At 40.5% G+C, this 54868-nt stretch overlaps 2 protein-coding genes across 2 annotated transcripts; both read left to right on the top strand.

Moving 5' to 3' along the window:
* The first annotated feature begins 546 nt into the window (after positions 1–546).
* Positions 547–26776, top strand: LOC137298875 (probable methyltransferase-like protein 24). The gene is made up of 6 exons (XM_067831222.1): positions 547–808; positions 11612–11732; positions 13888–14004; positions 16018–16089; positions 20766–20937; positions 23907–26776. The coding sequence occupies exons 1-6, from the start codon at positions 682–684 to the stop codon at positions 24201–24203; spliced, it is 906 nt and encodes a 301-aa protein (XP_067687323.1). The 5' UTR covers positions 547–681; the 3' UTR covers positions 24204–26776.
* Positions 26777–31436: 4660 nt separating this feature from the next.
* LOC137299034 (uncharacterized) lies at positions 31437–33278 on the top strand. The gene is made up of 4 exons (XM_067831508.1): positions 31437–31454; positions 31755–31987; positions 32419–32465; positions 33196–33278. Exons 2-4 carry the CDS (start codon positions 31771–31773, stop codon positions 33238–33240), a joined length of 309 nt encoding a protein of 102 aa, XP_067687609.1. The 5' UTR covers positions 31437–31454; positions 31755–31770; the 3' UTR covers positions 33241–33278.
* Positions 33279–54868: the final 21590 nt, after the last annotated feature.

The following is a 54868-nucleotide window of genomic DNA, read 5'->3' as shown; positions in this document are numbered from 1 at the left end:
CACTTTTAGACACCCACCTGAAACACCCTATCGACAAAAACTATTCCCTTGTTTCAGGGTATCGCTTCCCTGCACGTAACTTCAGTTGTGTCTCATGACACCTCGACCTACACGTGAAGTGTACGAGCAGCTGTCAGTTTTTTGCCCTTATTACCGACACGTATTTTCGTATCCTCAGAATGATCTTCCATAAATACATGTTTCATTCTTTCAGTCATAACACAATAGCATACTATTATACTTAATTTGACCCATGTAATATCCATACTGCAGATCGAACGAACTTATATGCAAATAAACTCTCTCTCTCTCTCTCTCTCTCTCTCTCTCTCGATCTCTCTCTCTCGATCTCGATCTCTCTCTCCATCATCCGTAACATTGATAACAACGCTAAACTTTCTTTCCAACGAACTAAATTTAGAACATAACTGACTAGTCCTTCACAACATCAGCTTATGACAATGCGAACATCATTAAGTAGGATAATCAGCTGTAGACTTCTAGCGAGATACGATGCTAACCTCTGACCTCTGACAGTGCGTGAGTGTAGGCCGGGAAAGTTGAGGTCTATACATCCTGTTCGGCGAGCAGCCACGGTGAGGTTGTGACACAGCAGCCAGAGAGCGTTATAATCTGTGTACGTGTTATACGCTGTGTGCTGGTTCCAGGCTGTCTGTCGACATGCCAGTACGCTGCAAGTATGTGCTGTGCGTTGTGCTAACTGTTGCCATACCGGGAAATTTATACCTAATGTTTTCATATATGGATGTGAACTTGGGTCCCGTTACTTCAACTTTACAGATTTCTGGTGAGTAGAAGCCTTCCTATTTCTCCTGGTTCTCTGATATACAACGGTTAAACTATACAGATTCGCCACGGTATCTTGATGACATGATCCGTATACCAACGAAGAATCCTCAACCATACACTCAAGCTACCAGGCTGTACAACTTAAACACACAACGTCCAACACATGGACAACAGAGTTTGATATTTCCTGCCTAGCTGCTTAGGTGAAATGTGGAGCACTGACTTCATTTCATCCACTATAAAGGAAACGGAAGTATACACCCATGCATGATAAAAGCGAAATATGAAACACAAAAAATGGACTCTATTCTGGCTTCATATTTGAGTGTGGACCTTATGTTTGCAATGTTCCGAGTTTGTTACTGGCACATGTCAGTTCGGTAACCATTGGATAACGTCAGTTATTTTGTCAGCTAAAAAGTATATGCTATCGTGTGGATGGTAGTCCGGTGGTGTAATTGGTGTAAATGGCAAAGTTCGCCGTGAAGTCCATACACTGAATATGATACACTTACACAGAATGTCGAACAATGCGATAAGCGATCAAACTGGGGTCACCTGCCCAACCAAAAGGAGGTCTCTAAATGTCCCCAGAATATACTGTAATCAAAAACCACCACTTGCTAAGCTGACTGCCTGGAACTCGCCTGCCACATTTAGAAACTGTAAACCTGGTTCCCTACACGACAACACGGTAGACTGAAGTTAGAGGCAACAGATTAAGTTTTAATTGTTGTGGTGATAGTTAGTGAGGTGATAATCATTCTTTGAAAAATCATTTGTATAATTTGGACGTGAAAGTTGGTTACACAGTCTCTTTGCATAGCATTTATGTATACATTTTATATGTAGGCTTTATAAAAACATACTGATATTCTCTAGCTTTTTATTGTATGTATGTGGTTTCAGTGCGATACCAGGCTAATATCTCGTCTCTGGAAACAATATACTTTTCACAAAAACGGGTTTAAATATAAGAATATGTTTTACAGTCTACCACCACTGCTGTGAAATGACGAGTCCTTTGCCTAGATTTCCGAAGTTCTCTTAGCGTTAGGATATTCGTAAGTGCCATACATTAACATTAACTTACGACTATCTTAGCGCTAAGAGATCCCTGAATGTTTAGATCGGCACTAGTGTCCCTGGGAGCCTGCAAGATAACATGTTTGTCACAACTTACGAACGAAACCTGGTACAAATCACAACCCACATCCCCAGGGGACACACTCAGAGTCATTCACGCATCACGCACGCAGTTACACACACTTCCCTTCACACATACCCTCAGCCCCCCTCCAACCCCATGCCTACTATGTTGATGTGGGGTGTTCATTGTTTACAATCTACACCACACCACTACGTTTGATGAAGAGGGCAGATGTGATGTTGTATCATGGTCACTCGTTAATCGCCATTTGACCTTTGAGTCTCGTAGACGACCCCTTGAAAACAGATTACAACTGTGGCTGGATACGATACAATTTGCGGACGCATCCACTACAATCGTGTATGTCCTGTTGCTTGTTCCTGAAATGTGCTATTGGATGGGAAGGACTGAGAACCTTGCTATCCCCTTTGTTGTATGCTAGTTGTCAAGAGGGTATGCTCCAGAATCTTCGGATCATATATTTCCAACCTGAACCTCGCCCAACCTAAATTTAAATTCTTGGTTTGTTTAAAATGAAAAATAAGATATTTGCGTTGTAAGAAACCTTCATCGAATTGCACTTTGCGCACACAATGCAGTTCACAATGTCACAGACCGTATGGTCTATGATAATAAATATGTTTTCACACTTTACATACTTGTAAGAATTGCTCTCAGCAAAAATAGAATATACAACCTGGAAAGCGTTCATATTTATATTCCCTGTTTAATATTTTACTTGTGAAAGGAAAACGCACTGATAAAAGTCATCACTGGTACTACTGTTTTTTTCCCGTTTCAATAGAAACAATACCAGTGATGCATTTTGTCCCTTTTCAGTAGAAATGGAGTCAGCGATACCTTCTATACACTTTGTGGGTGTGTATCCCCTTGGATATACTGAGTAATGAGTGTTACTCGGGGTAGCAGTTGGCTTTATCTCGTATTGTTTTGTTTTGTTTGTTTTTCACGCAGTTTATCATTTCTGATTATTCCTAAAAATACGTATGTAGAACATGTAGTTGAAATGATTGTGTGTTAATGCATCAAACCAAAATAAGTGTTTGATGTGCTGCCACAACAAAGTCAGACGGTACGTTAAGGTGTGTTTCCTTCTGCAACATAACAGCTGCATGGGGACACGTGCTGACACATTCTCCGCATACCACGCCAAGGGACAGAGTTTATATTGTGTCAGTCAGATTTCACTGTATGTCATAGGGACGGTTAGAAATGTAAAGAGGGCGGCGATGTCCTGCCGCTTTAACACTAGTTATTTCAATCTACCAGTATGTGTGACGGTGTAGAAGTTAGGCTCATGTTATTTTCATTACAGAGAAAATTATAAAATATGCCACTGGACTGTTTCTTGGTTTGACATGTGGCATGTAAAGCGTACCTGTAACTATCTCATTGTGACTGAGCGTACGTTATGAAGAGATGCCGGTATTGTGTCAACAACATCACCTCTGTCATCACCCGTAGTATGAGCCATGCCGTCATTTAGCTATTTTTACATTTTAAACACCACATGTAACATCCGCATCTCCCTTACACCACAGCGACATAACGACAAGGAATACACTTGAGTCAGTAACCGGACGTCCGTGCCGCGTATAAATGACGTAGATGACAAGACGGGAACACTGTTTAGATGGCGATACTTAGCAGGATGTTTCGGGTGTGATGCGTCTACTGCATTACATTTGTGGTATTCCGTGTAAATTATAGGTAGAAGATACTCAGTAAAATAGTGTCAGAACCATATACGTTGAATATCTTATCTAGAATGGTGCACAGTGTAGCAGGGGTTGATTTTCATTAGTCGTTGAACATCAGACCATAAAAATATGTAAGGTGATTGGTCACAGCGTCCAGCTGTCGATTACGTCATTTAGCATGAAAGGTCCAACTATATTGTCCCCTCATCTCTTCTCAAGACGATCGTGGACTCCACGTGGATGGACTAATCCGATGCCAGCCTGGTTCATTCCATAACATTCGTATTAAAGTAAAGCCGCGCTGTCTTTGTGATGAAACAATCTTGGGTTGATAAAGTCGACGTCTGTTATCTACGTCCCTTGCCTGTGAATATCATGAATATCTTTTGATAGTTACTTCACGTCAAGAGCTCAAGTCACAATGCCCTGTCCTGTTCCAACTTCCAACATGACGAATGCGCGTAGCTGTTACTGACGCTTTGAATTTCCACTTTGTTTTTCTTCATATCTCCAGAAACCACTTGACACGTTTCACTGTAAATTTCGAATTTTACTCTGGCGATTTTAACGTGCAAATGACGAAAATAGCCTGTTTGCTTATCGAAACTGATAACATGTGGTGACTGGAATAATCAATCATGCAGCTTGGGTCATCAAAACTGGTATATCCTCTACTATTGTTTTATAGTATATGTCATCTTTGTCAGAAGTAAATATGAAGATATGTCGACTGTATCTCCAAGGAGACTGTAACATAGATTTACGGCAGTCGTACGCTACAAATGTATCTCCTATGACCCTGTAATGTAGACTTACCGAAGTCGCACGCTACGACTGTATCTCCTAGGAGACTGTAACATAGATTTACGTACGACTTACTACGGTAGCTATGTGAAACAGGGACAAGGTTTTTATACTATTCACTAAAACAGATTCCATCTGACATAACAGAAAGCATCATACACAAAGTATGAAGTCTGACGCATGAACGTGTAAGTGAATGAATCCTTCAACAACAGGTAAAACAGTTAAGCCGGTCCACCAATTACACACTGTGCATAAAGCTGTGACTAGAATACAGATACTGAATAATGTTACCGGTTGCATGGACCGTGCAAAGCCGGAAAGGAACTTGGACTGCAGGAGACGAGAGTCGGGTCAGGTGTTGACGTATTTGCGTAACCACCCTACAGTCCGATCACGTCTTGTGTACAGGCTTGGCGGCAAGGCTCACGTGACTTCCCTGTCACGAGTGATTTTGCTGTCGTTCACCTACGTCACTGCGACGTTGAACGTGGTGTACGGGAGGGAAGGGAGGGGTGGGGGAAAGAGTGTTAATTTGGGGGTTTGCCCTGTACAGTCCAGCAGGAATGGCAATACAATATTTATCCAGATTTATTCAAACAATGCACTGTTTAATTAGATATCAGGCTACCACGGTCGGTCAGCAACATGCCTCTCACGATTCTGTGGGCTAAAAGTAGTATTTTGTCGTGTATTTTTGCAGAACTGTTGTTAAATTCCATCCATTTAATCACCACTAACTCCTACAAAAAGGCTGTTAATAGTAATGTATACCCGTGCTGTGTACAAACATTGGTTCAAAGGTGACTGTGATAAAGTTGAGTCTGCAAGACATGACCCCTGTACGGTGTAACCCGTGAAGATCCGGTTTACAGTTGATATTCAGTAACCCACGCTTGTAGTTCAGGGTGACCAACGGGATCGGGTCATCAGGCTCGCTGACTTTGTTGACACAATTGTGTACATCTATGGTTATTTTGATCACTGGTCCAAACTCGATTATTTACAAACCGTCAATATTGTTGAATATTGCTGAGTGCAACACTCACTCACTCACTCACTCACTCACTCACTCACTTCGTTACATCAGCAGTAGGTGTTTCTGTAAACCCTGAGCCGGGACAGTTCATGGAAATCAACTATATGATATTAACATCAGCAGAGTGAGTGCGTGCGTTGTGTTTTACGCCGCCTGTAGCAATAATGAAGCAGTGTCCAGGCGGGGAACACCAGAAATGAGTTCCTCACAATGTACCCATGTGGGGAATCGAACCCGGGCCTTTGGCATGAGTGACTGAGTGAAGGGTCATTTTAGTTTTACGCCGCACTCAGCAATATTCCAGCTAAAGTTGGCGGTTTGTAAATAATCGAGTCAGGACCAGACAATCCAGTGATCAACAGCATGAACATCAATCTGCACAACTGGGAACCGATGACATGTGTCACCCAAATCAGTGAGCCTGACCATTCGTTCCCGTTAGTCGCCTCTTAGGACAAGCATAGTCTCCTTTTACGGAAAGCATGGGTTGCTGAAGGCCTATTCTACCCCGGACCTTCAAGGGTCCCTTTGATATGACGACAGAAGGCTTTAACCACTAGGTTACACCGCCTCGCATTAGCTGAAAGGTATAGTTTTCTTTACATGTCAGTGTAGTTATACTGCCAAAGAAATAGAGTGAGTTTGCATTCAACAAAATTAGCTAGATCTTGGGAACAGGGAGTTATTCAGATTTGACAGTGATACCCATTAAATTAATACATATTCATACAACCATAGTCGTTTTTCGGCGTGGTATAATAATTATCGGTTGTTTACGAAACGCTGACTTCTTACAATAAATAACACAAGTATGTAAACTATATGGTACATTCTGATGTTCCTACTGTATTGAATAGGGTCGGATATTTAACAAATCCGCTCTTTCTTGGAACACAAGGCGATCTTCTATCATGAATCGTTCGGAACTGAGAAACATTAACGTCATGTGGCCTCAGGTGCTACGGTGCACACCGAGGAATGTCGAGAATGTGGGAAACAGCCAAAAGCCTCCAGGACAAAAGGTCATAAATATGACAATGGGAACAAACATTTATTCATTTATCATGTCAGGTTTAGCTCCACAATTCTTATGCTATGTCATTTATAATTTCTTTATAATTTAATTTGTTTTCATTTGTTTGATGATATGTTTCTTATTCTCTAAAATATTTGCTAATTACGTGCTAATTAATATTGATATTCCATAATTTATATGGTCATTATATACCCAAGCAATAAAATGTATGCTGTCATTTTCCCATTAGTAGGTAACATGAAGGGCTTTGATCCTGAGGGACTTTTGACCTCGACCCCGACAGCGTATTACTACCAGTACTGACAGTACTCAATGTAACAACATGATATACATACAGTACTGACAGTATCCCATGTAACACATGATATACATACAGGACTGACAGTATTCAATGTAACAACATGATATACATACAGTACTGACAGTATCCCATGTAACACATGATATACATACAGGACTGACAGTATTCAATGTAACAACATGATATACATACGGAACTGACAGTATTCCATGTAACAACATGATATACATAAAGTACTGACAGTATTCCATGTAACAACATGATATACATACGGGACTGACAGTATTCCATGTAACAACATGATATACATACAGTACTGACAGTATTCCATGTAACAACATGATATACATACGGGACTGACAGTATTCCATGTAACAACATGATATACATACAGTACTGACAGTATTCCATGTAACAACATGATATACATACGGGACTGACAGTATTCCATGTAACAACATGATATACATACAGTACTGACAGTATTCAGTGTAACAACATGTTATATATAACGCGATGATCTTGCCGTGAGACTCGGGTGTGCCACTCCTCTCGATGTGACCGCGTTGTCAGATGTTGACACACGGAACGCTTCTTACCTGTAGTTTTGACGTGTTGTAAATTGTTCACTGAAGGCAACAAAGACTGACGGTTACCGCAACTACTTGTAGGATACATGTCTTGATGCTTCTGTTCCTTTAACATAACAAAAATATGCTGATATACGTGTGGTTGGTTTTGGATTTGTTTTAGCAAAATTATTTGATGTGGCTATATAAAGGAATCCAACTGTCCTCACATCTACGAAATGATATATATTCAGATCCATCTAACGAGAACATTGACGTTTGTTTAATACCGGGAAATGATCACCAGATATCCGGTGACCTGCGGATAAAAAAATGCAGGATATTAAAGAAACTTTGCTTCAGACTGTTTAACAATTGAAATTGCCCACCACGAGAAATCGTTCTTGCATGATGTTGTTTCTGGAACTAAACAGAGAGTAATAATATGTGTAAAAATATACCAACATTAACCAAATGACCGATCCGTTATCAGTGTTAATTACGGTATGATCATACAGAAGCTTGAAAAGACGCGTGTGAGTATTTCACATGAGGTCTTATCACAGCTGGTGCCAAATTCTGCGAAACAATATTATTAGACTCTCCTGTCAGGATGGTGAAGGGGTGTGACTTATCTGTGTCACAGTCCCTGAACCATATTACTTTCCCTCCAGCCTAGCCCTCCCTGCAAGACTGAAGCCCTAAATGATGCAAGTCTATGTTTCTTCGTGTACAGGAACCCTGGTCTCCATGGGTCTCCTTTTCAATTCTATATGTGTTTATTTGTAACAGTTACAATCAAAATTGCATATGCCGCTCCTCAAACGTTTAGCCTCACTTTAAACACTCGCTATATGTTATGGTCACATCGGAGATCGATTTCTCCACTAACTTGGGGAACCAAATGCAAACTTTATGCAGCTGAATTGCTCGAGGATCATGCTTCAAATTGCTGAGTGAATGTGCAATGTCGTGCAGGTGAACAGCTGCGTTGTGGTTTTAAGTTTGGTTAAGAATTCGAAAATTTTCGCTGATTTCCATCTTTTACTGACTTCTGACAATAAAATTATCAACGTTACGTTTGGTTGTGTAGAACAAGATTTCCTATAGAAAGTGACGCTGTTAACTGTGCTATGCCAGGAATAAAGACATTTGTAGGCAGAACGCTCGGGCACGTGTGCTAATAACTGTCTGTATTGTTTGAAGACCTGTCCACGTGCCAACTACGTTGTCAATTAATCGTACATGTGGCGGACCTTGACACAAAGCAGAACACCGGTCCCTCAAGAACGGGGGCATATGGTGTTTCAGTGACTTATCGCTAACCTTAACCATGGTACCATGTCCAATGTTAGCAACATTCCGGACAATAGACCAGAACATGCACGAGTTTGTTATTCTGGAATATAAACTACAAGTCCTGTGTTTACAGAAACACTGCATCAGTGGCGACAGGGACAAGGGCGGATCTCCCACGAAAACAGATTCCCTGAGGAGTATTTCCCCCTACTCATGTATTTGTTTTTACTTAATCCCTCTCTTCATCTCGGCCTGGACAGGACAGGGCAAGTTCCTTACCAAACGTGGAACTGCAACGGTCGCGATGAGAACGATCTGCCGACTTTAAAAAACACTTTGCTAGTGTTGACGGTGTCCTGTTAAGGTGTTCGAGCCTGCTCCGCCATTGTAATATCTCCTGATACAACATTTTTTGCAGTCTTTTGTATTCTGTTACTCCCGGTTGTTATGTTCTATGTCTCTTAATTCTATAACACACAGCGATAGCATCCGTTGTAACACGAAATAACGGCAATTCTCTATAATGGGGTTTTATACTTTTCATGTTTAGAAGATCCGTATTTAGCTTATAACAGTACGTAAACAAATCTTCGTCTCTATTAAACAATGCCCAAGTGTACATTTCAACGCAAATGCGTATACGGAGTTTCAGAGGTCAAAGTGTCTGAAGGGTGGGGCTGTCGTTCCAGACCAGTGATTGGCTGACACCACGGGAGCCGGAGTTTGTGTATAGTCTGGGGCTCTCTAAACGCCTGTTCTCATCTCTCTTTCCCTGTACTTGTAAACATCTACATACTGAGTTCTCCGGCTGCTGTTGTGAACCAGACAGCCTGTCGATGTAGTTCGCAAAGGCCTATGTAGATCTATGGCATATTACCATGGGTTAACCTATGGCCTGTGTTTGACAGCCACGAACGCATGTCAGATTACGGACACAACCATGTGCCCAGTAAGCTTCATCCTAACTGATAACCAACTTGCATACCGTCGAGATACACTGGTCTTTGAAAAAGGGTTTAATTCTTTACTTTATTTATTACTTTTTCAACTCTCATGCATCCAGATTTATCAAATACTGTGATATTGTGTACATTCACTGACCCTGAAGACGTCGGGTAATATGAAACGACCCATTTGTATTGAGATTTATATATTACTCTTATTATCATAGGATGTTCAAATAGAGCACTTATCTAAGCAACTAGTACATGCTCAATGCGCTGATATTTTTCTCTTCGATCTCAACGGCACATCATATCATCAGCCTCAACTCCCAAAGGATCACACAACTCTTGCAGCCACAAGGCGCACCGAGTAATGCCTGTTTTCCCATACTGCCGAGATGGACATTCACAGCTGGGTGGACTGTGACACACACAGCCTTTGTCCAAGCACGTTGCTGTACCCGCAGTTTGGTGTTTGCATGTATTCTAGTGGCCACCATCTGGTCATATACCAACGGATTCGTGGGCTATTTTAGTTGCACAGGGATTGTGACAACACTGAAAATGTCTGCACACAAAGGCAGACATTTTACACACGGTCACAGATGGGCTAGATACCGACACATCAAGTTCAACGCGTTCTATAATATATTACTAAGCAGCAGCAGCTTAGTACATGACGTATGTTGAATCTGCATGATTGCTCAGTGTAGTGTATTTCAGTGTGTCTGTTTCAGTATGAGATCACTGCATGCAAATGTCACCAAAAACACTATTCGCAATGTTGCAATATTCTAGCACATCCACCTGTTCCGTTGAAAGTTCCCAACTAGTGAGGAACAATGTGGCAACAGAACTCTTCTCAGAAGATGTAGGAGTCCGGCTTGAGTGTTGTCAGTCAGGGTTGGCTTCAATAACGATTTAAGAAGTTTAATGGCAATGGTGGAGTGACTTCGGACGGGTCACTGGCCAGCGTGACGTCTGATAAAATTCTCTCTACCTTATGAACCTATCTCCGTAAGTTCCTTCCAAAATCGTGTAAACATCGGCCGTGAGTTTGCACCGATTTCTACACCTGATTTTGAAGTACACGTTCCCAAACCTTATATGAGGTTAAATTTTGTCCCTTTCAAACTTAACGTGTTGAAATGGTGGTTATTTGACCTGACATGATGTTTCGAAATGACCATTATTTGTGATAATATAGTTTTCTCTCTCTGTTCGTAAAATATCACATGGAAGCTTGCATCATACAGTGGCAGTGACTAGTTTCGAACCTGCAACCCGTCGCTCTCTGGATTGGGGATTTTATCCGACTAGGCTACGAAGGATCGCTGCGGAGAATGAGATTGTTTGTCTGTATGAGCAACGTGTCCATTACAAAACGGGTCCTGTGGGCAGCGCATGTACAGGACACCTTTAGCGCGTGCAGGGCACGTGTATTTTGCGTGCAAGCAAGGTGTTGGCTGCCAGTCGCCCACGGCTGTTCCATCAATGTTGTATCATGTACATGTACACAAAGTATTTGCACAAATTGAAAATAATACGTATTTGTGTTTTACGTCAATGACGGTTCATAAGTTGGATAAAACACTCCTCCTCGGTTTTAGTAGCAAATGTAAACCCCTGGAGTCGGGAAGATCGTTTACATTTATCCCTATGCTGATTTCAGATGATAACTGCTTTGCCCTTCATGTGTTTGTGATGGGTGCCACCTAATAGCAAGGTAACACAATGGGGTCACCAACTTCACAATAGTATGTTGTATTCTGAATCGTACAATGTGCACGATTATGACCAGGCCTTGTCGCTTCCTTTTTTCCTACAAACTTACCCCCACCGCCATTTTCTCACCCATCTCCCAACTCAAACCTAAACTTGTTACCGACAATGGTGTTTATCCAACCAAACAGTATGTTCTCCTCTCCACTGTTCCAGGACTATGTCGGAGCCTGCTGAAGGAAGTGAGAAACGACATTGTCAGTAATACAACGGCAACGGCAACGTCAACGGCAACGTCAGTTACAGAATGGTGGCAAGCGGCGGCTCTCCTCTACTGGTAATCACATCATCCGGCATCATCGCAAGTTACATGAGTTACTACTATGCCTTTCTTTGTTATTATAAGAATTGTTCGTTCCTTGTCACGAGAGGTTATGGACATTTCATTGCTGGAGGCATGTGTTGTCTTCCGTTGTACATCCCAGTACTAATCAGGCAAATACCAGAGCCTGACAGAACGTGAAAGGGAGTTGTAGACTGCATGCGTGAGTGGGAGACGAGAGGATTGTGTGGTAGACGGCATGCGTGAGTGGGAGACGAGAGGATTGTGTGGGAGACGAGGGGATTGTGTGGGAGACGGCATGCCTGAGTGGGAGACGAGAGGATTGTGTGGGAGACGAGGGTATTGTGTGGGAGACGGCATGCGTGAGTGGAAGACGAGGGGATTGTGTGGTAGACGGCACTAGTGAGTGGGAGACGAGAGGATTGTGTGGTAGACGGCAGGGGTGAGTGGGAAACGAGAGGATTGTGTGGGAGACGTCAGGAGTGAGTGGGAAACGAAAGGATTGTGTGGGAGACGGCATGCCTGAGTGGGAGACGAGAGGATTGTGTGGGAGACGAGGGTATTGTGTGGGAGACGGCATGCGTGAGTAGGAGACGAGGGGATTGTGTGGTAGACGGCACTAGTGAGTGGGAGACGAGAGGATTGTGTGGTAGACGGCAGGGGTGAGTGGGAAACGAAAGGATTGTGTGGGAGACGTCAGGAGTGAGTGGGAAACGAAAGGATTGTGTGGGAGACGTCAGGAGTGAGTGGTAGACGAGAGGATTGTGTGGCAGACGGCACTAATGAGTGGGAGACGAGGGGATTGTGTGGTAGACGGCAGGAGTGAGTGGGAGGCGAGAGGATTGTGTGGTAGACGGCACGCTTGAGTTCGACACGAGGGGATTGTGTGGGAGACGGCACGCGTGAGATCGAGACGGGGGGATTGTGTGGTAGACGGCACGCGTGAGTTCGACACGAGGGGATTGTGTGGGAGACGGCACGCGTGAGTTCGACACGAGGGGATTGTGTGGGAGACGGAAGGAGTGATCGGGAGATAGCAGGGTATTTACCCACTTGGCAACCTGTCCCCATGTTTGGTAAGTTGTGCACAGGTGAAATCTGCATAAACATGGACTGTTCGATAAGCAAGCAGCTGAAATATTGTCCTAGTTTGTAGCTCCCAATATCCACAGTCATATAAATATTATGATATTGACTTTCATACGAAATGACTGGATTTCTTATTTCCATCTGTCTGAACGAACATAAAAGGACGCTACTGTGTATGTAAATGTATGTTTTCATTGCATCGGCATTGACATATGCGCAAACTTGCTTGTTGTTTGATATTATTTGATAAAAACATGCTCTCGTCGCATGTAGAAATTAGGCTATTGATTTGGGCTTTTTTCTGTCGACGTTTGTGTTGTTAAGAGAGACTCGTAGGGTGGCCCTAGGTGGTCTTTCACAGGCCTGTGGTGTTCCAAAACATCGGTACAGGGAGTGGCAGTGGTGTCACAGCTGCTCGGTACATTGATCAAGTCTTGAGTCGAGATGGCGTCCGTGACCACCGTCATAATTCATATTTCTTACCAAGTTTCACCTTCTTCTTATGTTTCATGGTATATTCAAAGTCTTGGGAAAAATACAGGTTTTGATATACTTTCAAATGTGACGTTTTTGGTTTTGTCGTTTTTGTTTGTTTAGGGGTTTTGTGTCCAGTGTATATAAATATATTGCGATTGATAACCGGCAGCAGTTGGAAACATCGTGTGGCCATGAATGATGAGATCCTACATTTACAACAATGATATCAGAAGTAAGCAGACATCTGCAGGGGAAGAGGTGAAAACCTGGTCACATACTCGTGTAATGGTTATGTATTCACATGACGCCATAATGGTCGTTAATATACGGCAGCCGTCTACGTCGTGATAACATTTGGGTTGCACATACACACTTCAGTCTTCAGCGTGCTAATGCCATATCCACGCTTTACAGACGCTTCGAAACTGTAAAATATATGTCACTATGGCACGTGACCAGAAAGGTTATGTGTGTCACCAAGCTTGAATCTTACCGTCCGTACTCCGTAATACAAACAATGAATTATGAAGTGTCTTGATCAAAATAATCTGATATTATGTGTATGTATGCAATTCTTCGACAGGAGCTTCGTGTCACCCGTAGAGTACCAGTGTAAGAAAATGGCAGGTGTGGGGAACTGGCACGTGTGTCAAGATGAACCTTACACCGTGAAACCTCCATGCCTTGTATATTCGTTTGGGTGAGTATATTGAAAACAGCTGATGGCATAAACATTAACCTTGCTCTATCGCCATGTGCACAACCCGTGCTGAAAACAGGGTATGACTTAAGGTGGAGCATTATAAAATCATCTAGTGGGTAACGCGTTTGCTGGTGACGTCGATGGCCCGGGTTCGTTTCCGTGCATGAATATTGATATTGCTGGAATACTGCTTGCTTCACAGTAAAACCTGACTTGGGTGCTACCGCACTCATTCCCTTCTCTGTCCCGGGCAATCAGCAGTAAAACACAGAGGTTTGGGTCGTTTCGAAAAGGGCAACATTTTTCATGCTGGAATGTTTACTGGATTGAATACTAACACCCGCCATTACCCTTCTGGTCGTATGGGACTTGACAGCATTTAAGACAAAACGGGATACAGTGAAAATAAAGCCAAAACATATAACTGGCAACCATGTCACAAGTGCTATCAAACCTACTGCTGGGTACAAACACCCACTCTACATTTGTCGCCCTCGACATATGGACAGAGGCGTTCATAACAAAGGCATTCTTAGTTTTCCTGCTGATGAAAACCTGATGCGTTGCAAGGGTGCTTTGTGTTCTATGGGGCGTATTGCGTAACTGCCTCCTCCACGGGCATTGTGGCAGTAGTGTATGAAAAGCCTCCATGCACTGACCTCACAAACACATGTCTCCTGCTTGGTTTAATTAATACATGTGTGGTAGCCAAACACGCTCGAAGACAGCGTTCCTTGGTTCGTTCATTCGCTCGTTCGCCTGTTTAAAGATTACCTCGTTACATGTGGCTACTGATTTCCAAGGTCTTGAAAATCCGGACTGGAATGGGACTTCGGCAGTCAATGTCTATTGCATGTCTGGTTCAGACTCGATTAGTTACAGACCTCCGTCGCCGAGTTGGAATACTGTTGGATGTGGCGTTGTGCATAACAAACAAACACATACATATACATTGCATCTTGTTTCAAATAAAATAACGGTACGCTATTTGATGTTTCTGGCCGTTATCACTTGCGTCAAGCAGTTAATGAAAGACCATGGCCATATTGTGAAAGACCTCGGGCTTCTGCACGACTGTGAGGGGTATTAATCATTGGCCACAAAGACGGTGAAAAATACTATATAAATTTATAATTACATGTAACGTGTTATGTACATCAGTTATAACTGGTGCATTGAAATTATTGCCCACACCATTTTTATTTTTCAAACACACCAGTGCATCTGCCTCCTTCGTCAGTCGTAGGACGACATCTTGCTTCTGATCATCTATACATACATTCAGTTTTAGCGAACGCAACAGTTCCAGAGACTGCGCTTATTTCAGTCCAGTCACCGTGATTGCTAACAAGTGTAAACCGGTCCACGGTCTCTTTGTTGTAAGAGCAATCATAACTGCAACGTGAATACTTAACACAATTGGAGTTCACGAGAACGGGGGCTTTCAAGTACGTTGAATCATACGTATTTGGAATGGCAATTAGGCCGAGCTGGCCAGCTCCTTCTCCAGCTAACTTTTTAAAGAATACAACTCTTACAAAATTGATCCTACTACAATAAACGTATTACTATCGAGAGAGTGCACGTGGGTATAGTTTTATCTGGATTTTAGCAATATTGCACTAATGTCAGTGCAGGGGACACTAGAAATAGTCTCCACATATTCTACCCGGGTCTTCGGCGTGAAGAGCGAACGCATTAACCACTAGGCTATCCCTATCAGATCATGAGAAGGTTGATTTTTGAAAGATCAGGTTAGAACTTCTACCATATGTGTTTGTGGGCAGTAATGAAGTGCGGTCACTGTAACTGTAACTATAACGATAGCTGTTGGTCCGATTACAGAAATGTTTACTGCGGTGCTTTGTACATGATCAACTGTCCTCAATGGTGAGGCCGACTGTTCACAGTGAGATGTCTCATCGACATTTACGTAATAATATCGATGTTGGTGAGGGCAACGTTGACAAATTTTGCTTTGCTATAAATATTTATATATTTCCATTTCAGAATTGCAAACGATTTCAGTTTTGATGATGCAATGGGAACGATTGGATGTGAAGTGCACTCCTTTGATCCCAGGTAAATTCATTACATTCATCCCAATTGCAAGAATTAGATTTAATGTATACATATACCAAAAACGTTTGTTAAAAAACTCTATTGACCATTACCGTAAGCGAAACACCAAACATGTGGTTAATTCATAGCGAGCGATTAAAAGTTGCCCAAAATCCGTCTGCTTCACTCTCGCCCGCCAGCGAAACCACAGACAAGTTACTTAGTTCTGTCGCCAGAGCCCTGACGCCATAGAAGGAACGATTTTCAGTGAGTTGAAAATGTGTTTTTTCATATATATATATATATATATATACATATATATATATATATACTAAATCGGATAGTTCGCCCCCTACCTCACTTCCAGCATAGAAAATGCTATTGAGATTTTGTTTCACCGAGTAAAAGAATCAAGACTATACTTACTACGCATTGCTGACCAACAGGACTTTGCATGAACATAACGATTTCATGTACGGAAACGAGGTGGGAGTCGAAGTGACAGTTTTTATTGTAAGTAATATCATATTGACCACGGCCTCGCTTCCAAGAGCGAAATTGTTGTTACAAGCAGTGTCATGCAAAATCCTATTGTCCATCAATCAAATACATATGTTACTATCAGAAGAACGTAAGTTTGATGTAGTAAGTGAAAACAAAGTTAAATAGCATTTATTCTCAGACAGGGCGCCGCCATTTTTGAAAATCGTGAAGTCACGGGCCAAAGTTCGTTAGAATTATTGAGATTATTGTTTGTTTTCATCAAGTTAGAAAATCAAAAATACTTTCTACTAGTTGTTCAACGTGTATCTGAATCATGGCCAAAGGGAGTTTGCATGATACAACATGTATATAACGACTTCTTCCACGGAAGCGAGGTGGGGGTTGAAGTGACAATACCGCGCGACAAATTTGGTCACTTGCTAAATTCAGTTCACTCACCAGTATGTAGACACTAGTCAATGTGCGTCTGTATATTTGGTCTTACAATCCTAATAACTTTACAATCATACCTGTATGCATTTTGAAACTTATTGAAAAGAAACGATCTGCTGATACTTATAGCGAATTTATAACAAGAATGTAATATCTAGACATTTTATAGTTTGCCAATGTGGATCTTAATTCGCACGCATACCCTAGAATATGTTGTCTGTATCAATACACTACGCGAATCTATTGCATGCCACGGCAACCTAACAAAAACAAAATGCAAATATTAAAATCGAAACAAATTAAAGTTACAGGAACAATGTCAGGCTGTTACCTTGTTCGAGGACTGTATCCGTCAATATCCACAAAAATGAGTGATATACCATTCATCTGCAGATTTGTACGAAATGTCTAATGTACGAAAAAGTGACGTATCATTTCAGGTTTTTCACACTGGTGTATCGTCTCATTGGTCGGCCAAGATAGCACACCTGGCAAATAATTGCATAATGTCCGTCATTCTTTTTCAAAAGTAATTTAGGTAGCCAATAATGAGCAATCAATTGACGGTTAATCGTTTGAAAGAAGGGTTTTGATTTTTACACAGACGCAGACACGACAGAGTGTATTCAGTATAGATTAGTAAATGTACACACATACACAATACTTTTTGACAAATCCGCATTAAATCCGCATAAAGTAATTAATCAAACAGCGTGTTATCGGTTAATCCTTTGCTCGATCCAGACACAAGAAATACCGAATGGGGACCTTGGTCGGGTAATCGAAGTGGCGTTACCACTAATTATATACCTGTTATAAATTCATTAACTAAGCATCGAGTGAATGATGACAAATAACGTGTAGTATAATACCACCTAAAACGGATTACAACCTAGTGACTAGTTATTTTCACAGAATCGTCTATGAAAACAAGGGTTGTAACTCGGAAACTAGGCAAAGCAAGAGACAAATCTAAATGATAGTAGATTGTGAAAACATATAGCTTTCATTTTTCACAACAGCTGTCGCGAATTTAGGTTTGTACGACCCCGTAAACGAAATAGTTTACCCCTGAAGTGTAGACGAATTCTGCATAGGCCCTCACAGCTGTACCTCATATTACGCCACGGACAAACGCCGCTCTGATTGGTCGACATTTCGCGGCTGGGAATTGTGTACTGTTGTTAAAAAGGTCGATTTAAGGTAATTAAAGATCGAAATGAGTAGTTTTAATGACGGGGTTTCATTCAGAACGATACCACTGCGTGATTTATGTATTTTCACCCCCTAGAACATATGTGATCTTTAATATATTGTCATATATTATTAGTCTTATACCTTTGTAACGTCTCGGGACAAGTGAAGGTCCCGGGTAGAACAGGCGTTCAGCAAACCACGCTTGCTATAATAGGCGACTATTCCTGTCGTAAGAGGCGACTAACGGGATTAGGTGGTCAGGCTCGCTGACTTTGTTGACACAATCGGTTTCCAATTGCGCAGATCGATGCTCATGTTGTTGATCACTGGATAACCTGGTCCACACTCGACTATGTACAGACAGCCGCCATATAGCTGGAATATTGCGGAGTGATACGTAAAACCACTCACTCACTCACTCACTCCTAATGTCTCGGAGTTTTTGTTAGTGTTTCTGTAATTGAAGAACACAAACAAACTTGTCCGCAGCTATTGTTGATGTTATCATTCGTGTCACATGTCACAGTCTCACGTCTTATCACCAGCAAACCAGTCCCTGTTTAGACATTCAATACAGTTTCAGTGAACTTTGGATAATGTCCCAATATCGACAGTACACCGTTCTGATTGGTTTGTCATGTTCCCGGTTTTCATTTTAGAGGTATCAAATTGGATTGTATTAAATCTGCATTATCTGTTAATTTGAAAGCACGTCCATGATTTAAATATTCACCTATTTCAAAATTCTTGTGCGCCAATATGAAACCCTTTTGATCGGGCATAAAAATAGTTTTGTTGTGAAGAGTTAAGGATCATATCTCTGAACTTCATGTCCATTTATCAGCTTATAACTATTCAGCTATTCCACATATCTGTCACTTGTAGCAACGCGAATTCGAAAATAAGATAAACATTGGATGTGAACTGGTATAAGGCACGCAGTTTGGGCGTATCAAACCAGATGACACCTCGGTGTCAACAAACTTCCCTATCTGTAAGGAGGTCAATAAAATGTCAAATATACCTTTCACATGCCCAACCTGTTTTGAAACATCTCCTAAGAAGGTTCCGACATGTGTTTTATTGGGATTCAAGTCTTTCAAAACTCCCTAATATTGTATCAGAAACATAATATAAATCAACGCTGACGAAGCCTGTCACTGGCACAAATTGTCTATGTAAATAGTTCAAACCACAATTATAGGCAACAATTACGACCATTGGACCATGAACATTGAGTAAAGAATTATCGGGACGGATGGAGCATTGCTATTTGTGTATAGGGGTCAGAGTCGGGAATATGGGAGAAGATGGCAAAGGGGTTCTGTTTCACAATACGGTCTGATCTTGATAATACTCACGCATCCATGAGTCTATTTTGCTCAATTTCAAGCGTACAGCTCACTGTTCTGTATATTGACCTATCGATATACTGACCAAATGGTCTTGCAACTCATGCATTTAGGCATACAAGTGAATGAGTGTATTGAGTTAAAGGTGAACAATGTTTTATGGAGTGCTGTCCGTGTCCGATATGATGAGCATCGAGGAAATACTTGGATTCGAACCTGCGATATCAGTAAACACCTAACGCGTTACTCTGCGCAGTGAATTGCCGCGCACAGACGGACGTACCATCGGAGCACGCCTTTTACGAGTTATATGGTCGATATAGTCGCATTGTATAAGAATGCTGATATGTTTCAAATTGACAATGATAAGGCTGCATAACTATATTTCAATCTCTCTGTAGTAATTAACCGGTGATGACGCTCTGACGGGCTCGGGGAACATAAAAAAACCTCGAGGGTACATGAGGCCATGAACCCCGAAGGACCAGTGAACAGCGTATTTGTCTTACCGAACACCTCAATGTTAATTTTGAACTGCTTGAAGCACTTCCGTTGAATATGATGCGAATCGCCATTTTGCAGACGACACAAGGTAAACAGATTTAGAGTTATCTCCCTTCCATCGATTTTCAATCGCAAAACATCGGAAATTTCCGTGCTTGATGCGTGATTCAATTTTATTCGAGATGAAAAAGTATTACCACGAAGCACCAGACGAGTTCGGAATTCCCTGCGGTTTACATTGAAAATAACACATCGCATGTAAGCGGGGTACATTGAAAATAATAGAATAGCGCTTAGTCAGAAAGCGACATTCATGTGTGAGGTAAGATAATGGACCTTGTTGATGCGTGCATTTTAACAGGAATTCGCATAATTTAAAAATGAGGGAACCAAACCATGGTTTTAGGCGTTACTAGAGTACGCTTTAACAACTGGGCTAATTTAGCCCCCCATCATAAATGTTTGCCGCCATGATGAGAGCCATTCGTGGAGAGAGGGTTTTTTATGTATAAATATTTGTTCAGAAGTTTATAATCTATGGTGACCAACTTCATAGATTGGCATTAGAAGCTGGTGTGATCAACAACAATGAAAGTTCAATGGGTATGCAGTTTTGCACCGGAACGTATTATATTAAAGAAGTTGCATACCCATAGAACGCTCATTTTTGTTCACATGCCGGTTACCATTCTGCATGTGCCGTTACAGCATGCACAAGGAGGACCACAAGCGCAGCGATAGAGTAACGTTTCACGCCATGGGGTTGAGCGGAGTGGACAGCGACACATTCGAGGCAAGGAAGGACATGTACGTCAAAAACAGACAGCTGTGGAAAATAAGAACTCTGAAAACAATCATGAAAGAGCTTGGACACGAACATGTACGTATTGATCTAGTAGCATCTTCTTTATAGCAGTGAATACACAGAAGACTAGTGAGTTTGGTTTTACGCCTTTTTAGCAATATTCCAGCATTAGCAGAGCAGGGGACACCAGGAATGGGCTTCACACATTGTACCCATGTGGAGACTCGAACCAGGGCCTAGGCTTCCTCACCACCCCAACAATGATGAATAACGCAGGTTACCTCCACTGCTATTTCAGCTTTTAAAGTCCCACTTTAAGATACAGTGAAGTCATGGATAAATATGTGGATATTTAAAGGCAAGTGGATTCCTCCATTGAACAAAACGTCTATCCTACTCACTCACGTAACATTCCTTTATAACATTCCTTTATAACATTTCTTTATAACATTCCTTCATAACATTCCTTTATAACATTCATTTCCGTTTCGGTAGCTGTGTAAATGCCGTAGACAGCTGTGACGTACATGCAGAGAGAGTAATTGATAGGTCATACAACTGTATGTTTGTGTTATGGCCAATATATAACTACCAATAATTTATGAAGGGCGTATATTACACGAATCACAAGGGGTTTAATGAGACCAATTAACCCCCTTAACCCCCTCTATACAGCTTATAATGTGTATCATTACTTGCTTATTGCAAAATAATAACTCAGTCTGTTGCAATTTCTGGTTTCTGCCACGCAGTGCTGACACAGTGCTGAAGTAAATATGCAGATTGTATGTACAGAGTGGGCACAGCAACCAGATAGCACGTGCATTCAAACACGATCCCAATAATTACAGGCATATATTTCCTGCATTTACACTGGTCATATACCGCCTGTTGAAGTAGTAATATAACACCTACATGCACACAGTCACCTGAGGTTATGCAGTTACATACCGACCTTCGTAACACAACTATACTATCGGAATTCACAAGTTTATGCTGCATGTATTTATACGGTTTGAAACTTACTGTGTTCACTCACAGTCTCACTCACCAGAAAGGTAGGATACTTTATGGACAGCAAGTTTTCTGTTATACTGCAATGTGACGTTTCGGTATAGATTCTTTCATAGTTGTCGAGCAATAACACGGCCAGAGGACCGAAGTACCATACGTTTCCTATCATTCACCGCCTTCTAAAATTAAACGGAACAAAGCTAAAACTAAAATACCTTTTCTAAAATGAACTATGTTCACAAATCAATACTAATCAATGCAATATAATTAATCAGTACGGTTGTTTATACTTGTGTGACAATACAAAGTCAGAATTAGTATGATACCCGAGGAGTGATTACGGTATTAGAGACAATGATGGTAATATTCAACTCTCGGCAACAGCGTGGACGAAAGGGCAAGGGAGATAGTATCCGGAGTATAACGAACGTCACATGCAGTGCCAGCGTGATGTAATGGGAGATAGGAGTTAGCTAGAAGTACAATTACCATTCAAAAACAGTATCTATACATATCATATTACTTTGTATATATTATATAATATTTTTGTGGCATTGGCTAGTGGCGCGCAGCATGGAATATCCCCCTCTTTGTTGGAATGGTATACCTAAGAAAACGATAGTAGAAATACTCTACAGAAATACAAATGATTCTTGAAGAAGCGCCTCGCAGCACTTTCCTGTTCTTCCTACTAGGTTATCAGCATCACCGGAGATATCTGTTAGACATAAAACAGCAGAGGCCTATATAGCACATCGCTGTCCTTCACCGAATATCACATGCGTAATGTGGAATATTTGGAATAATGGTCCAAAACAAATATCACTACCGCACAACAATATTGCCTTCAGCTTTCATTGTCTTGTTTACCTATACGGTAATTTCTTTTTGTATCAAATGGTTTATTTGAACAAACATCATCAATTAATAACACCTAAAACTAAAACAGCTGCATTTTGTGAAATGAATAATATTGACTTTTCTAAAAAATATTTAGGTTATATTTCACGTCTTAAATTATCATAAAAGGACATTGAAACATAAACTTATAGTCATGTTCTGGTTATGGCATAGCTGCATAACTAACATGTAAATTTCCACAAGGCTGTTCTGCATGATTTCACTTAGGAGACTGACTATTACTGAAACCATGCGGTGGTTGCAAACCAAAGACGTTGTTACACTTGATTCCTGGAATAGTGATGAATGACGTGTTTATATCTTGCCAGTTTAATCATGCCACACTGTAAGGATGCCACGATACGCGTGAATGTAGTTAGTTCAGTACTAATGGACACCACACCAATACCGTTGTAGCCTGTGACTGGCCAGTCAGATTCAACTTATTATATTTGGGTGTTTTATCACGGGGGAGCTGCAGTGTCCGTGGCGTTATAATCGTCCTTATGTGAACACCAATAATGTAGCGCATGCCCGTTTATCGCTAGGTATTTGTAGTGATATGTTATTTGTAAATTGGGACGCAGAGGTTGACCAAGAAATCGGTTCCCACGGATAAAAGGTATAAACTAGGTAAGAGTTCAAGAAACGACAATAAGTAATAGATAAAAAATGAACGAATGAACGAACGAACAAATAAATATATATCTAAATTAAATATCAGAGCCACTTGTCCTTGCTTGAAACAATAATACACTTTGAAGCTGGCATGAATTTTTGTCAGGTAAGTATGAACACACTTCAAGACAAGCAGATAAGAAAAGATTCAGGTCACCTTAAAGCGACCTTTCGTCTCCCGTGTTTTTGCCAGTTCCCAGAACTGTCCCATCTGTGAACATTTGGAATTGGCGTGTATACAAGGGAGATAACTCTAATTACAGAGCGAAACTATTCTTGAACGCTCCACGTGCTCGTGTTGATTGCACTTCAAATATGGTCCATAAAGCAGGTCATATGTTTTATGATCAGTTGAATATTTGGCAGCCGCTGATATGTACTACAAATGTATTATACATAACTCCGCATATTCTCGAATGTTTGTGTTTAAAATGTTTCGTTTATTGTTTCAGAGAGTGCTAGATGTTTTGAAAATCGACGTAGAAGGGCACGAGTGGGCCGTCGTAAAAAATATAATGGAAGATGGGCTTTTCAAGACAATTAGACAGTTCTACTTAGAATGGCATCTTTTTCCTGACTGGCCGTCCAAAAGTTCATATGTGGATTTATACGAGTTGTATACAAAGTTAACGCAACTTGGACTAACAGCCTTCAGGAAAAGCCCACACCCACACAACTTTAATCCACAAAAATTCAATATACAAGGAGACAATAATTATATAAATCTCAATTTCACCAGAGTTGCATAGCAGGACATTATGAAGTGCATCCATGGGAGGCTGTGTCAATGTCTATGTGCCAGTGTCGATGAGATCCCATTTTGAATCTTCCTGGCATCGAGGGTATTTTTTTGTTCATCTCTTTCCATCAATTGGTGACAGGATAACGATGAAATTAGTAATTATTGCGTTGTATATGTATTTCTGCTTCTGTGACACCTCAGTGGAAGTATGGAGATTCTAGAGGTAGCACATGGGTGCTCTACTAGCATGGCTCATGTTACAGTGTAACTTCTTGTGGTTTCTGCTGACTGACCATGAATGTCACCACAACTGTGACAACACTTAACGGCGATCCATGGGGTACAACGAAACGAAACCTAGTCAATACATCGATGCCATGTTACAAATAAGTACATGTTCTGGAGAGTAACTTCGTATTGTGGTGTCATCCAATACCAAATTAGAAAACAAACAGTAGAGAGAGATCTCAAAAAAGGATCGAAAACAAAACAGTACAAACAGCAGGGACTATCCAAAGAGTTATGACAATCAACCACGTGTAGGACATGCTCCGTTTCAAGCATTGCTCTCTGTTCGGTTCATACTGACCAGATATCTTTCTTCTGCTCACCGATGTTAACCTTCAACAACTTCCATTGTTGTATCTATTTATGAAAAGTATGTACGTCCATACGAAATTAAGTCAGTTAACTCAAATATATCTTTTCAGTCAAGTACAATGCTGTACGAACTATTCACAAGTACGTTGCAAATCAAGTTATCTTTTTGTGAACCAGCACCAACGACTTTGAAGTAGTTGGTGTAATTTCTAAGAACGGATATGATGCCCATGTTTATATAGGCATGTTGGTGCGCAGAGTGTATGTGTTCTCCTACCATGGCATGTAGCCCAGAATTATCCGGGAATTATGTCCAAGAAGGTCGTGACCTGTGGGGAAGTTGTCCCCCACAGTGGTCCCTCCATTATGGACTCAATGAAAGCCTTTTTGATCAGGTGTCACTCAATGATTTTGCACAATTAACGAATCGCGCGAACTTATCCAAACTGATCCCAAATTATGAGAACTATGGTCCCAGTTGTATGAACAAACGTGAAAGCAATGAGTCGACACATGAGACAGTTAGGCGACCTTACATGGTTATAATGTCACTGTAACGTGGGGTCTAAGATACCTGTTCCATCGACTCCTCTCAGAGAGCCGATCGATCCCTGTAAGCAGAAAATGTGTATAGCTTTAATTGTTAATTGTAAAATGACAATTGCTATTTTACATTCCACTCTAAGCCATTAATAACATTTATAAACTCTAATCATTTCGTACCGTTTGCACATATACTCTACGATTGAAAGAATTAGGACATCTAACAGAGTCAATCAATGTTGATACGATAATTATTTTGTTGTACTTCCTTATGACCATGATTGCTCTTGAAAAATGATTGGTGCGTGAAGTGAAGTTTGCATGTTTTCAGCCAACACTAACAGCTGTGTGGCGCAAGATGATTATCAAAATAAATAGTCTACAATAATTTATCGATCTTCTTGAAAGCTGTCAAAATCAAGAATGACACCCCGTGTATGGAGTTACTGCGTTGTTATTTAGGGGTGGCGATAAAGCGAAATGGTAGTGCGTTCATGTCTACGTCTGAAACGTTTGTTGACGCTTATAGTTCCTACCTAAATGAAATGTTCACGTCTCCCTACTTTTTGAGGAGGATACAAACTGCGTAAGCCACTTCCACTTCACACACGCTGAGGGATACATTATGGTACTTCCACACAGAGATCAAGGTCCAGACTGAACACACACCATTCCAGGTGCCTCCTTCCACACACATATTTGAACATGTATGAAAGTGACGTTAAGATGTTTGTTCTGTTACGCTACGTCTTATGTGCGTGAAGTGGCGTAGAAGTGCGAAGACCAGTTTCATTCGACCACCTTTTGTATGGTCATTATCCATATAATCTTCAGTTTACAAGGTGTACAGTAGTTTGCCATTGTCCATATGATCTTCATTTTACAAGGTGTATAGTAGTTGGACATTGCTCATGTGATCTTCCTTTCACAGTAGTTGACTATTGTCCACATGTTCTTCCTATCACATGGTGTACAGTAATTGGTCGTTGCCCATACAAGCTTATATATGCTAATACCATATGTTATGACCTGTGGTGCCTGTATATGTATAATTATGTATATATGCTCAAAGTATTTACGACATGTGGCAACTAGTCAGAAGATGTATGTTTGAAGAGGCTATCGAAAAACATTTATTCCCGAAACTACTTTAAAATATGCCGTGAAATAAGATGATTAAAGGATATACGCTATATCATATCGGTCATTAAAGATTAACGTTTTCGTCTCGAACATGACATCAATAGTACATACCGTGTGGAGAATATCAGATATTGTTGCCTCTTTTCGCCTACGGCATGCGTTTAGTTTCAGAGATATATTTTATTAAAAAAATACCATGTCATTTGATTTAAATATTCATTGTTGCGTATAGGGTTAGTGGAAACGCTTGTACGCAACTCGCACGTCACGTAAATAAACAGTCATTGAATTGAATGTGTTGAAATGCTTTATGGTTGCTTACGCTACTGCGATTCTCTACAGCGTCTAAGGAACCAATAACCACACAAAGTTGCTTTATGAGGTATTTCTGTAAAACGTTGGCAGGTACACACATATACACGAACATATATACGCTTGCACACAAAATATACATGTAGTGATATACACACACATTACATACAAACACCAAATGTACCATGTACGTGCATATCACTGTAGCATATGCGTCCGAATCACTGAACCAAGTGAGTGTGAGTGACTGCGTGCCCGTCAGTGTATTATTGTATAAAACAACAGATATCTAATCCATGAATGCTGACATTTGATCAACAAATACACATATCTCCACACGTGTAAGGACGCACACATGAATGCTAACATGCACGTGCACGCACACACACGCGCGTAACTAGTTCATAGCAGAAATGATCTGATTCTTACCAATACAGTTAAAATTCACTCTCAGCATCATGTTTCATTATTCCAGGATATCCTTCAAAATTGGTATGATAAAATGTTAAAGTACGGGTACTTTCAACAGATACTAATACCCATGCATTTTCTAAATTGTGCCACTTTTCGTGGCCCATCCAGTGGACACACTTATGACACCAAACTGTGTATCACGTGTGATTGTGCCAGGTTCTGACCTGTTTACAAATACTCCCAAATAAGTTACCTGTTTGTCACCTTCATTTCATGTGACATATACCTGAATTATGACTATACCAACGTTTAACGTACACCAACGTTTAACAAGATGGCGAACGCGACGCAGTAGATCAACCAATATTTAGGTCCATAACAAATTATTGAAAGAACATAGACATTTTATCATGGTACGTGATACATTTATAATTATCGCAATACAAATTTCCATTTCGCCATTTGTATACATTTGCCTCAGGTAGTACAAGTTGAAGGGGATTGCAGATCAATAACTTCCGAGTGCAAGCTGATCAGAACAACATTAATATAGAAAAGGACAAGCTAGAGTTACGTCGGCTTCAGGGCACAGCGTTGATCGCTTCACGTTCGTGGTACTCTTATAGCATTAATTCGACTCGCTTAAATATCTTTGAGGCCCAACATCACATTTCATGGGGAATGTAATCAAACCTCGAGAAAAATACAGTTAAGTCGATTTCAAAGTTGAAACGGTACATTCACCAAGAAATCCCTTCGTAAAGCATTTCAGTGATCCCGAAACCAAGACATGTTTACAGTAATTGGTTGTATCCAGCAATTAGCTTGATTTAATCCTTATACAAATGCCACGAAATCAAGGAATGTTCACAGTAATTTACTCTACAGGTGACAATGAAGATAGCAATAGTACTAAACTTTACTATGGCATTCGTTAGTTGTGGTTGCATGTTTCATTGTTCACTGTGATTAACGACATCTGTTAATTCTATAGCTGCCCTTACAAGCACATACATTTGACACTTCTTATTGTAGTTGTTCAGCCTGTGTTCATTTTTGAAGCCTGGATGATTGAGACATCTTCTAGACCGGTGACATCCATATGATGTAATAATGGAAAACAACAACAAAAGCATTCCACCTACTTATAATGGAACTGTCCTAAAGGCAGGGCGTAGGAGGCATTCTGGGAGGAGGGATGTAGGGCAATTCCCCAATGGGATACGATGACATAAATCAGCTCTGTCTGATCACCCGACACCGTCAGTTAACAGGCATGGATTCCTGAAGAACGATTCTAATCATTACCTTCACGAGTCCCAAGCTTCAGGCCAAGGCTGGTATTTCAGGGTGAAAAACCGCTGGATTTGATGTAATTTGAGACGACAGTGGTACACCCTTGTACATACATATTCGACAATGGAAATCATTATCGGTTAAGCAATGCTGTTTGGGAACCTTCGTGATTACTTTTCACTTTTCGATTTTACCCAGTAGCGGACACCACCACGTGACACGTAAACATTGTTTACACGGGATTACTTGTTACAGGAAAAACGAAAAGGATTGAGTACGTTAACTAACATATATCACTTTTGCCCAAAGGCCATTGTTTCTGTATTTCGTCGCCTGTGATATCATTTAACAATTGAACCTGACTTTAAATTGAAGAGGACCGCCACACTTACTTACTGTGTTTTACTGCCCAAATGTACTAACATAAATAAACTGGATAGTAAAGACATTATTACAAGCGAACAGGTGCTTCATATATCTTAAACTAAATTATATATTTCTGTCTCATATAAGTTTATGACACGTTGTAATGATGATAATAATAGTTATATATCTTGTATGACACATTGTAAAGATGATGATAATATTAGTTATATATATTGTATGACACATTGTAATGATGATGACAATAATAGTTATATATATTGTGTGACACATTGTAAAGATGATAATAATAGCTATATATATTGTATGACACATTGTAATGATGATGAAAATAATAGTTACTAATATATAATTTTTATTATTCTTGTATTGCGCCCAGTAAACATTCATTATATCCCTTGTGAAGGAAGGGGAGATAACAAAGTTAACTCAACAACGCCTGAGAGCTGAGACAAAACTAAGTCGGAAATAGCGATTAGGTCATCACGTGGTCTTCTTCCCAGTCTGATTCAGTTAAGACACAAACCAGACATGCAAAATGTGTAACAATGGCCGGATGTAACTGTATCTGAAACTAACTGTACATCAGCAGTAAGTTAGTTCAGTTCGAGTGTTTGCTAAGTTATACTAAGTAATTATAGCTATAGGTGTACCACTTTGGAACAATCGATGGCTGTTGCTGGATGTATTTTGACAACAATCAGCGATTGATTACTCAGGGATTTGTCTGCACTTCAAGGCTTACGCGGGCGTATAAAAATGTCTAGTTATCATCAAGACGCATTCAGGATAGAAACTTTAGTTTGATATTTTTCCATACATAGAATCAATGGGATCAATGGTCATACACAGAATTTGATTTTCAGACAAAATGTTCTGGTCAATATGTACATTGAACTCTTTTATCTACCATGGTTCTGATTCTGGATATGTATGGCGTTGGTGCCAGCACTTCCAATGCGGATTCTACAAGAAAGGAAATCTTTAGGCAATTCGCCCTGTGTGGTATGTGTTGTCAAAGTAGGGTGTGTGTTATCTTTGTGTAGAGATCAGTCGGTCAAGTGATCATCGCTATTCCAAGCCACGCACTAATAGTTACCTATGACAACGGACATACCGCAGAGATATACCGTATTTCCTCTAGTAACGCCCTATGTTTCAGGATTGAGTGATTCTGTGCTGAAAGAATCGCTCCACAGTGATACGGTCCTACAACCGACACGCACTAGAGTCACATTTTCCTGGGATCAATTTACTCAACTCACGTGATCGAAGCACCCCCTGGTGGCGCGATACAAGGATCTGTATCGAAACGTCACACCATCCGAACAAAGAAATTGTTCATCCATAAAGTTTGTGCTTATCTATATTTTCCCTGCTGGATAAAGACGGGTCGTGTATGGAGACAAAATAGATTATCAGTGGGAACTAAGATCAAAATTGAAATCAGCTCGTATTGATACGGTCTAACATCCATATAAAAATGCCACCAGGAATATATTTTACTGCTTCAGAATCGATGATCACTGCCAAGGTGTTAGGTACAATCAAAGAGGAAGCCATCGTCAGTAGACGTGTATACACACTTCTGTTCATTAGCTATCGTGTGTTTCCGTAATAGGCGGCAATACAAGTGCGGGGTTTATTTTTGAATTTATTCCGATTTTACTAACTTGTTCCTCAATTTTAATCATGGACAGTGGCGTTTAGGACACACCCATACTCATACAGACAAAATTAAATACACGCACACACAGACACCCAAAAAGGCACACATACACTAGCGGTAGGTTTATAAATTATAACACACACGCACACACGCACACACGCACACACACACACACAATATAATAATTATGAAATATTAAAGTCTTTATTTGTTCAAATCATAATTACATACATTATTTCTGCTTTATTGTGCCTGTCAGGTAGTGGCTGTGGGTTGTGTGCATCTGGAGAGAGAGTCCAGTTTTACGCCGCTTTTAGCAATATTCCAGCAATATCACGGCATGGAACACCAGTAATGGGCTTCACACATTGTACCCATGTGGGAAATCGAACTTATGTCTTCAGTGTGACGAGTGTACGCTTTAACCATTCGGCTACACAACCGCCCCTCTGCATCTGGAAAACAATTCAAAAATCCCTAATTCATTCTTGTTTGTTTTTAGTAATCAGGAAATGAAATAAACATACAGCAAATATATTTGTCGTAACCTATTGCACTGTAATCCCAAGATAACAGACCTTGAATAAGATGTCACAGTCACAAAGATGGCTACATTGGTCTTTAAAAGGTTTCTTTATTCTTTAATATATGAATTTAATGATGAAATATAAAGAAAGAAAAAAGTTAATGCCTAGCACATGGCAGTTTTGGGGAATTGTTACTTGTCATCCGCCCACAGCCGTCACACCAGCAATGGAAAGAAGCCAGATTATAGTGAGTGGGCACTGGGAAGCACAGAAAAAAATACGTGTTGCATTTATCTTATCGAATAGATATAGAGTCGGGATTGGTCGTCTTTATCTGTCATCTGTCATACTTGTTTCGTCAACTAAGGAGGTAGGTTCTGTTATGGTCATTGCACCAGATACATCCAAGAAAACGTTGTGATTATTCATTATTAACACCTTGAAATCTGTTACCATACATGGAAATGAGTCCTGCCGAAACTAACCTTGAAATAAATTACACATTGTAACAATTACCCAAAATCAGTTAGATGCAATTTACGCTTATATGTATGTTGCGTTACATGCCATGTGGCTGTGGTTGAATCAACAGTAATACCCTTAGCTCTTAGACGTATATGTGCACATGCATTCACAATCATGTCTGACTTAGATCAACGTTACATTTGAGGTATTACAAGACAACAATGAAGATCGTGTGCTGTCTAGTTGTGTTGGGCTTGGCAGTGGTCAGCGCGGACCTGCTGAATATCCTCAAGGCCATCCACAAGTCGGACGCTTTCCAACATATGCCTCACTATGAACAACTGCTGCTAGTGGAGCTGATGGCCGAGGCGGAGATGGGACAGGTGACCAAGTACATCAACACAGTGGGCATGGAGAGGATCTCCAAGATGGTGCAACGTAAGTCCCCTGGAACGCTGTCCCTACCCGGGAACATGGAGAGTAACATGTAGAGGTTTAGGACATCGGACACACGTATATGGCTGCAGCTGGTAGCCCGGAAACTCAGCTTTAGCAATGTAACTCTTGTTTGGAAGTCTGTTTGGCAATGTTTATCTTTCACGCCACTGATGCAAGCGAGTGAGTATGGTTTTACGCCGCTTTTAGCAATATTCCAGCAATATTATGACAGGGAACACTAGAAACGGGCTTAATTCACATATTTCCCCATATGGGAAAACGAACCGGGTACTTGTATTTGGGCGTGACGAGCGAACGTTTTAACCACTTGGCAACCCCACTCCCATCACAGATAAGAGGAACTAATCTAGTTATCATGTCTATGTAATAACGACGAATTTATGATTTAGAGTTATTTTAATTATTTTCAGATCTACCACAACACGATGCTGACCTCTTTACTAAGTACCTGAAAGACGTAAGTCAACCGTTTCCTATCAACACTGTCACTCTCTACACCTGCTGGACACGCACGCACGCGCGCGCACACACACACACACACACACACATACATGATTCCTGGTAGCCTTTTGTGTATTTCTTATAATACAGGATTATAGGCTACTAGAGAGAGTGGTTCTTTTTTCTGATGCCAAAATGCCTATGGGGGAATTCCAAATTATTCAATCCCATTGGTTTACCTCAACCCATATTTATGGTAAGAGGAGAATAACAAAATCAGGCGGTCAGGCACGTTTACATGGTTGATGCGTTATCGTATGCTAGTAGCGTAAATTAGATGTTCATGATGTCGATCACCTGATTTTCTGCTCCATATTTTACTTATTACAAACCGTTGTCATAAAGTCGTAATGGCTCTTGTTGCTGTGTAAACTACAACCACACTTGCATGCCTGATTGAGGGAGTCTTGCTCAGTCACGATATGAAAGGTATGTCACGACCACTAGCTTACAGTCGGGTGAAGCCCGATGTGATGAAGTATCCTACTCTTGTGAGTGACCACGGACATAGTGCTTACAGACCAATAAGCACGTCCAGTCTCCATGCTGGTGCACGTACAGATGTCGGTGGCCAGTGTACAGATCCCCACATATGACGAAACAGGTGCCGACACAACTTAAATTTGACCTAGCAAATAGTGCACACCGACCAGCTATAATGGTAACCATCTCTATTCTGTTTCCAGCACATGACGGCAGAAGCCCACCCAGGATCAAGCCAGTCACACTAAAACCTCCTTGAGAAATAAACATTCTCTTGTAAACAGTGCCTGTAGATGTTTTTCCTACTTTTTTCTAGACCGCCAGATCAAAATGAACGACTGTTGAAAGTATGCTGGGAAACCATGATACCTCTACAACGCTAGCGACTGACTGTTTACTAACGTGTCATGACACGTTGTACCGTCCGCCCAGGCCCAATGTAGAAAGGGTCAAGATGATAGTTCTACCATAATGATAATGGTTCTGGTCAGTTCAACATACTGATTGACAGAGGATCACCATTAGTATCTGATGGTTTGACTCTGATATGTAAACGTCTAAATGATAACCCTTACCATTAGAATCTAATGGTTAGACCAGCTGCATCACCTCTAGTATCTGAGGGTTAGACAAGCTGCATCACCTCTAGTATCTGAGGGTTAGACAAGCTGCATCACCTCTAGCATCTGACGGTTAGACCAGCTGCATCACCTCTAGCATCTGACGGTTAGACCAGCTGCATCACCTCTAGCATCTGACGGTTAGACCAGCTGCATCACCTCTAGTATCTGACGGTTAGACCAGCTGCATCACCTCTAGCATCTGAGGGTTAGACCAGCTGCATCACCTCTAGTATCTGACGGTTAGACCAGCTGCATCACCTCTAGTATCTGACGGTTAGACCAGCTGCATCACCTCTAGTATCTGAGGGTTAGACAAGCGATATCACCTCTAGCATCTGAAGGCTAGACCAGCTGCATCACCCGTAAGGCATGCAGCATGTGCACAGCGTTTCCTGCTTCAAAATGAACATATCACATCTGGCACAGAACCGTAAGTGACAGGCTCGTTATGAGGAGTATTTTAACACCCCGAACTTCTACAAGATCTGTAAACTCTTATACGGCTGTGTATCAACCTTCTATAAACCTTCGTCCAGATGGAGCTTTCTGTGCACGACGAAGACTTCGGATACTCAGCTGTGCTACCCCTCCCTCCACCCTTCTCATCGGACGTGCACCTTCCTTGACTGTTTGTTTATATCTGAACTAAAAGATCCTTCTGTTAAATGATCACTGACAATTGGCCCTCCACAATTTACATGCACATATAGTATGTCCTGTGCGGTGTGGACAAAAGTGCTATATAAGTTTCCAAATTTTTATGTGCGGCACACACGCACAGGCACACGCGCAGACACACGCACGAGCATTTAACCCATCCAGAGCAGCTATTTAGCATCACACAGTGGTTATCTCTCCGTGCGGTCAAAGCATTGACAACAATAATTAGTGTCACGTGTGTGCCTGGAGAGGTTCTGACTCACACTGAAACTCGCGGTAAATTTATATTTTTGAAGCGCTCGTAATTGTTCATTTGTCGACTGGTGATTGTAAATTCAATTTGTAATTTAAAAATAAATTTGTACACTAACTAAATATTACTTAGTGTCGCCGCACATTTTATTCAAAATACTCTGCCAAAATGTATTTCGTTATTCGCTTTCTCCAAACAAACGGCGTGAAACTGAAGCTTCAAACCTTATGCTCGCTGTTAAACTGGTAATATTTTAAACTAACTGTACGTTTTTCCTCTTAGTCTTTTCACGCATTGTCGATATATATCTAAATTATACGACGTTGAATTGTAACTCTTGTGGTTAGATACACGTTAACTGCAAGTTAGTAGTTCATATTTCAGTTCATGTGCGACTCGCAATAACCTGATTCCCTTCCTCTATCAGAGTCAGGCACGTGAATCACGAACCCTTTCACCCTCTCGACCACGACACAATAGGTTGTTCTGTGTTATCTGGAGTCTGTGTGTATGAAATCACGGCCACCGACCAGTTGGCTTGGACGCCATTATTAGCCCGAAGGCTGTTATCAGTACTGACCCACCGAATTCCTGGACTTATGTGGTGTCCAGGGCGGGGAGGGTATCTCTGATTTTGATAAAATGATAGCCATACAACTAAATAAAGCCATACAACTAAATAATTAATTACATCGCCCCGAGAAAGAGCAAACACGAAAGTTTTGTTTGATCCGAAATATTGCTTGTCTTGTAACAATCAAATTGTCGCACATGAGAAACAAGGGTACCTGTTGGTAACAAAGTTTATATGGCACGAGGAGCAATTGCAGTCATGTGTCTCAAGTGATGGGCCATGGTAACAACATACCTAGTCTGTTATGCAGACCCTGAAACAAACATGTCCAAGAAAGTTTAGAAAATACTGGCAAGTCTAGATTTCACAGGGCTCCTTTTCTTTATATTTGGTGGGTTTTTTTCCATGAACTTCTTTTCTGTAAAACATCTTTTCTGTTCTACATTCAATGTTTATTTAATTGAATTATTTTTATTCTGAATTATGAATAATTTTCTTTGAGTGTTGGTTTGAAGTATAACATCAATGTAAATAACACACAGTTAGCTATGTTCTGTTGTCTGGTACTCATAACATTATTTATCTGTGACACCACTTCTTATTCCATACACTGATTACAAAGCTACCTTTAGAACGTACATCCATGATTCGATGCAGAAGAAGTGGGACACCCAAGCAGGTACAAATAAATTACATGAAATAAAACCCTATATTGGTCACACCTACTTGGGTCAGTCCCGATTTAAGGAGGTTGTTTTACGACGACGTCGTATTGGCCATACAAAATATACTCATGCCTACCTATTAAAAGATGAGGATCCTCCGTTTTGGATCCCTTGTGATGAGACAGTCATGGTCACGCATATCCTGCCTGACTGTGTTGAATTCTCCATCATAAGGGATAAGTATTTTACTGTAAGAACAGTTAATGATCTTTTCAACACAGTTAGTGCTCATTTAATTATTGGGTTTTTTAAGGGAAATTGATTCCTTTTTTTAATTTTGGGTAATATGTTCTGTAGACAGATGTATTTTAGTGATTGTTAGTTTAGATTAGTAACTAGAATTGTTAGTGGCTGTACCCTCAAAGGGGGTTGAGGTACTGTACTATTATTGTCCTCCTGAGAGGGTACGTGCGTCTAAAAACGTTCAAGTCTATGTAAACTTGCCAGGCTTTTTGAAAGTAGTATTCTTGTTGTTTTGATTTTGGCTAACTTTTCCTACAATCGCCAGCAGCTGAAGGGATGGTGTAAATCCAGCTGGCTGGGGTCCACGTAGGTAGTAATGGTACTGTAAGTCCCCATGGTCCCTTGTATGGTGATCTACCTTCTGATGTTGGAGATCTATAGCCTGTTTTTATATTGTATTGTCTAAATAGTGATATTAACTTTCCATGTTAGTTTTAATTCAAATTGTGATATTTTTACAATTTGTGATATATTTACAATATATATGTATTCCATTTAAATGTTAAATGTTCTCGTCACGATATGGCTGAGATATTGCCGATGTGACTTAACTATTAACTCAATCACTCACTCTTAAAATTATTTTTGTTTAACAGACAATCTTAGTGGGCAATACGAAATGCCACGTCTTTCTGAAAGTCTGTGCCCAGTGGATGTAATGGTAGTTGGTACAAACTTGCCAGACACTTTAACGTTCAAGTAATTACACGACGCCTGAGGGTCCGGGGTAGAATAGGCCTTCAGCAACCCATGCTTGCCGTAAAAGGCAACAATGCTTTTCCTTAGAGGCGACTAAAGGGATCGAGTGGTCAGGCTCGCTGACTTGGTTGACACATGTTATCGGTTCCAATTGCGCAGATCAATGATCATGCGGTCAATCACTGGATTGCCTGGTCCAGGTTCGATTATTTACAAACCGCCGCCATATAGCTGGAGTATTGCTCAGTGCAGCGTAAACGTCAACGCATCCACTCACTCAACTAAACACACATATTTCGTGACGCACCAACTATGTCCCACTACGGGCCGTCCGTACATCAGTGACGCCACGTCACTCTGGCTTGGGAACTGTATAAGAACCTATCCCGAAACATAGCTTCATAATTTTTCTTCCCAAAAGGAAACTCTCAGGTGATACAGGTACATAAAATGTAAATATTATTCACAATCAGTTTTAGTTTCTCATAATTTGCTACTATTGTGTTCTTATGGAGTGCAGAGTGCAGGAGCGCATCTTCTGAAGATTTTACGCACGTTTGCGTTTGAAAGTACCAACGATTCCAACAACACAAGGCCACACATTGGCCTCGAGCATTTGTAGGATGACCTCCTCGTGACCTCGTTCGTGAACGTCCACCGCCACCCTAGAAGATGCACACATTGCAGCACGAATCAGTCCATACCAAGATGATGCAGAGCAGTTTTGGGGCTCATGGTGGTTTCAATAGATGCTGATGACAAGGTCCAACATGGAACATGCGCCTTAACTGGGTGAACTGTTTCTGACCTATGCATGTTAACTGGGTGAACTGTTTCTGACCTATGCATGTTAACTGACATTTCACTTGTATACAGTGTATACTGACCCAGACTTGCATACGTTATCTTATTCTGAAACTAGCAGAATAACTTCATGAAAATACACCCGTGTGCTGTCTGTCTTAGGAGGGTGTATGATAAAAGGAGTTGCTATCCACACAGTATCTTGATTTTGCTGTTATCGTTAAGAACTTAAACGTCGGATGCTTTGACACAAGTTACGGCATCGTATGATCAGGCTCCCTCGAAGTGCACAGGTAGATGCTTATGATATTGTCTGGACTAGATTGTCTAGTTCAGATTATTTTCACAGATCTCGTCATTTTGCTGAAATATTGCAGAAACAACAAGCAAACCAAAGTCATGACCGATCCTTACTCCTGTCCTCTCTCTCTCTAAGAACATGTCTTGGAAAAGAGGGGTACACAAGACCAGAATAGGAAGTAACTTATGGTCAACTTGACCGATCCTTACTCCTGTCCTCTCTCTCTCTAAGAACATGTCTTGGAAAAGAGGGGTACACAAGACCAGAATAGGAAGTAACTTATGGTCAACTTGACCGATCCTTACTCCTGTCCTCTCTCTCTCTAAGAACATGTCTTGGAAAAGAGGGGTACACAAGACCAGAATAGGAAGTAACTTATGGTCAACTTGACCGATCCTTACTCCTGTCCTCTCTCTCTCTAAGAACATGTCTTGGAAAAGAGGGGTACACAAGACCAGAATAGGAAGTAACTTATGGTCAACTTGACCGATCCTTACTCCTGTCCTCTCTCTCTCTAAGAACATGTCTTGGAAAAGAGGGGTACACAAGACCAGAATAGGAAGTAACTTATGGTCAACTTGACCGATCCTTACTCCTGTCCTCTCTCTCTCTAAGAACATGTCTTGGAAAAGAGGGGTACACAAGACCAGAATAGGAAGTAACTTATGGTCAACTTGACCGATCCTTACTCCTGTCCTCTCTCTCTCTAAGAACATGTCTTGGAAAAGAGGGGTACACAAGACCAGAATAGGAAGTAACTTATGGTCAACTTGACCGATCCTTACTCCTGTCCTCTCTCTCTCTAAGAACATGTCTTGGAAAAGAGGGGTACACAAGACCAGAATAGGAAGTAACTTATGGTCAACTTGACCGATCGTAGTTTTACTTTTGTTACGGTGAATAATTTGCCGTGACAAAAGGTGGAGGAAATACCATCAGAACCAGCAAAATATAACACTGACAAGTCTAAAATGTACAGTTACTTTATATTGAGCAGACAAAGGCAAGAATACAAAGATTCCCAAGAGAGGTTTCATGTACAATACAACTGAGTCAAATCTAAAGTAATGGATCACAAATATAATGTCAACTCACCGAAGTCTTTTACTGAATGTAACACAGAGAGCGGCCAGGCAGCAGTTATGTAGGTCAAGCGTTGACAGAGGTAGGCAGATATATATACTCCAGTTAATCTCTGTGTGTCCCGTCGTCAAAACGACAACCAGCCTTTATATACTAAGTCACCGATTCCTGAGTGTTCGAGCACAATACGACCATCACCATTAGCGTAGAAGCTTCTAGTAGTCTCCCGGAAGTACCCACAACTAATCAAAACACTTAGTCAAGAGGAGGTAACTCTAGAGACTGCTACCGAAGTATGAAAAGTACTGAACATTTATGATACGAAATGTGATCCATAATAACAATCACTCAAAACTTGAATCATTGTAACCCAAACAACAATTATTACTTAATCAACAATACATGTACAATTTACGCAAAATACTCTCTCGTAACAGTGTTGACAACAAATATATAATTCAAGGTCCCGCCTCTGTCTCGTACATGTTAATGCCAAAAGTGACCACATACAATATTAGTTAACCATACCAGAGACCATATACTAGATGGACGGCCCACTTCAACAGTTTATCATTAAACATCAGCGCTACGGTCTGGCATGTAACTGATACACATCGACACCCTACTGCTAACTCCCGGTTAACGGTACACATGCGCAACAGATGCGCAGACATTCGCAAATTAGCACTCTGGTATCCACGTAAACAATGTTGCGTAATATCTGGGCAGGAGTTAATTCCTTAGCTGGATTTCACCGACTGCGACTGACAGTCTAAGATTACATGAACAGCTCCAATAAACTGATTACAAAACTTCGTAATCTGTATCTTGTCTCTCATATGCACATGTCAACTGACAAATCTGAAAATGTGTATCGTTCGCGAAATCCGAGCCGTTTTAGGTCAGTCATGTAACAGTACTGTTGTCAATAACCCAGACATTCGCTGAACGTATCATCACAATATCTCTAGATTTCTTTAAAGTATCCGTTGCCACTGGTAGGTGCTTCACTAAACGACGCTATTACTCTTTGATTTTAATTTCATATTAATTCGCATAATTTTATGAATTGATGGTCCCAACGAAACACGATTTAACACTATCCACAAACGTTAGAGTAATATTTTTTTAATTCCAGTTTGGGGCTGACAGTGATAATGTTTTCGGAGCCGCACGGAGACATTTGCACATTATGGTGTGTGTTGTTTTCGTTTGCAAAGGGAAGCTACTTAGAACTACTAAAGCCAATTTTCACAAACGTCAATGTACAACATCACATACAGTAACCGCTTATGGCTGGTTTTGTGACCATTTGACCGTTTCTCCCACAGTAGATTGCGAGTGAATGAAACGATGACTTGAGAACTTGAACTTGTCATGACATAAAGGTCGTGGGGCATCACCGCTCCCCAAGCACACAACCCGATAAAATTAACCACTTTCATAGGGTTCATAGCTGTAATTTTATCTTGTTACTTACCATGAAGAATTTATTATTACATACCTTTCCGAATGTACCCGAATTACAACTGACAGGAACAGTGCAGGTGTGATTCTGGTGTTATGTTATTTATTTTATTAAAAAATTAAATAAATGTGTATGTATGTATATGTATTGCTAAATGCAACCATTGAGATAACATTCTTCCATTAAAACAAATATGAATGTCATTGGTTGAAATCGAGACTAACACTAAAGAAAATACTATTTTTTTAAATATTAAAACATGATATTGTAAGTGAAAAACATCAAATGTGTACACAACTTCGTCGACGGATATCTTAAAGAGAACAACCACCAAACCACAGAGTTTCAAACCTAATGAAAAACACAGTTCAAAGGTCTTGCCTCTTGCATGCGAAGTTCAGATTATGGATGCAGGAAAGATGACACATTCTATATTTGCAACCCTGTGATGTATGCATCACAGTCAGGTTCAATACTTGGTCATGATCAAACTCAAATTGCAAAAGCCCCCAGTAGAGATTCCAATGTAATAAACGATTTTATAGTTGAAGAAAAGCGAAGTTGATATGGATAGTCAATTTCTTTATTTATTCCATAGTTATTGTGACAATAAAGTTACACCATGTGTTCAATGGATTTGGCCACTGAAGCTCATTATCAAGCAACAGAGAGGTACTTTGGATCATATATCATCAGATGTGCATCAGGAAGATTTTATTTTGAGAATGCACACCTGTATAGAAGTCAGCATCCATCATAGACTTATTCACATTTTTGCCCAGTTTTTGCTAAACCGCAGAATTTATGGCAGAACAGCCATCATAATCTGTCTCTTCTTGCTGGCATGGGGTATCTGTGGGCTCATCAGTGAGGTCAATGAAGAATGACTTCCATACTCTGTCACACAGTGCATCTATTGAACTGAAAAAAGGAGATGCACAATTTCGATATTAAAGAAAAAAATAAGAAGAATTAAGTGCTCGAAATACTCGTTGAAATTATACAATAGCTGGTTGTCAATGCGCTTTCACACAACATTGTTTACTTACTCTAAGGATGGGAATATTGCACTTAACTAACACTGTATCTTTGCGTACATTAAGAAAAGAAGCAATATTATTTCTTGATTATACTAACGCTTTGATATTTAAACTTATTTCTGCAGGTAACGGATAATATAAATACCAATACAGTAATAAATACCAATAAGTACAAATTATCAACTTTTTATCAACAATTTTTCATTCAATAAAATGATTTCTTTGGTGTGCACTCTTAGTTAACAGGGACTTCATTGTGAACATATTATTTCCATTATTACTTACCTTCAATCATCAACAACTGTTCATTGAAATTTCTTTTTCCTGGGCATCGACAAGACAAAATAATGATAAGTTTATCCTATGATTGGTGTAATGATATAAATATAAAGTTGAATAAGCTAATTTAACTCATAATTTAAGTTCATTAAGAAGAGTAATGATAAAAACAGAAAACAATATATTAATTCATGATAAAATAAGGACATTTGCTGCAACCATATTCATCATAATAAACAAAAATGAAAATATGTACAATTACTGTCAGCCCATAAGTGCATGAGACTTTTGTAGAATGAATTAAATATATGTTCATGTCATATTAACAAACAAAATGAATGCTGTGTCGTCTGCTACATGGTAATTGAAAAGTGCAGTGCATGATGCAAATAAGGGTTTACGTAAAAAAAGCCATGAAAAATAGAATACCGATCGTGACCATATAGATCTGGTACCACGCAAAAGAGGAAATGGCCGTCAATGTTCACAAACTTATTTTAATTTACTAGCAGTAAGCTGTTATTGTGAAAGCGTGCGAAAATCAAGTAAATATCTCAGAAAACGTACATATTTTGTCGTGTTGCAGGAGTCAAAATAAGGAAGTACGCGACTGTCACATACCAAAGTAACCACAACAGAAGAATAGTTTGTTTTGCAAAACTTTATTCCTCCCCTTAAGATATAAGTAACCCCAATACCTATACTAAACTAATTCTACAGGTGCAAATACAACTAACTAATCTAATTACCTAACCTAGCTACATATACAGTTCTGTCTACCACTTATATTGCTAAAGTTCTAATAATACTACTACTACTACTAACTACACTAAAATCCTAATACCCTCACTAATATAGATAATGATTACATATAATCCCAATCAGAAACTAAACAATTGAACTAAATAACAATAAAGGAATTATCCACTCAGAGAAAACACTTTCTCTTTACAATGTAATCAGAATGTCAGTGCACTTTGGTTCCACTTGGTGACGTCATGGTATTTGTGTGGTATCCCTCACACCCAGGCGATGGTTTCCCTCACGGAGTTTAAGGGGCCTGTGTAATGGTTGATGGCTGTGCCATCCACATCTCACATTACTAGGAGATACATGCTCCTTGTACAACAGGGAAAACTCTTGTCTGTCTCCTTACAGGCGGAGATACTACCCCTCTCCTTACTTTAAGGATAACCGGCCAGTTCCGGGACACTACAATACAATATAAGTAACTACAGTTACTCAGTAAGACATGTGTCAATGTCTTATACTTTATGCATGTACTTTACTCCGATTTACATATTTGAAAGTGGAACAGGTTTTGTGGAACGATAACATTCAAATTTTGAATGGCTTTGTGGCCATATAGTGTTACAATATGCACATATATCTAGAAATACTACATCAGTAAAACAATTTCTTGCTACATCTACTCAATCAATAAATACAAAAGTAATAATGATAATAAAAACTTACGCCAGCCAGCGTGAGATGCAATCCCATACAAAAGTTGAACCCATACAGGTGAACACAGTGGTGATTCTGGCTGACTGTGCAGATTACTACCCTTCCTCACTATTTATATTGACCTCCCATACCCAAGCTACTCAACACCTCTCTATTGTTTACAAATTAACACCCCAGCTCTCTGGCCATACCTGGTCACGCTTCCCTGAACATAACCCTGTTCCCATAGTATTACCGAACATAATCTAACAACAACTCCCAACAATATATAACACACTCTAACAATACCATACTACATCTATTTACAGTACCATAAACTAATTATATAAACGAAATCATCTGTGATCTTGACATCACTCCCCTCTTCAAGTAATTGTACACAAGTACAATTATATATTACACTCAAGATCACATTTAAGTTTGTTTTAATGCATAAATATCATAAAACACAATTGTCTAAATGTACAATAGCACAGTAATACATAAGAAATAACTGCTGACAAATAATCTGGATATGCAGAGAGTACATTATTTACACACTGCCATACACATAGTATGACTAGGGTGAACACCGGCTCAAGAGATCAGCCCCAACATTCTCACTTCCTTTGATTGCACGAATTAGAAATCTGTAGGGTTGCAAAGTCAGGGCCCACCTCATCACTCGTCCATTGGTCATTTTTGCCTTGGTCATCCATATTAAGGGCTGATGGTCAGTCTCCAAAATAAATTCTCTCCTATACAGATATCTTTCTAACTTCTGTATTGCCCACACAATAGCCAAACACTCTTTTTCTATTGTAGAATACGCTCTCTCACGATCTACTAACTTCCGACTCACAAACAATATTGGAAATCGCTCACCTTCCTGTTCTTGTAGCAGTACAGCTCCGATTCCAACGTCAGAAGCGTCTGTTCTTACCAAGAATGGTAGTTTCAAGATAGGAAAACTTGACATATGGGTTCTTAACGTAGTGAAAGCTAATTCCTGGCTTTCTGTCCATATTACCTTGTTTGGCTTTCCTTTCTTTGTGAGATCAGTTAGCGGAACTGCTATGGCTGCATAGTTTGGGATAAATTTCCGGTAGTACCCGGTCAGTCCCAACAACGCTCTCACTTGTTTCTTGGTTTGAGGTCGCTCCACATTTAGGATCTTTTCTACATTCTTACCTTCTGGTCGAATTAGACCACTACCCACCTTGTGCCCTAAAAAGTCCAGATGTTTATATCCCACTTTTACCTTTGAAGGTCGAGCTGTAAGATGGAATTGTCTTAACCTCGTAAATATTGCTCTCAGACTTACCATGTGGTGTGACCAGTTCTCAGTTCCTTCTATGATGTCGTCTATGAAGTTGTCTGTATTTGGTATGTTGTGCAATACTTGTCTCATCAGTCGGGAAAATACTGCAGGTGCATTAACTACTCCAAATGGCATCACCTTCCATTGGTATAATCCATCAGGAGTTATAAATGCTGTCAGTTCTTTGCTACTCTCTTCCATTGGAATCTGCCAATATGCTTTGCTTACATCAATTTTGGTAAGATATTTACAGTTCCGTAACCGTGCAAAGATGGAATCAGCTAATGGAATTGGTTCGGCATCAAATACGGTCACCTGATTCAGTTTGCGAAAATCGGTACAAAATCTGTAAGTCGAGTCAGGCTTCTTCACAAGTACAATGGGGGATGCATATGGTGACTGAGAAGGTTCTATCACCCCCATGTCTAACATTAGCTGTATCTCCTTGGCTACAACATCTCTCATATGATGAGGAAGTGGATAGGGCTTGGATCGTATAGGCTCATTACATGTCAGCTTGATCTTATATTCCATACAATTTACCTTCCCTGGTAAATCACTCAGTACATCTTTGAATTCACTTATGAGCTCCTTCACCTCATTTTGTTGCTCCTCTGTCAAATCTTCAGAAATGTCTACATCCTGATACGTTTCCTTAGAAACTAAAGAAGGTGAAGCTATGTCTAACATACTCACCTCTTCAGCCTTGACATCCACCAGACCAGCACTGACATGCACAAGTTGAGCTATGCTGACGTCACATACAGCTGTGTCCTTGACCTCCTCTCTCTCAATGTACCTTTTCAGTAGATTGGCATGATAGGTTTTAATCTTGTTACCAACCTGTATTCTGTAATTGCCAATGCCAAAGGTATCCAGTATTTCATATGGCCCTTTCCACTGCAGCAACAGTTTGTTTGAATCAGTGGGCAACAGAATTAATACTTTATCACCAACCTTCATTTTTCTTGGCTTGGATTTCACATCAAAGAACTTTTTGTATTTACATGCTTTCTTTTGAAGTTCTTGCTGTGCTACGTGAATAGTCTCCTCAAGACGGTTTTGAAGATCTAGCACATACTCATATGTGGTTCTTACCTCTGGATTTGGTATATCTCTTGTCCAGATTTCCCTCAGAATCTGTACTGGTCCTCTCACAGTGCGTCCATATAAGAGTTCAAATGGGGCAAAACCCAAACTCTCTTGAGGTACCTCTCGGTAAGCAAATAACAAAGCAGGTACATACCTGTCCCAGTCATTTGGTCGTTCTGCACACATCCGTTTCAGCATCGTCTTCAAGGTTCCATTGAACTTCTCCACTAGGCCATTGCACATTGGATGATAAGGGGAAGTAGTAAGCTGATGTATGGACAATAGTCTACTTACCTCCTTCATCACGCCTGACGTGAACTGGGCTCCCATGTCTGTTAATATCTCCTTGGGGATACCAACCCTACTGAATATCTCGAACAGAGCTTCGGCAACATATTCCGTCTCTACTCTGGGTAAAGCTACTGCTTCTGGGTATCGTGTTGCATAATCAACCACCGTCAGTATATACCTATTACCCTTGTCTGTGACAGGATACAATGGACCAATCAAATCAACAGCTACCCTCTCAAATGGCACTTCAATTAATGGCATTTGTCCCAGTGGTATTTTCCTTACCTTTCCCTTCGGCATGGTACGTTGACAAATATCACAAGACTGAACATGTCTTCTGACATCACCAATTACTCCTGGCCAATAAAACTGTGAGATTACCCTATCTAGAGTCTTCTTGATTCCAAGATGTCCACCCATCAGTGCTTCATGACATACTTTCATTACCTGTGTGCGCAATCCAACCGGTACTACTGCCTGTACAACTTGTTTACCATTGTCCATTTTATTGGAAGTATGCTTCCTATACAGCATATCATTCTCCACAAAGTAAGAGGAAGTACTATGTCGGGTCTCCCTAATCTTACCTTCTTCCACTAATTTTCTTATTTTGTTCAGACTTGAATCCTGATGTTGTAGGGATACGAACTCACCTCGACTCAGTGTCAACCCAACAGGTTCCAATGTCTTCAAGGGTTCCATGCCTACTTGGCGTACTCTTCTCTGGCTCCTTGTCTCTACAGCACCTACTGTTTTAATGTCCTGCTTATCCCACATCAAGTCTGGATCTCCTGGCTCTCTAACTCCGGGAATATTGCCCAATATTAAGTCACAGATTGGTGTGTCCATACATGCTGCTCTCACCATACCCGTGTAAAAGGGCGTATTTACAGTAATCCATGCTACCGGAAGTGTCAAGATCCTGCTATCTGCTAATTTACAAGATTGTGTTTCTGAAGTCAAACATGCATCTTTTACCATTGACCTCCTCACTATTACACCGTTACATCCCGTGTCTCTAAGCACATCTACTGGAGTGTCGTTTACCTTTCCCTGATAAAATGGCATGCGGTGATCTTTGGTAAGCACACTCCCTGAGGCTACATCTGCTTTAGTAACCTCCTCTGAAGTTGCTGCATCACCATCTAGAACTTCATGTATGCAGGGCTCTACTTTTGTGTTATCTGGATGTATTAGAGACATGTTTGTGTTGTCTTCACTCACCTGGATACTTGCCACTTTAAACTTGGGTTTCTTGCACTGTGCTGCCAAATGCCCAGTTTGATTGCAGTTGTAACATGTCCTTTCCTTAATAGGAACAAATTGTTTGGAACAAGTACCATGTTTACCTGATGCGCTACCCTCGACTATTTTCCCTTTGGAAACCTGCTTGTCAGTTTGACCTGGAATAACTGGTCTATTGTATCTTCCATGACTCGTACCTCTAGCTTCTATAAATTGCTCTGCTAGTCTAGCCATTTCCATCGCGTCTTTTGGCTTTCTCTCTCTCAAGAATATACCCAGATCCCTTCCAGTCACATTCAAAATCTGTTCACGCAGCAGCAAATCTCTCACACCTTCGAACGTCTTTTGTGTACCACTTAGTTCAATCCATCTGTTGAAATAGTTCTCAATTCTAACTACAAATTGTGTGAAAATCTCACCTGTTTCAGTTTTAGCAGTCCTAAATTTCTGATGGAATCCATCCTCAGTCATTTCATAGCGTTTAAGTAATGCAGTTTTAACTGCATTGTAATTTTCAGCCTCAAAGGCATTTAACCGGGAGTATACTTCTAAAGCCTTACCTTTCAGCAGAGTACACAGGTAAGCTGCCCAATGGGACGGGTCCCAGCCTTGCGCTGTAGCTACACGTTCAAACCTTTGCAGATATGCATCAATATTGTCATTGTGGTCGTCAAATGGAGGCATTTTAGGCATCTTGGGAATGGCTGCCGATCTATTCTCTCCTACCTGCCCTTCTTGATTTCCTGCTGCACTCTTTTCTAACTTGGCTAGTTCTATTCTTTCATTTGACTGTATTTTACACTTTTCTTTCTCCAATTCTAATCGTTCTCTCTCTCGTTCCCATTCTAACCTTTCTTTCTCCTTTCTTTCCTCCAGTTCTAACTTTTTAATCTCCCGCTCCCTAGCTCTTTCCTCCCGTTCGAGCCTGTCCTTTTCTTTCTCATTCTCCAACTCCATTTGCTCTTTCACAAACACTCTCAAATCATCTTTCTCATACCCTAAACTCTGACCCAGTTTGATAAGTTTGTCAATGTCCATAATTGTCTGTATGAGGGCAAAGCAGGGTACACAAAAAGTCAAACTGTCTGGAATAAATAGGGATCCTACCAAGAATAAAACCGGAGGTGATTTCCCATATATCCCAATGTTCAAAATGTTCACGACGAACCAATGGCCTTAACTGACCAATAACCACAATACACCCTCCACCCTTGAATTCCAAATCATACACTCAAGGACGCAGAAGTGGTGCCGTATGTTCTAACCCTTCTTTATGGACACAAAGATTCTGCAGCGATATACAATCAACAACGCTACATCAAATGCGCTACAGAACACAACTAGGGTTCCCTTTGATAGTGACAAATAATCTAATTATCCCACCGCTGCCACCAAAATGTCACATACCAAAGTAACCACAACAGAAGAATAGTTTGTTTTGCAAAACTTTATTCCTCCCCTTAAGATATAAGTAACCCCAATACCTATACTAAACTAATTCTACAGGTGCAAATACAACTAACTAATCTAATTACCTAACCTAGCTACATATACAGTTCTGTCTACCACTTATATTGCTAAAGTTCTAATAATACTACTACTACTACTAACTACACTAAAATCCTAATACCCTCACTAATATAGATAATGATTACATATAATCCCAATCAGAAACTAAACAATTGAACTAAATAACAATAAAGGAATTATCCACTCAGAGAGAACACTTTCTCTTTACAATGTAATCAGAATGTCAGTGCACTTTGGTTCCACTTGGTGACGTCATGGTATTTGTGTGGTATCCCTCACACCCAGGCGATGGTTTCCCTCACGGAGTTTAAGGGGCCTGTGTAATGGTTGATGGCTGTGCCATCCACATCTCACATTACTAGGAGATACATGCTCCTTGTACAACAGGGAAAACTCTTGTCTGTCTCCTTACAGGCGGAGATACTACCCCTCTCCTTACTTTAAGGATAACCGGCCAGTTCCGGGACACTACAATACAATATAAGTAACTACAGTTACTCAGTAAGACATGTGTCAATGTCTTATACTTTATGCATGTACTTTACTCCGATTTACATATTTGAAAGTGGAACAGGTTTTGTGGAACGATAACATTCAAATTTTGAATGGCTTTGTGGCCATATAGTGTTACAATATGCACATATATCTAGAAATACTACATCAGTAAAACAATTTCTTGCTACATCTACTCAATCAATAAATACAAAAGTAATAATGATAATAAAAACTTACGCCAGCCAGCGTGAGATGCAATCCCATACAAAAGTTGAACCCATACAGGTGAACACAGTGGTGATTCTGGCTGACTGTGCAGATTACTACCCTTCCTCACTATTTATATTGACCTCCCATACCCAAGCTACTCAACACCTCTCTATTGTTTACAAATTAACACCCCAGCTCTCTGGCCATACCTGGTCACGCTTCCCTGAACATAACCCTGTTCCCATAGTATTACCGAACATAATCTAACAACAACTCCCAACAATATATAACACACTCTAACAATACCATACTACATCTATTTACAGTACCATAAACTAATTATATAAACGAAATCATCTGTGATCTTGACATCACTCCCCTCTTCAAGTAATTGTACACAAGTACAATTATATATTACACTCAAGATCACATTTAAGTTTGTTTTAATGCATAAATATCATAAAACACAATTGTCTAAATGTACAATAGCACAGTAATACATAAGAAATAACTGCTGACAAATAATCTGGATATGCAGAGAGTACATTATTTACACACTGCCATACACATAGTATGACTAGGGTGAACACCGGCTCAAGAGATCAGCCCCAACATTCTCACTTCCTTTGATTGCACGAATTAGAAATCTGTAGGGTTGCAAAGTCAGGGCCCACCTCATCACTCGTCCATTGGTCATTTTTGCCTTGGTCATCCATATTAAGGGCTGATGGTCAGTCTCCAAAATAAATTCTCTCCTATACAGATATCTTTCTAACTTCTGTATTGCCCACACAATAGCCAAACACTCTTTTTCTATTGTAGAATACGCTCTCTCACGATCTACTAACTTCCGACTCACAAACAATATTGGAAATCGCTCACCTTCCTGTTCTTGTAGCAGTACAGCTCCGATTCCAACGTCAGAAGCGTCTGTTCTTACCAAGAATGGTTTCTTCAAGTCGGGTAGTTTCAAGATAGGAAAACTTGACATATGGGTTCTTAACGTAGTGAAAGCTAATTCCTGGCTTTCTGTCCATATTACCTTGTTTGGCTTTCCTTTCTTTGTGAGATCAGTTAGCGGAACTGCTATGGCTGCATAGTTTGGGATAAATTTCCGGTAGTACCCGGTCAGTCCCAACAACGCTCTCACTTGTTTCTTGGTTTGAGGTCGCTCCACATTTAGGATCTTTTCTACATTCTTACCTTCTGGTCGAATTAGACCACTACCCACCTTGTGCCCTAAAAAGTCCAGATGTTTATATCCCACTTTTACCTTTGAAGGTCGAGCTGTAAGATGGAATTGTCTTAACCTCGTAAATATTGCTCTCAGACTTACCATGTGGTGTGACCAGTTCTCAGTTCCTTCTATGATGTCGTCTATGAAGTTGTCTGTATTTGGTATGTTGTGCAATACTTGTCTCATCAGTCGGGAAAATACTGCAGGTGCATTAACTACTCCAAATGGCATCACCTTCCATTGGTATAATCCATCAGGAGTTATAAATGCTGTCAGTTCTTTGCTACTCTCTTCCATTGGAATCTGCCAATATGCTTTGCTTACATCAATTTTGGTAAGATATTTACAGTTCCGTAACCGTGCAAAGATGGAATCAGCTAATGGAATTGGTTCGGCATCAAATACGGTCACCTGATTCAGTTTGCGAAAATCGGTACAAAATCTGTAAGTCGAGTCAGGCTTCTTCACAAGTACAATGGGGGATGCATATGGTGACTGAGAAGGTTCTATCACCCCCATGTCTAACATTAGCTGTATCTCCTTGGCTACAACATCTCTCATATGATGAGGAAGTGGATAGGGCTTGGATCGTATAGGCTCATTACATGTCAGCTTGATCTTATATTCCATACAATTTACCTTCCCTGGTAAATCACTCAGTACATCTTTGAATTCACTTATGAGCTCCTTCACCTCATTTTGTTGCTCCTCTGTCAAATCTTCAGAAATGTCTACATCCTGATACGTTTCCTTAGAAACTAAAGAAGGTGAAGCTATGTCTAACATACTCACCTCTTCAGCCTTGACATCCACCAGACCAGCACTGACATGCACAAGTTGAGCTATGCTGACGTCACATACAGCTGTGTCCTTGACCTCCTCTCTCTCAATGTACCTTTTCAGTAGATTGGCATGATAGGTTTTAATCTTGTTACCAACCTGTATTCTGTAATTGCCAATGCCAAAGGTATCCAGTATTTCATATGGCCCTTTCCACTGCAGCAACAGTTTGTTTGAATCAGTGGGCAACAGAATTAATACTTTATCACCAACCTTCATTTTTCTTGGCTTGGATTTCACATCAAAGAACTTTTTGTATTTACATGCTTTCTTTTGAAGTTCTTGCTGTGCTACGTGAATAGTCTCCTCAAGACGGTTTTGAAGATCTAGCACATACTCATATGTGGTTCTTACCTCTGGATTTGGTATATCTCTTGTCCAGATTTCCCTCAGAATCTGTACTGGTCCTCTCACAGTGCGTCCATATAAGAGTTCAAATGGGGCAAAACCCAAACTCTCTTGAGGTACCTCTCGGTAAGCAAATAACAAAGCAGGTACATACCTGTCCCAGTCATTTGGTCGTTCTGCACACATCCGTTTCAGCATCGTCTTCAAGGTTCCATTGAACTTCTCCACTAGGCCATTGCACATTGGATGATAAGGGGAAGTAGTAAGCTGATGTATGGACAATAGTCTACTTACCTCCTTCATCACGCCTGACGTGAACTGGGCTCCCATGTCTGTTAATATCTCCTTGGGGATACCAACCCTACTGAATATCTCGAACAGAGCTTCGGCAACATATTCCGTCTCTACTCTGGGTAAAGCTACTGCTTCTGGGTATCGTGTTGCATAATCAACCACCGTCAGTATATACCTATTACCCTTGTCTGTGACAGGATACAATGGACCAATCAAATCAACAGCTACCCTCTCAAATGGCACTTCAATTAATGGCATTTGTCCCAGTGGTATTTTCCTTACCTTTCCCTTCGGCATGGTACGTTGACAAATATCACAAGACTGAACATGTCTTCTGACATCACCAATTACTCCTGGCCAATAAAACTGTGAGATTACCCTATCTAGAGTCTTCTTGATTCCAAGATGTCCACCCATCAGTGCTTCATGACATACTTTCATTACCTGTGTGCGCAATCCAACCGGTACTACTGCCTGTACAACTTGTTTACCATTGTCCATTTTATTGGAAGTATGCTTCCTATACAGCATATCATTCTCCACAAAGTAAGAGGAAGTACTATGTCGGGTCTCCCTAATCTTACCTTCTTCCACTAATTTTCTTATTTTGTTCAGACTTGAATCCTGATGTTGTAGGGATACGAACTCACCTCGACTCAGTGTCAACCCAACAGGTTCCAATGTCTTCAAGGGTTCCATGCCTACTTGGCGTACTCTTCTCTGGCTCCTTGTCTCTACAGCACCTACTGTTTTAATGTCCTGCTTATCCCACATCAAGTCTGGATCTCCTGGCTCTCTAACTCCGGGAATATTGCCCAATATTAAGTCACAGATTGGTGTGTCCATACATGCTGCTCTCACCATACCCGTGTAAAAGGGCGTATTTACAGTAATCCATGCTACCGGAAGTGTCAAGATCCTGCTATCTGCTAATTTACAAGATTGTGTTTCTGAAGTCAAACATGCATCTTTTACCATTGACCTCCTCACTATTACACCGTTACATCCCGTGTCTCTAAGCACATCTACTGGAGTGTCGTTTACCTTTCCCTGATAAAATGGCATGCGGTGATCTTTGGTAAGCACACTCCCTGAGGCTACATCTGCTTTAGTAACCTCCTCTGAAGTTGCTGCATCACCATCTAGAACTTCATGTATGCAGGGCTCTACTTTTGTGTTATCTGGATGTATTAGAGACATGTTTGTGTTGTCTTCACTCACCTGGATACTTGCCACTTTAAACTTGGGTTTCTTGCACTGTGCTGCCAAATGCCCAGTTTGATTGCAGTTGTAACATGTCCTTTCCTTAATAGGAACAAATTGTTTGGAACAAGTACCATGTTTACCTGATGCGCTACCCTCGACTATTTTCCCTTTGGAAACCTGCTTGTCAGTTTGACCTGGAATAACTGGTCTATTGTATCTTCCATGACTCGTACCTCTAGCTTCTATAAATTGCTCTGCTAGTCTAGCCATTTCCATCGCGTCTTTTGGCTTTCTCTCTCTCAAGAATATACCCAGATCCCTTCCAGTCACATTCAAAATCTGTTCACGCAGCAGCAAATCTCTCACACCTTCGAACGTCTTTTGTGTACCACTTAGTTCAATCCATCTGTTGAAATAGTTCTCAATTCTAACTACAAATTGTGTGAAAATCTCACCTGTTTCAGTTTTAGCAGTCCTAAATTTCTGATGGAATCCATCCTCAGTCATTTCATAGCGTTTAAGTAATGCAGTTTTAACTGCATTGTAATTTTCAGCCTCAAAGGCATTTAACCGGGAGTATACTTCTAAAGCCTTACCTTTCAGCAGAGTACACAGGTAAGCTGCCCAATGGGACGGGTCCCAGCCTTGCGCTGTAGCTACACGTTCAAACCTTTGCAGATATGCATCAATATTGTCATTGTGGTCGTCAAATGGAGGCATTTTAGGCATCTTGGGAATGGCTGCCGATCTATTCTCTCCTACCTGCCCTTCTTGATTTCCTGCTGCACTCTTTTCTAACTTGGCTAGTTCTATTCTTTCATTTGACTGTATTTTACACTTTTCTTTCTCCAATTCTAATCGTTCTCTCTCTCGTTCCCATTCTAACCTTTCTTTCTCCTTTCTTTCCTCCAGTTCTAACTTTTTAATCTCCCGCTCCCTAGCTCTTTCCTCCCGTTCGAGCCTGTCCTTTTCTTTCTCATTCTCCAACTCCATTTGCTCTTTCACAAACACTCTCAAATCATCTTTCTCATACCCTAAACTCTGACCCAGTTTGATAAGTTTGTCAATGTCCATAATTGTCTGTATGAGGGCAAAGCAGGGTACACAAAAAGTCAAACTGTCTGGAATAAATAGGGATCCTACCCAGAATAAAACCGGAGGTGATTTCCCATATATCCCAATGTTCAAAATGTTCACGACGAACCAATGGCCTTAACTGACCAATAACCACAATACACCCTCCACCCTTGAATTCCAAATCATACACTCAAGGACGCAGAAGTGGTGCCGTATGTTCTAACCCTTCTTTATGGACACAAAGATTCTGCAGCGATATACAATCAACAACGCTACATCAAATGCGCTACAGAACACAACTAGGGTTCCCTTTGATAGTGACAAATAATCTAATTATCCCACCGCTGCCACCAAAATGTCACATACCAAAGTAACCACAACAGAAGAATAGTTTGTTTTGCAAAACTTTATTCCTCCCCTTAAGATATAAGTAACCCCAATACCTATACTAAACTAATTCTACAGGTGCAAATACAACTAACTAATCTAATT

The sequence above is a fragment of the Haliotis asinina genome, chromosome 10, assembly GCF_037392515.1.
Source record: "Haliotis asinina isolate JCU_RB_2024 chromosome 10, JCU_Hal_asi_v2, whole genome shotgun sequence".
NCBI lineage: Eukaryota > Metazoa > Mollusca > Gastropoda > Lepetellida > Haliotidae > Haliotis > Haliotis asinina.
The sequence above is the reverse complement of the archived record's forward strand: the minus strand, read 5'-3'. Positions and strand labels throughout refer to the sequence as shown.

Bases quoted from the DNA above. Each gene is read 5' to 3' on its own strand.
- LOC137298875 (XM_067831222.1), top strand. From the start codon at position 682: ATGCCAGTACGCTGCAAGTATGTGCTGTGCGTTGTGCTAACTGTTGCC. The intron at 809-11,611 runs GTGAGTAGAAGC...CCACTGTTCCAG, and splicing joins TTCAACTTTACAGATTTCTG to GACTATGTCGGAGCCTGCTG. The intron at 16,090-20,765 runs GTAAATTCATTA...GTGCCGTTACAG, and splicing joins GTGCACTCCTTTGATCCCAG to CATGCACAAGGAGGACCACA.
- LOC137299034 (XM_067831508.1), top strand. From the start codon at position 31,771: ATGAAGATCGTGTGCTGTCTAGTTGTGTTGGGCTTGGCAGTGGTCAGC. The intron at 31,988-32,418 runs GTAAGTCCCCTG...AATTATTTTCAG, and splicing joins GATCTCCAAGATGGTGCAAC to ATCTACCACAACACGATGCT. The intron at 32,466-33,195 runs GTAAGTCAACCG...TTCTGTTTCCAG, and splicing joins TTACTAAGTACCTGAAAGAC to CACATGACGGCAGAAGCCCA.